Source organism: Martes martes, assembly GCF_963455335.1.
Source record: "Martes martes genome assembly, chromosome: 4".
In the NCBI taxonomy this organism is placed as follows: Eukaryota; Metazoa; Chordata; class Mammalia; order Carnivora; family Mustelidae; genus Martes; species Martes martes.
The window spans coordinates 172,340,666-172,409,447 of NC_137891.1; the positions used below are offsets into that span (position 1 = coordinate 172,340,666).

The following is a 68,782-nucleotide window of genomic DNA, read 5'->3' on the forward strand; positions in this document are numbered from 1 at the left end:
GGGGAGGCCACAAAGTCTCCCCGTATGGGCCACCAAATGTGGTGTGTCTCCTGATCCGATGAGGGCCCCCAAATTTGGGGCTACTGATCGGGCAGAAGCCAGCGACATGGGTGGCGACAAGAATTCACCTGAGGCAGAACGAAGGCGATAGAAGTTTACTAAATACACTTGCAAGGGAGCAGAGGATAGGACAGCAGAGGGGAGGCTGTCTGCAAGGAGGCAGGGGTGGCAGCTGTTTATAAAGGAGGAAGGTGAGGCAGTGTGGTGAGGAATGGAATCTTCCCCCTTTTTGGTAGTTGTGCCGTGTTGTAAGTAGCCCAATGGTTAGTTCGGGCCTATGGATATTTTTTTTTTTTTTAAGATTTTTTATTTATTTGTCAGAGAGAGAGAGAGAGAGTACACACAAGCAGGCAGAGAGGCAGGCAGAGAGAGAGAAGGAAGCAGGCTCCCTGCCGAGCAAGGAGCCCGATGCGGGACTCCATCCCAGGACCCCAGGATCGTGGCCCGAGCCGAAGGCAGCGGCTCAACCAACTGAGCCACCCAGGCGTCCCTGTTTGCCTAAAAGTGGCCCCTACACAAATTGTGTTATATATTACACACAAGTAAACAAAACGGGCTGTAGAGTTTAAGAAACTGCTGCATAATGCAATTCTGTGTTGGGACTGTGCAAGGCAAGGAAGAGAACACTGCCAGCCCCTGGAAACCCCAGGCGGCCCCCTCCTTGGAGGTAGCCACTGTCGTGCCTTTTTTTTGGTAATCACACACTTGCTTTTCTTTATAGTCCTGCAGTAACTTCCTATAGACCATGACCGAAGGAATTTACGGACAGAAAGAGAGAGGTCTCCATCATTTTGAAATCGCCAAGAATCAGTATTACAACGTGTCCACATTCTGCCTCCAGGTTGCTGATAAAGTGAGAAAAGGTGTATCAGTTCACTATCTTCTGGACTGATCTCTTATCAGAGAGAATAGGGAAGGCAGTCAAAGCTGGTAGGCAGTTTTAATTCCAGGGAGGTATCTCTTGATTGCAAATGGGAGGGTCTCTACTTTGCCACACAAAGGGCTCTGCTTGTTCTCGAAAACCAGAACACTTAAGGGTAGTATGAAAGGCTCTTGATCAAAAACTTCCTTTAAGGGGCGCCTGGATGGTCAGTGGGTTAAAGCCTCTGCCTTCGGCTCAGGTCATGATCCCAAGGTCCTGGGATAGAGTCCCGCATCAGGCTCTCTGCTCAGCGGGAGCCTGCTTCCCCCAGCCCTCTCTGCCTGCCTCTCTGCCTACTTGTGATCTCTCTGTCAAATAAATAAATAAGATCTTAAAAAAAAAAATCTTCCTTTAAGATCATGCTGTAAGAGAGGAAAGCTTCAAAGAGGTTATGCCAGTGAATCTTCAATATGGTTCCATAGCCCGCTGCATTCGAATCACCAGAAAAAGTTAATTCTTTTAATCTTTATTTTTTATATTTTTAAAGATTTTATTTATGTATTTGGGAGAGAGAGAGATCGCAAGTAGGCAGAGAGGCAAGCAGAGAGAGATAGGGAAGCAGGCTCCCAGCTGAGCAGAAAGCCCAATGCGGGCTCGATCCCAGGACCCTGAGGTCATGACCTGAGCTGAAGGCAGAGGCTTAACCCACTGACCCACCCAGGTGCCCCAGAAAAAGTTCATTTTTCCCTAAACCTTTAATTTGGGAAAATTTTGAGCATATGGAAAGGTAGAGGGAATAGTATAATGTACCCATCAGTCAGTTTCAACAGTTTTTGACACATCTGTTTCTTCTCTATCATTACCCATTCCCAGCACTGGGATTATTGGGGTGCAAGTCCCAGATATCAAATCATTTTATCTTTCAATACTTTAGGTAAAGGTACTTTTTTTTATTAAAGATTTATTTATTTGAGAGAGACAGAGGGGAGAGAGCAAGCACAGGTGCTGGAGTGGGGAATGGGCAGGGGGAGAGGGGGGAGAGAGAATCTCAAGCAGACCTTGCTGAGTGTGGAGCCTGGCACGGGGCCCAATCCCACAAGCTTAAGATCATGACCCCAGCCAAAAATCAAAAGTCAGACACTTAGCAGACTGAGCCACCCAGGTGCCCCTGGAATCTCTATTTTTAAAATAAAATTCCTTAGGCTGAGGTCTAGGAATTGCTAGGTCATTCCCTTGGGCCTCCTGGCATAAAATAAGAGGACCTAGCACTTTTTCACTGTATCAAAGTCTTGACTGATCAAACTCTTGCAAACCAATTAAAGTACATCTTGGAAAGTATTAACTTAAAGGAAATTTGACATAAAAGGTTTTTATAAAATGAATATATACATCTGAATCCAACTTGTAAATCTGCATCTATTAAGGACTTACAATGTGCTCTGAATTGAAGGGAACGAGGAACACAAAAAATATGCTTTTTTTAAAAAAAGATTTTATTTATTTATTTGACAGAGAGATGGCAAGTAGGCAGAGAGGCAGGCAGAGAGAGAGAGTGGGGGGAAAGCAGGCTCCCCGCTGAGCAGAGAGCCTGATGTGGGGCTCTATCCCAGGACCCTGGGAGCATGACCTGAGCCAAAGGCAGAGGCTTTAACCCACTGAGCCACCCAGGCGCCCCCAAAATATGCTTTTTAAACCATAAACATTTGCCATCAAATAAGTTATAAGATTCTTTTTTTTAAGGTTTCATTTATTCATTTGAGAGAGAGAGTGGATAAGTGGGGGGAAGCAGCAGAGGAAGAGGGACAAACAGATTCCACCCCCCCAACCCCCCCCACCCCCTGCCCACTGAGCAGGAGCCCCATGTGATTTCTGGCTCATTCTGAGGCTGGATCCCAGGACCCTGGGATTATGACCCCAGCCGAAGGCAGACAATTTACCCACTGAGCCACCCAGGTGCCCCAAGTTGTAAGATTCTGATTGAGTTGGTTTGATGCAGCCTTTTGGGAACCTGCATTTTAACACCTTTTCCAGGTAATGCTGGATCTCCTGGTTCTTAGACTATACCAGGAAAACCACAAAGCTTAAGGTAGACCTTTATCACACTCATTGACCACGGGAGGTGGAAAGGCACTCAGTGGGTACCCAGTCTGGGTAGGCATGGTGCTGCCACCCTCACTCCGTGCACCTGGTCTCCAAATAAATTGACTCTTGTCCAGGAAAGACTGAAGGAACCTCTTTATCCCCAATGGTGTGGGCAAGTAGTTTGCAACTTAGACACTTGTCTACGTAAAGGGACGTAGCAGAGCCATGGTCCCCTAGACCAAGGGTACTGGGGATGATGAAGTGACTGGGCTGAGAGGTCAGCCCACCAAAGTCACCAAAGAGTTTTCTTTATAATAGGTCCCTATTAGAGTCCATCCATAAGGCTAGGCTATAAGGTTCCGACACCTGCGCCGAGCCCCAGCGAGAAGACGAAGCTTAAAGTGGGTAGGGCACCAAGCCAACCCAGTCGTGCCAGCTTCTCCGGTGGAACACCACGTACAGCACCTTCCAGGGGCTTCTGTGAGCAGCTGCAGGGCAGGGAAGGGAGGAGGGGTGGTGGTGTCGGTTCTCTGCAGATGGGGACTGCTGCTGAAGGCCACACGGCTCTACGTAGGGGTGGAGATAAAGCTACTCCAGATAGTAATCGGAGCGCGAGCGCGCGGGAGGGGAGGAAGGAGCGCAGCTGCGGTGGCTGGGATGGGCCCGTGGGTCACAGCCAGTCCTAAGGAGGGCTCTTGCCCCAGCCCGAGGGTACGCATACCCCGCCCCCAGGAGACCCCCCCCCCCCGCCCTAGTCTGAGCGGAAGGACGCAGCCAATCCCGGGAGCCATCAGCCTGAGGGGACAACACACCTAACCTCAAGAGCCACATTCCTGCTCTCAGGGGACCCAAAGCGGATTTCCACAAACCGAGATCCGAGAGCGCCTGGGCGGGCTGCGGCCAGCCGGGCGCAGGGGACAGTGCGCGCAGCCGTCGCCTAGTCCTAAGTCACGCGGAGTGGGCTCCTCGGGCTCCAGGAGCGCTGGAGACGGGGTGCTCGGAGGCAGCGCCGGGAAACCCTGTGCAGCCGGCCTCCCCTCCCCCTTCCCGGCGGGCTTTTGCACACGACGCGCAGCGAGCGGCTTCACACGGGGTGGCCCGGGCCGAATAAAGCGGGCGGGCGCGGGGCGCAGCTGCGAGCGAGGACAGGCTGGAGCGGCCGGAGCGGTCGGAGCTGCAGCGGGACGGCCCCCAGCGCGGCGCCGGCGGGAGTTGCCGCGCGGAGCAGCAGGCGGGCGGGAGGCGCGGGCGCAGGGGCGCGGGGAGCGGCGCGCCGGGCCCTCCGGGCAGGTGGGCGCGCGCTGCGCAGCGTCCCGCGCGCAACTTCCAGGGCGCACTGGGCACGGCGGCCGCGCGCCTTCCGGGACCCAGCGCGGGGGGGGGCGGGGCCCCATGGAGCCCACGGAGAAGCAGCATCTGGTGGACGCCAGGCCGGGAGCCCGGTAAGGCGAGAGTCTGCGGAGCGGCGGGGATTTCAGCGGCTCCGGACGCATCTCCTGGTTTGCCGTTTACAGTGGACGGTTTTGCCGGAGGCTTGAACTGGGACGGGGAAGGAGAGGGAAAAGAGGGAATCGAATCTGGACAGGGGGACCACCCCCCCTCCCCCGCCCCCCACGGCTGAGCACAGATCCTGACCCCTGCCCACTAGTGGGCAGTCGCATGCTTGGAGCCCCGCCCTTGACCCGGCACTTTGCCCCCGGGGCAGCTCCGCCCTGGGAGGCCTTGTGTCCCCTAGTGCTCGAGAGGGGCGTCTGCTCTCCTTGAGCGTGAGCTCTGTTCCTTGGTGCTTAGCTGCACTGGCCCTGCCCCTTGGCCGCGTCCCAAGGTCTTTTCCTTCTCCGTCTTTGACCCGGGTGGGGTGGGGGAGGAAGGAACACTCTGGGCCAAGACCTCAAGACTCCTGGACTGGTCATTTCCCAAGCACCCCACTCCAAACACGAGTTTTTGGTCACTCCTCAGCTTGGAGTGCCCTTAGCTATTCTTTGAATTGGACGCATGGGAACGTTTGCCAAGACCCCATAGAGAGATGGGACTGGAGTCCGGCCTCCTTGCCCCCAACTCAGAGCTGAGTCGGGCCTCTCCCATCCTCTCTGGCCAGGTCTTACACGGGATCTCTATGGCAGGAGGGGACTGGCTGGATCCCTCTGCCCCCATCTGGCCTGGACTTGCAGGCCATTGAGCTAGTCACTGAGAGTAATCATTACTGTCATGCCCAGAAGGGTCCTGGCAATCACTTCGACCCCAAGAAGGAGCGGGCCCGGCGACAGCTTTATGTGGCCTCTGCCATCTGCTTGGTGTTCATGATTGGGGAAGTCGTTGGTAAGAACTTTTGTGCTAATTAAACGAAATTGGGTGCATGGATAGTCTCATGATCCAAAAGTTTTTTCTCCAGGATGTTCCCAGTGATATTAACTAATAGCCTTGGGGCATCTGTCTGGCTCAGCCCAGAACATGCATGGCTTGATCTCAGGGTCCTGAATTCAAGCCCCACATTGAGTGTGGGGCCTACTTAATTAAAAAGAACCTACTAATAGCCCCATTTATTGAACATTCACTATGCTGAGTCTTTTACATACAGGTTACCTCGTCCAGTTCTCATGACACGCTCATACTGTCATGGGTGTTGTTCTTATTTTATAGATGATGAAATGGAGGCACGTTAGGATTACGTAATCCTATAAGATTATGCACAACCAGTGTGTAAGGGATGGCCTGGATGCCTAGAAGGAAAGAGCATTTACTGAGTGCCTCCTATGCTTTACAGGCCCTATTTGAACTTGATTTTCACAATTCCCCTCTCAATGGATCGTGTCAGTCCCATTTCACAGATAGAAGTTGAGACCCACAGGAAGTTAGTGACTTGTGCATGGTTACACAGCTAATGGGTGGAGAGGTCCCATATCCATGGTTTTTCTCCAGACCCCATGGTTTGCCTGCTGCACACACAGTCTGAGAAGTTGGCTCCATGGGTCGCTGATAAGGCTCCTCCATCTCGGGTCCTGCCCCTGCAGGTGGGTACCTAGCTCACAGCTTGGCGGTCATGACCGATGCAGCCCACTTGCTCACTGACTTTGCCAGCATGCTGGTCAGCCTCTTTTCTCTCTGGATGTCCTCCCGACCAGCCACCAAGACGATGAACTTCGGCTGGCAGCGAGCTGGTGAGGACCCTGGTTGGGGTGGGAATGGGGTTGGAAGAGGGGCCAGGTCAAGCTGTGTGGTCTTTCGTGGCTACAACAGGTAGATCCCTGAGTGAGGCCAGGAGGGTGACTTGGGGTGGGGAAGAGAATGTCAGTTTTAGCTTCTGTCGTTTGGTAGTTCCCAGTCTGATGGGGGAGCCCTGGTCCCCTGTCCTCTGGGAACCTCCAGTCTGCAGGGAAGGAGAGTTCACCTTTCTAAGAAATGAAGTGGCCAGACTTCAAGAACAAATGACTATGGCATTAACTCTGCACATAATTCCATGTGGAATAATTGCTCAGGCAGGGAAAGGTCAGCAAAGCCTACTGGAAGATAGAGGCTTTAAGCCCCCTTTAGTTCATCTCTGGGCCGCACTGTCATTTTCTTCTTGGTGGGAGATGCCCCAGTCTCTCCTCAGAAGCCTCAGTTTGTCAGCTGAGCAATAGGTATATATTTTAGTAAGTCAGTTTCTTTACATGTAAAACAAAAAGGGTTGACCCAGGTGACTTAAGTTCCTTCTAGCTCTGACGTCCTCTGACAGATGAGTGGCGAGGTAAGGCGTGACCATGCTAGCCATACCTTCGGCAGAGCCCAGGTAGCTCCAGACCCTGACTTTGCAGGGATGGGGCGGGAGGATCGTGGAGGGCTGGGGAGGTCTCCTCAGTCTTAGGGCCGCATGCTAAGATGGGTGTTGGGTTCTTCCTCAGAGATCCTGGGAGCCCTGCTCTCTGTACTGTCCATCTGGGTCGTGACTGGAGTGCTGGTGTTCCTGGCAGTGGAGCGGCTAATCTCTGGGGACTATGAGATCGAAGGGGGGACCATGCTGATCACGTCCGGCTGCGCTGTGGCGGTGAATATCATGTGAGTATCGCTTCCGTTCCTTGTGAGTCCTCCCTCCCACTTTCCACATGCATTTCTGCATGCCTGCTCTCAGCAGAAGGAGCCCATGCACAGGCCACAGGATGAGAATTTCCCTAGTGGCCTGAGTTCTGGCTCCTGGAATACCTCAGTTCTGCCTTAGGCCTAGGCTGAAGCCATTGAGAGCTGGGAGTCTGGGGCAGCATCAGCTCGGCCACCTCCCCACCATATGTGTGCGGGAATAAACAGGGAGCCTTCATACCTCAAATGGGAAGGGGTCTAGCTCTTACAGGAGCAGATGTCTTTAAGGGCAGAATCCAAGTTCTTTTTCAAGCCGATGGGCCTAAAATTGGTGTCAGTGAGAGGCAGAGTATGTGGAACATGGGTGTCTTGTTTGGGCTTCCTCTCCTGGCTCAGTGGTCTTGGGCAAGTCCCTTCCCTCTCTAGGCCTCCGTTTCCCCTTCTGTGAAAGGGTGGGGGGAACAAGATGACCTCCATGGTGCCCTCCTGTCCTGAGATTTGGCCTCTGTGTGCCCAGATTTAGCCTGGCATTGGAACTGAGCCGGTTCTCCCATGGTGCTCTGAACCAAGGCCATGGGGGTTGGGATCCTCACCAGGCACAGGGAACAGGCAGTTTGAAGATGAGGATTTTTGTCCCATAGGCAGGCCAGCCCTACTGGGGGGCCTCTCCCTACTACGTCAGTGAGCCCTTGGCTTTGTCTCTGCCTCTGCAGAATGGGGTTGACTCTTCACCCGTCTGGCCACGGGCACAGCCACGACCCCAGCCAGCAGCAGGAGAACCCCAGTGTCCGAGCTGCCTTTATCCACGTGATTGGAGACTTTCTGCAGAGCATAGGCATCTTGGTGGCGGCCTATATTTTATACTTCAAGGTCAGAGCTGGGGACAGAGGGAGGTAGGCTGGGGGGGCGGTGGGAGTGGGCAGGAGAGTATAGAACATGTCTCTACATGTCTCTACACATGGCCCCCAGTTAGGCTGGGGGGGGGTGGGAGTGGGCAGGAGAGTATAGAACATGTCTCTACATGTCTCTACACATGGCCCTTCCCAGGTTCTAGCTCCCTCCCCGCTGTGTGGGGAGAGAGAAGGAACATTTACCCAGTGCCTACCAAGTGTCAGCACCGCTGATCTTCACAGTAATCCTGAAGAGCAGCCGGTGGTGTTTTCTGCAGCTCAGAAAGGTTCAGTGACTTGGATGGTGTCACACAGCTGGGCAGTTGTGGAGTCAGATTCAGACCCCCAGGCCTGTGGGCTGCTGATGCATTGCCCACCGCACAGAGGCAGAGTGGTACAGTGGAAAGAGCCAGGCGTTGGGGTTGAAGCCTGGCTCCAGCCCCTGCGAGCCATGTGATGGATAGTCCCTTGCACTCACTCATTCTGTTTCTCCATCTATAAAATGAGATGGTGGACCATTGGTGTCTAGGATTCCTTTTAGTTTTGTTTACACTTCAGTCCCTCAGGCAAGGAGGGGTGGGAAGGGACTGTCTTATCCTGAGCTGTGATTTCTCCTGTTCTTGTGGGCACAGGATAAAAGGCAGAGAACTGGGAGGCAGAGCCGGGGTGAGGCCTGTACCCACCCCGCAGAGAGCTCCTCTCCCCACTGCAGCGCTGGGTGGGAAGGGAGAGAGAGGCTGATGTATTGGGCGGTGAGCCGCAGCTCTGCTTTCCCATTTTTCTGTAGCCAGAGTACAAGTACGTAGACCCCATCTGCACCTTCCTCTTCTCCATCCTGGTCTTGGGGACAACCTTGACCATTCTGAGAGATGTGATCCTGGTGCTGATGGAAGGTAACCTGGGCTTGGGGCTCTCCTTTTGCTCTGGGCTCTCCAGCACTAACAAGTTTGGTGGGGATCCGGGTGGGGGGAGCAGGGGAGTCTTAGCACATTGGCAGGGAGCCATGGTCTGGAGCCTGGCAGAGGCTGGAAAACCTCCTGGGGCCCCAGGCCTGTCTTGGCATCGACTAGAGCCCTCAGGTGTGACTATTCCTGGAAATATGACCCGGACCAGACCGATCCTTCCCTTCCCTCTAGCCCCAAGGTGTCCCCTCCTTGCTGGGGTGTGTCCTCCCTGCCTAGTCAGGTAACTTCTAGGTGGTGTCTATACCAACAGCTGTTCCACCCCTCCCCCATACACCTCTGCAGTCTCTAGCTGCCTCCCCTTGGGCAGAGAGAGGGACGAGGATTCTGCCTCCTTTTGCACAAGTGGCAGACTGAGGCTCAGGAAAAAAAGATGGTGGGTGTTGGACAAGACTCCCCAGTCCCCTCCAGCTCGTTGCCTTCCTTTCTGAGGCCTCTGCTCGGGAGCACGTGGCTCGGCTGGGGGCGGGGGGGGGGGAGCTTCTTCTGCACTGGCAAATGGTCCACCCTGAGTTGCCACAGTCACCGGCTTTCTTGTGCCCCAGGGTCGTGGGACCCTGGAGCTGTGTGTGGCCAGGGTCCAGTCCGAAGCTGGGTGCTGATGTGGAGTCAGCAGGAGTGTCTGGCTGCGATTCAGAGCATTTTCCCCCAGAGTGTGACAGCCCCAGATACAAGTGGTGATACTGATGGCCCGTGTGGGTGCGGGGGTCCCCCGATTTCCGTCTTTTCTTCTCCTTTTTGTTCCGGAAAACAGTCATTGGGCACCTGCTCTGGGCCAGGCACTGTTCTAGGCACTGATGATACAACAGTAAACAAAGCAGACTATCCCGTGCTCGTGGAGTTTCCGTTTTAGAGGGGGACATGGGGAAGGGACTGACAAGGTCATTTCAGACAGTGTCAGGTGTGAAGAGGAAAATACAGAAGGGCAGTATGATGGAGATCATCTGGGGTGTGGGGGCAACGTCAGATCTGCTGGCCAGGGCGCTCTTCTCTGAGGAGATGACATTTGAACTGCAGAAACCAGCAGGGGCAGGAGGGAGCAGGCTCCTTCAGTCCTTATCCCCGCCCCACTCAGGGACCCCGAAGGGTGTGGACTTTACGGCTGTCCGGGACCTGCTGCTGTCGGTGGAAGGGGTGGAAGCCTTGCACAGCCTGCACATTTGGGCCCTGACCGTGGCCCAGCCCGTGCTGTCTGTCCACATCGCCATCGGTGAGTGGCCAGGATCCTCAGGGCGGGTGAGGGTCAGAGGCTGCCCAAAGCCTGGGGCCATCCCCAAAGCGCCTGAGGGCCTCATGAGTCTGCAGCGAGCGAGCTGCTGCTTTTGAACCTGGCCCCACGCGGAGTGCTTTATAGACCTTGTTCAATTGGTCATCACAATCCCGTTTATAGATGAAGAAACTGAGGCCGGGGCTGGGGTTGGGCGGTCAGGTCACTTGCCCAGGCTTTGACAGTGCCTAGGGGGCAGGGCCAAGATTCCCAGCCTTAAAGCCAGGGTGGCCCCTGCTCTGGAGGGGTTGTGCCAGCTGCGGGAACCAGAGGGTGGCCCGGTGCAAGGGGTGGGACTGGGCGAGGGGTGCTCCCTGATGCCTGTACTGTGTCCTGCTGTGGGTAGGGATTGAGCTAGGCTCCTGATCGTTCCTCAGGGCCCGAGTGAGTAAATCGTTGTCCAGTGCCTCTCCTGGTGTGTCCTCTCTGCCCCTAGCTCAGAATGCAGATGGCCAGGCTGTGCTGAAGGCAGCCAGCACCCGCCTGCAGGGCAAGTTCCACTTCCACACTGTGACCATCCAGATTGAAGACTACTCGGAGGACATGAAGGACTGTCAGGCGTGCCAAGGCCCCTCGGACTGACTGCTTGGCCAGGTGCCAGCGGAGGCATGGACAAGGACCTGCAGCCGGTGGGGCTGAGTGTCCCCCAGGCCCAGCTGGGATTCGGGCTCCCCTGGCTGTGTTATAAAGCGGGTCCCTCTCCTGACCTCTGCTCTGTGTTGAGTGTGGAGGAACTATCCCCTGCCTCCCCCATCTGACTAGACAGCCAGTTTAAGGATGGAGACGCAGCAAGTGTAAAGCTAGTATGGCCCCGCTCCTCCAGCTTCTGGGTTGGTGCCTGGCAGGGCTGGGTTTGGGCCTAATTCTCACCTAATGCCTTCCTACACCAGGCTCTGGAAAGGCAGGGAAGCACAGTGAGGGGGGACAGAGGGGAGACCGGCTCCAACGTCCTCTTGTCTGCCTGCCTTATTCCTCATGTCAGTCTGGCCTTTGCCTTATGAATCTGTGAAGAAGCCCTTCTCCCTCTGCCTCTAATGCTGTGGTGTGAGGAGGCCTTGGGGGTTGGGAGTTGTGAAGACCCTGCACTCTCCGACCTGTCCCCCTGAGGTGGGAAACCAGCGGGCCCCTGAGGCCTGCCTGTGCCTTAGTCATGTCAGCTCTGAGCCACATTTCCCTTTCCTGGAGGGAGGAGGCTTCTGACCATGTCAGGACCTGGCCGGTTTCTTCTTTCCTTATTCTCCCAGCCCAGGAACCCTGTCCCAACACCATGATTCCCTTGCCCCAGGTGATTGGGGGGGTGTAGAGAGAGCCCCACAGCCCCTGGCCCACTTCTCTTGTCCTGATAGAGTCTCAGGGATCTCAGAGCCTGACTTCTGTGGCCAGCGCTATGGCTGGTGTGGCCTGACCTGCTCAGAACTTGAGGACGGAGGACAAAGAGGGGTTGGTGGTACAACGGATGGGAGACATTGGCTTCCTGAGGTGTATGTAGATTCCTGAATTAGGGGCTGCTTGTGTTGACAAGATGCAGAGGGGAGACTTGTCCCTAGTCTCACAGAGAAAGCAGCCACCCTACTCATTAGGTGGCTCTTAGGTCTCAGAGAACGAGGGACTAAGAATGAACCTACCTCACAGGGTTGTTGTGAGGACTGGAACCAAAGTCTGTTAAGCACCTGGTGTTGCCTGAAAAGTACGTACTTTGATCATCATGCTGGAAAGACAGCAGCCCGAGGCCACCTTGCCAAAGAGCCAGGTGGGCTCCCTAGCCTCCCCAGGGGCAGCACTGACTTGTCTTGCCTCTGCCCTGATTCGTGGCAGGATGAGGAAGGCTTGGTCGCTTGCCTTCCTCTGTGCTTCTCTCTTCCCATCTATGAAATAACCTCTTGATTCCTTTCAGGCATTGTCATCCAGGCTTACCTGTGACAAAGGTCAGTGGGTTCTTCAGCCCCTCAAAATCTGTGGGAAGTCACGTGGCCTGGAAGTGTGAGGCGGGGGGTTGCTGATGGCTGTGTTCTGCTCTGCTCCATTCTCTGGGGTATCAGACCCCTTCTCCCCTCCAAGCCCCAGGAACCTGGATCCTGAGAGGCTGTGTACCTCTCAAGAGGGTCTACTTTTCCAGATGAGAAAATGAAAGCTCAGAGGGGTTGAGTCTCTGAAGTCACACAGCCACTGTGAAGCAGGTCTGGGGTTTCTGCCTCACTCACCAGGCCTCCCTCTACAGCAGGAGCTGAAAACCTTCTGGGCTGCATGTTGGTACAGTGTGAGCCCTTGGGCCTGGCAGTGCCCTCCATGGGTAAGGCCATGCCCAGGCAGTTCAGTGTCTGGGTGCTGAAGCTGTGAGTGGGAAGGGGAAGTGTGCCTCTTTCTCTTTGCTGGGCCTGGCACTCAGAGCCCTCCCTGCCCTGGGAAGGCTGCCTGGGCCACAGCTGTGTGCTTCCTCACCCACCTTCAACTGCTCTTGACCTTGGGCCAGAATGCCTTCCCTCCTCTTTAACTCCCAGGCCCCCGTCCACCTCAATAATCTAGCAACCCCATGCCTTCCAAGGGAGAGTCCTCTCTGCACCCCAGCTGTGACTGGTTGCAGGGAGGACCCAAATCATCCAGGGGCGAGAGGTCAAGCTGGAGGATGGGGGTGGGAGGCCTTGGAGAATCCCTGGGGGACAGCATGTTCTGGCTGGCCAGGGTGAACTAGTCACGAGAGTTTCCAAAGCTGCGAGGCCGTCAAAGCAGGAAAACACCTGACACCCTGGACCTGGGCTGGACCCAGCACCCCCACCTCTCTAGGGTCACCCCACTGCCCTGTGAGCCCTGAGTTCCCCCCTCCCCCACACAGCTGCTGTAGGGGTTATTTATAGCCCGAGCATGAGGGGGCAAGGACATGCGCTTTATTTCGGAAGTGATAATTCCAGTTCCAGGTGGATGAACCCTGGAGAACCCAGCAGCCCTTACCCCACTCCACAGTCCCTCCCCCCCCACCCCCGCCCAGGGTGCTCTGGACCACCTCATCTCCCACCCAGTCCACCTAGAAATGGCTTTTTAGTCCAGAGTATGTGGGCCAAAGGAGTGGGACTGTTCTTTCAAATTCCTCCCCCCAGTTTTCGGACCTCGGGCTGCACCCCATCAACACTCCACAGCCCCTTGCCGGTTCGCCCCTTGCCGGTTCACCCCTTGACCGAAGGGGCGCTAAGAACTCCGTTCCCATTCCCGGAAGAGAGAGCGCGGGGCGGCGCTGACCTCTAGTGGTCATGTTCGGTAATGCAGAGCCCTGGGCTGGGCTGGCAGGACCCCCGGCGTTCCCATCTTTCTTCCCCTCCGGCCCCTGCTCTGCCAGGTTCGGGAAGGAAGCCCCGAAACTGGCTTCTCGGCGCCTCTTTGTGCGAAGATCGCGCCTGGCAACCCAGGCATCTGCGGGTGGCTGCCTTACTGCCGGACTGAGAACCTCGAAGGTGGGGGAGGACGGAGTTTTATCTCACTTGGCACACTGTCTGCATTCTCGACTACGGCACAGGGCCAGGCACGCAGTTGAGGTCTTTTATCTGCTCGTCAAATATTTGTGAAGCACCTGCCAGGCCAGAGAGAAGAGGACATGGCCCTGCCCTCCCGGGGCTTCCAGGCTGGTCCTGGGGCCTGACTGTACTTTGCAAAGCAGCATGAACAGTGGGGAACACTCGGCTGTAAAAGAGCAGAGGATCTGGGTTGGGGATGGGGGTCAGGCAAGTCCGTGTAGGAGGCAGAGATTTGAAAGACAAGTAAAAGTCAGCTCCCGCAGAGAAGCTGGGAAAGGCATTCCAGGCATAGGGTCATGACGGCTGAGGGCACAGTCCCAGAGCAAGGGCCCTGCACCTGTGACCTGCCGAGCAGCGGGACTGGAGGGTGGGGCGATGCCCCGCAGCTCCGGGCATTGGGCTGATTCGCTAATAGGGACCTGTCGTGTTGGCTAACTGGCAGCCTTGATTGGCTCTCCAGATGTCCCAAGGGAGGGGGCTGGGCCCCTCCCAACGCCCCTGCAGGAGCAGCGCCCGCACACCCCCACCCCCACCCCCGGAGCAGGACTGGGGGCTCTGCTGGTCCATGCTAGGGCTTCTCCAGGCTGCGGTACTTCTTGCGCAGCACGGAGACCGGGTCCTTGAACAGTACTGGGTCCAGACGGAGGCGAGAGGAGACCAGGGGCATGTAGCCAAACTCAGCCGCCATCTGATTGATGCAGTCCTGGGCAGGCGGCTGCGGGTCTGGGCCCCCAGGTGCCTAAGAGGGAGGGGAAACGCGTTGGAGGTCTCTGTCCTCTAAACCCACCCCCCCATGCCCCCGAACCCTGCAGCAAAGAAAGATTGGGGTTAGTGAGAGGGAATCCCTTCCACGGCGAGCGCCCTCCCAGTGCCAACCTGTCCCCCTGGATCCTCACCAGGGCAGGGCTGGCCTCCAGACGCTGCTTCCCATAGGGCACCTTGATAGGGGGCAGCTTGGTGACTGCTGCTACCAGGGAGTTCATCAGGATGTCCACACAGCTGGGTGCTTCATCTGCCAGGGTTCTCAGAGCCTTGGGCAGGGAGTGGGTGAAGAGGGTGTGGTAGTATCTGGGCAAGGGGAGAGGGAGGGGCTGCAGTCAAATTTACCTACTACTTCTCCCTGCCAGGCCCCATTCTCCTGACCTCACTCTCCCTTTGACTTCAATCCCCATGCCTCCTTAGAAAATCCCGCTCGCCCCTACTCCCCACCCCCACCCAGCCCTGGCCACCTCAGAGAGCTCACACCAGAAATACACATCTCTCTCTGCTGTTCTGCACTCTGGGGGTTTGTCTGCGGTGCATGGTGTCCTCCCTGCCCCCTCTGTTATAGTTCCATGGGGCCACCACCCTGGCCTCTGAGGTCTGAATTCAGCCAGAATGGGGTGGGGGTTCCAAGGCCATAAAAAATGGCAGCCCCAAAGACCAGCTTCAGGAAGGCTGTGGATTAACCAGACTGATGCTGCTCAGGGTGAGCCTTGCCCCACTCAGCCTTCTTCTAGAACAACCTAGGCCAGCCCTGCAGACCTTAGGGGCAGTCTTCACTCTGCTGAGACTCCCTCGCAGAGCTCCTGGGTAAACCTACTAGAGGTTCCAGGTCACACATACTTGGTTTAAACACATCTACGGAACCCTTCTAAAGGGGCCTTCCAGAATTCAGTCCCTACTCCAAAGATGGGTGCTTCAGTCAACTTCTAGAAGGCATGGGGCAGTCCCCAGCCCACCACACACACACATTTATAAAGCTTCAGGGCAGGGAGCCTGGGTGGCTCAGTGGGTTAAAGCCTCTGCCTTCTGCTCAGGTCATGATCCCAGGGTCCTGGGATAGAGCCCTGCGTAGGGCTCTCTGCTCAGTGGGGAGCCTGCTTCCTTTTCTCTCTCTGCCTACTTGTGATCTCTGTCAAATAAATAAAATCTTTTTTTAAAAAGTCTTCAGGACCATTCTCTTCCCATCATCACCATGACCAAACCCAAATCCCTACCCTCTGCCCAGCTCTGTTTAAAATGACACTAGCTACCACTCATTGGCCACCTGTGTGCCAAGGCCTTCATATGGTTTTCTCATGGGATTATCACATCAGCCTTGTGAGGTGACAAGGAAAGTTGAGGCCTCACAAGAGCCCATCATACGACTCGGATGTGGCAGATATGAGCCCAGAACCTGGGTCTCTAGGCCCTAGCTTGATGCGCTCACTCCCACACCGCCCTGCCCAGGATCAAGGCGAGGTGCTCTGGCCCTCGGCTCCCAGTGCCAGGCCGGCCATCTGTACCTGTGGTAGAAGGCAGCTGATGTGAGAACCATGGAAAACTCGTTGGCCCTCTCGGCAGTGTGGCCCCAGCCACCCCGGGCCTCATCCCAGAAGTGGCTCCATGTCAGGAAGCCCACCATCCGCTCCGGGAAGCTCTGCCACACCACAAAAGCGAAGTCCACCTGTGGAGATACTGAAGTGAGGTATGAGGAGAGACTTTCCGACTGGCTGGGAACGTCTAGAGACATGGAGGCCAGGCCAGCCTGGCTGAGGGGACTTGGAAGAGGACGTGCGTGCATGAAAGTTTCCAGGACTGCTGGGCTGGGGTGGGGTGGGGGTTCCCAATGGGGAGCTGGAAACAGTGATTTTCCCCCTGGGAGCTGAAAACTGTTTTTAAAAGTTTGCTGAAAGCTTCTGCTAGATGACGAAGGAGGAGGCTGACAGGCTCCCGGGGGATGGTTTCAAAAGCAGGAGGCTGTACCGGGGAGCTGGTCCTCGGCTCCTCCCTGCTCTGGGAATCTGACATGTCTCCGTCCCCCTCTGCCCTGGGCTCCTCTCGGGCCGTGTCCTCACCTCGCTTGTGGTAAGACTGCTCTGTGCATCGAGGCTGAGGATGGCATCCGTGCTGAGGGCTCGGTGCGGGAAGAAGCGGTCACTGGCCTATAGTGGGAGGGAGGTGAGGCTGACTCAGCCGTGGAACCCTCCCTGGGCTCCCACCGTGATGGTCTACACAGCCACGAAGTGGGAGCCCCGGCGCGCGGGTGTAGAAGGCAGGACACGACAACAGCCGGGCCGCCCGGACCTGGGACCCGGAGCAGAAGGGGCAGAAGGTATCCAGGGGACCCTCCAGTTTCGACCCCTCGGGATTCCTCTTGTCACATCACATGCTCACCTCAACCCTGGGAGGGGCTGTCAGACATCCTCCCTTTGAAAGAAACAGGTCCAGAGAGATGAAGGGACTTGCCCAGAGCCACACAGCACGCAGGGGGCTCCCAGCATCCCCGGTTCTCAGAAGCCACCCTCCTCTGGCTCCGTTTGCTGCCATCTGTCCTCATTTCCTCAAGACCCCACATTTCTCCTCTGGCTCATCCATGGCAGCCAACATATTCCCTCTGCCTTCCCTCATCACATAAAACCCCAGCTCTCTGGAGGCACAACCCACAAGGGCCAGGCATGGGAGAGGATCATCTCTATCGGGCCCGCAGCTGAGACCCACGTCAGACAGCCCACAGTCCACTCCACGGAATTCTGCTGCACCCACACGGCACAAGCAGTCCACCTGGGGCGATCCTTAAGGGACAAGTGAGGCGCGACTTCCTGACCAGCTTCGGGCCCGACGGGAAGTCTAGATCTGGCTCGGGCTCAAGCAAAGCACCCATGTGTGCCTTCCCCAGTTCCCAGCATGCGGGGGCTGGAGTCCTCCCTCCCACGACCCCCCTCAACTCCTCACCTTCCTCTGCCCTGCCAGGACTGTCAAGGGCACTGCTGTCTTGGGCCACCTGGAAGGGGGTGGCTTCTCACTGCCCCAGAGAACCAGGATCTAGGAGGAAAAGGGGGTGTTCCTGGGAGAGGAACTGTATTTCCTGGTTCAGGCTGGGAGAGCAGCTGTATTTCTGAGTTTGGGAGAGTTTACGTGGAGCCATGGTCCTTTCTTCGCTGCCCTGTTTTTACCTCTGGGCATCAGGAAGGCAGGAATTCTGGTGTGACCCGAAGGTAGCTACCTACAGCATCGGAACTGGGGACAGTCAGTTGTGGTAGCCCCTAGCCTGGGTCCTGGCCCCTTGCCCCATCCCCAACTTCTCTCAAAGGCTTTCGATCTCTTCTGGTCCTTTATCATTCGCTGCCCAGCTCAAAGTCCCCTCTGTGGAGCTGCTCTGTCTATCCCTGGACGAGCTAAGGGCTTGCTTCCCTGTAAGTCCCCTCAGGAGGCTATGTGGCTTCTCTGGAAGTGACACCTGACAGTGTGTGCCGGGAAGTGCTAACTGAATCTGAATCCAGGGCAGAATCCTTTCCTGCTTTTTCTCTAAGTCCTCAGCATCACCCCCATGGGCCTGGCACTGAGAAAATGACTGATGGGTGAGTACACGCGTGATCGCCTGTTTACCTCTCCAGTGGCCCCAAGGGGTACCTGCTTTTTACATGATTTCATCAGTTTCCTTTGCGGGGGTGGGTGGGAGGGGAGGAAAGGAACAAGAATGTTGGGACTTAAAAAAGAGGGCAGTGAAAACCCCTTGAAAACCCCTCCTGTGCCTCCCCCCAAAACATGTGGTTACGCTTGGGGTCTAGATGTCTTCAAGGGCCCTGCCCTTTCCCTCGCCCCCGCCCTGGATCCCAGGACCCCCACTGGCAAAGGGGACAGACCTGGGCACAATGCTGGGAGCCTGCCACCGCCTGGATGAGCTTCAGTGGGGGCTGGCCTGGGGCCCCCACCCAAATCAGGGCACTGAACCTGCCGGCAGGCCGAGAGCCTGGGGAAATGAGACACAGGCTGTTAGGGTGGGAGGGGACAGGACCCCCTAAAGAGTGGTCTGAGCTGGGGACTCCAGGATCCAGGAGAGATGTGGGTGAATCGGGGAAGGGCATGGCAGGGCTCTATGGTTGAGGCTGGGACAGACTTGGGAAGAGTTGGTGAGGGGACTTCAAGTTGTCCCATCCCCAGGCATACCCCGCTGTAGGTGGTAGAAGGGGAAGTCCGAGGGGCTTGTAGAAAAAGTGGGCAGGGCCAGGAGGGCGCCTGGAGGGCTGTTCCACAGTACGGAGGGGTGAGCAGGTGCTCCAAAGATCCGATCCTGTATGATCTGTGAAATGAGAGAGGGCTGTGCGGGTGTGGTCGTGGGCAGGGTCTGGGAGAGTTTGGACCTGGCGTAGCCACGCCCCTCCCGCCCCCCTCCCCATCCCTCTTCAGGCTCCTGGGAGGGCAGCAGCTGCATCACTGTCGGAAGGGTTCAGGTGCAGAAGTCCGGAGTAGGCGGCACTCAGTGATGGTGTCCAGACGTGGCCAGTGATGGTGAACTTGCTGCCTCCCTTTCCTTCCTCACTCATGGCAGATGTGGCTAACAAGTTGCGACATTCTTTCCCGACCCAGACTCCCCTTTAACACAGCACTCCAGGTAGCCACTGACCATCACCCGGGCTGACACCTTGGCACAGGCTTCGAAATCTATTGGCCAGAGCTATCCCTCTACAGATGGGGGGAAACTGAGGCCAAGACTGGAGAAGGAACTTGTCCAAGAGCTCAGAGCCAAGCCTCAGATTCATCCCAGAAACCCCTGCAGGGGAGAAGTCCAAACAGCAGGGTAGAAAACGTGTCCGGAGAGAGGGGTGTGGAGAGGGAACGGGGATGAGGCAGGAGCCAAGCACCATGGCTCCCATCATGGAAGTCCCCCTCACCTCCAGAGTGGTATGGATGACCTTCTCCACTGAGGAGAAGTAGGCATCCCACAGAAACTGGGTCTGCTGACGCAGGGCAAGGACCCGGGTTGGGGGCATCTCCCGGAGGGCAGCGAGGACCTGAGGCACAGAGGGAGGAAAGGAGAAGGCATGGGGCCTTGTCAGGCTCTGGCTGACCCTGAGATGGGACCACCCAGGTTGGAGTCTGGGAACCAGAAGCCTTCTCCCCACAGTTTTCCAAGTGAGGTAGCAGCAGCCACCTTTGGCCAAGTCCCAGGTAATAATCAAGGTCGCATAGAGTTGAGCCTAAATGCTGCTTAGTAACTATGTGACTGTGGACAAACTACTCAACCTCTCTGAGTCTGTGTCCTCATCTGTAAAGTGGGGATAATAACAGTACCTGCCTCATAGGGTGGCCGTGGGGATTAAGTTAGATAATACAGGGGTGCCTGGGGGACTCAGTCAGTTAAGCAAATGTCTGCCTTCGGCGCAGGTCATGATCCTGGGGTCCTGGGATGGAGCCCTGCCTCAGGCTCCCTGCTCATCGAGGAGTCTGCTTCTTTCTCTCCCTCTCCCTTTCCCTCTCCCCCTCCCCCTGCTTGTGTGCTCTCTCATTCTCAAATAAATTTTTTTTAAATGTCTTAAAAATAAATAAATAAATAAGATAATATATGTTAAGTGCTTGGCATATGGTAGCAGCTCAGTGCAGGCAGCTACTATTACTAACTACTGTACTGTTCTCGCTTCTCAGGGGATTCAAGGCATACGCAGTTTTCTCATCGTCAGGAAAAAGTAGTTTCATCAGCTGGAAAAGTCACCATGCATTTTGCTTTCCCACCCCAACCTCCCTGGAGGCACTCAGATTTTGGATTTTTATGGCTTTCCCTTAAACTGGTCGAGTCATGGGCTGGGCCCATGGAGATCATCTGTTCTAACGTATCCCATTGTACAGATTGGGGAAACTGAGGCTGGAAAAGGCTCAGGACTTGCTCTGAAGCCGTCAGAAGTTTTTGCCTCTCTCTGATCCTGTGGGAGCCCCAGAAGCTTGGGGCTTGGAGCAAAATCATGAATATACACACACGGGGAGATAGGAATGAGGACTGAGATCAGCCTGGAGGCTGAGATCCCAGGCTTCTCCCACGTCCTAGGTCCAGTCCCCACCCTGTGGGCAGGGCCCTGAGCTACCTGAAATGGGAGCCTCTCATCAGCCACGATGGCCGCCTTGGTCCAGTCGATGACCTCGGAGAAGGGCAGCTCCCACCGAGGGCTGAGAAGTACAGGGATACAGCCGGCCTGGGGGAAAGGGAGGTACTGGGGAGCCCAGTCACATCCTACACACACTCCCCCTCCCCCAGTTCCAAATTAGCTGCTGCTTCCATTGGGGGCAAGGGGCCCGGAGGAGAGAAAGGCGGTTTTTTGGGCAGCGGGTTGTTCTACACAGGGTGTGGTGAGTGCGGGTGTGGGCAGCTCACGGTCCCTTTCCCTGGGCCTGGCCCAGAGAGCCTGCCAGCTCAGGAGTGTGGGGGGACAGGGCCAGGGGACGCCTAGGTTGGGGTTGTACCTGCAGGGCTTGGAGGAAGTGCAAGGCGTCGGGATGGCGGGCAGGGATGAGGCAGAAGGTAGCATTGGGGAGCGTTGCCCCAGGGTGGGTCCTGAGGAGGTACAGGAGGGGTACCCACAGGTGAGGCCTGAGACACTCGCCCCTCACCCCACCTGGCTCCCTCAATCCTCCCCCAACCCCCCCAACACTCCCAAGTTCACAGTGTGCAAACCCACCATCTGTGCTTCCCATGTTAACAAACACTCACGCACATGCACAGCCACACACGAACACTGACACGAACACAAGCTTCGCACCCACACCTCACCCACGGTGGGCTGGGAGGCAGGAGCCCTGGGTTCTCGTTCTGCCTCTACCCTTGGGGGGCTCAGGCATCTCCCCCTTCTCTTCTCTGGACCTCAGTTTCCTCATTTGCAAAATGGGAGGGGGCGGGACCAGCTGTTTCTAAGGCCTAGTCTGACTGGGAGAGGCACAGGTTTGCACCTCCCCCCCCCCCCGCCCCCGCCTCCCACTGCTCTGCCACACGCAGATGCTGGGGCAGCCCTCACCTGCGTGGCCTCCGTGCCCTGCTTCCCCCCATCCAGAGAGCCCGGGCCCATGAAAAGCTCCTCTGTCAGGAGGTGGGCTGGGCCCCCAGCCTGGAACCGCACAGGAAACTGCTGCCCAGAGGCCCCTTCACCCAGAGGACAGGGCTCCTCTGTTCCTCCCATTTTCTCCCCCCAAGCCCAGGGCCACACTCAGGCTGTGTGTGTTGCGGGGGGGGGGGGGCTTGATTTACAGCCTCCCCAGAGCCACCTCCCTGCGACTGCCCACCCAGGGAAGCCGTGCCCATGACCTAGCTACTGGGAGGCGTGAGGAGGGCGTGGAGGGGGCAGGACCTCTGAGCTCACAGGTCTGCTCAGAGTAGGACTGACAAATAGGGCCCAGAGGTCCCAGGACCCTCCTCAGCTACACCCTGCCTGGTCTGAGTCTGAACCATTGAACAGATGGGGAGACCGAGTCTCAGAGAGACACAAGGACTAGCTTAGGGTCTCAGACAGGGTTAAGGTTGGAAGTAGAACCAAATAGGCTGACTCCTGCCCCTGGGTTATTTGAACTACCCCAGAGCTGCGGCTTACGGGGTAGAACCCACAGGGGTTCTGATTCCCCTCCTTCTGTCTCTACTGCTCAGGCATCCACGGGGCTTCTCCTAGAAGAACTCACACGCTAAACAACAGAACATTCTCTAACTCTAACAGAAGCTGCCACAGCACCAGCCAGCTACAGCCCTCCTCCCCTCGCCAACAAAGCCCTAAGGGACTGAGAAGCCCTAAGTTCAAGGCTTCCAATAATCCAAAGAGCTTTCTGAATAAACTGTACTCCTCAGTCCTTACTAACCTCTGCTGTTCCCTCCTCTGTGTCTCTGTACGTCCTCCCTCAGCCTTGAGCACCCCTCTCTGCCTTATAACCCAAGGGATTCTTCCTACTCGATCTTTTTTTTCATAATTTTTTTTTGTTTAAGATTTTATTTATTTATTTGAGAGAGAGAGTAGGAGAGAGAGCAGAAGCAGGGGGAGCAGCAGAGGGAGAGGGAGAAGCAGACTCCCCACTGAGGAGGGAGCCCATGCGGGACCTGGGGTCATGCCCTGAGCCGAAGGCAGACACTTAACTGACTGAGCCAGCCACGTGCCCCTCCTCCTACTCAATCTTAAGGTCTAAGCTCAAACCTCACCTTCTCTGGGAAGCCCTCCTTGATCTTTCCAGAGATGGCTCCCTCCTCTCTGCTCTCACAGCCTGTGTGCCCGCAGTAGTAATGAGCCAGCCGGCCTTTACTGAGCACTGTACGAAGTGCTTTGAGGCAGTAACTCACTTCATTCTCACAGCACTCCCTCAGAGACGGGAGGTCTGTGCCGCTAGTCCCCAGCGAGCAAGGCAGCTTGCACAGCATCCATCCGCTTAATGATGTGGGTCCTAACTGGGAACTTGCCTGCCTTTCCCACAAGACAGAGCAGCCTGAGGGCCGGGGCCCACATCCCCACAGCCTGGCAGAGCACCTGGCTGACACTGGGCATGTAATGGCTGCTAAGTGAACGGATGTTCAGTGCGTGATAAATGACAGACCCAGGAGCCGGGGGCCAGGTGTCCAAGATGTCAGTTTCTGCACAAATTCTAGTAATGGATCTGGCTGACAGTAGCCGGGGGGTGGCCTTGGGAGATGGTGAGATCCCTGTGGGTAGAGGTAAGTAAGCAGAACTAGACGATCACTTCCCGCTGTGTGGGTGTGTCTGTGTGCGTGTTATGGAGGGGACATCAGGGGAACTACCAATGAGATCTTAGGGTTCTGTGACCCTATAAGGTGTTTGCCACAGACTCAGGGCCTCAGTGCCCAAGGATGGAGTCAGTGTGGCTCCCTTGGGCCCTCTTGCGGGCTGGTTATAGGCAGGGCCACACTGTGACTTCCGTGTGCCCTAGGCTCTTTGGCCTTTGGGGTCTCTCTGTCATAGATATTATATATAAATTACATTTGATAATTTCATTGGTATAAAAACAAAAACACTAGGGGGCCTGGTTGGCTCAGCTCATGGAGTGTGCAACTTTTGGTCAAGATTACTTAAAAATAAATGAAAACATTAATATTATATATTAGGGGCATCTGGGTGGCTTAGTCAGTTAAGCATCTGCCTTCAGCTCAGGTCAGGATCTCAGGGTCCTGGGATTGAGTCCTGCATGGGGCTCCCTGCTCAGCAGGGAGTCTCTCCTTCTCCCTCTGCCCCACCCCCACCCCCACCCCTGGCTAGTGCTCTCTCTCACTGTCAAATAAAATCTTTAAAAACATATATATCAAAACATTTTCTTCCACTTAAATGTATGGTTTTTTTTCTTCTGATTTTCAAAGAAATGAAAATCATTTCATCAAAATCAAAATTTTCCTGGGTCCCTGAAAGTACCACAGGACCCAGGCACTGTGCCTCCTAGATCCAAAGGAGACCTTAAAACATGCATTGAATTTATGTTTTAAAACAAAACAAAACAAAACCCTAAGCGGGGGAGAGCACACACATGCGTTGTTTGTGCACACAGAGTACCTCAGAAAAGACATGAGAGAAACTAGAAACGGTGTTTGGCTCCAGGAAGGAAAACTGGGTGGCCAGAGGCAGGGGTGGGAGGGAGGTTTACTGTATACCCCTTTTGTGCCTTCGGAATTTTGTACCCTGTGAATGAATTCCCTATTCATAAAAATAAATAAATAACAATTTAAAAGGGTGGAGGCTTATTCCAAAGTAACAGGAGACTGTTCACCGAAGGTGGAAAAATACGGGTTTTAGGGCCAGAAGTGCAGGGCTGAAGCCCAGCTCCGCAGCCGCCCCATCACAAACTCGAGGGAAGCCATGGTGAGTCAAGGAGTTCATCACCCAAGGGCCTTGGCTGGCTCCCTCCACCACTTTGAACCTCAGTTTCCTGTTCCCTGAAATGGGAACGAAAACGCCTCCCTTGCAGGGTGTGCGACTTGTGCAAAGGGGCTGGCACAGCACCGGGCTCTACTGGTTCGCTTCCTCCCCTCCCCCTCTGCCACCCTGCCCGCCCAGTGAATGTGGGACAGTGGCTGTGGGATAGTGGTAGGGACTGTGAATTGCCTCTTTCTCAGGCCAGTGATTGTTTATTCAGGCCACCTTCCGGGGGCTGCCCTGTGGCTAGTGGCCTCCCTCTCTCCTTCTGTCCCTGTACTGTCTGGCTGCTTCAGGCAGCTGCCTGACACCTCAGGGAAACTGAGGCTTACGCTACTCCAGAGATTACAAGGCCTGTTCCCTGCAGGGAGTGGGGGTTGGCGGGGGGGGGGGGGGGAGCTGAGGCCAAAGACAGAACTTGGGAAATTGCAGAGGACGGTCAGAGACTGCCAGGCATCACCCTTTGGAAATAAACTCACCCACCATGCTACTCAGAGGGCGGCCCCGGCGGATGAGAAAGCCTTGACCAGTTCTGGCCAATTTGGGTTCCATCAGAACACATTCTGCGAGTCCACAGTTCGCCTCCTGTGTGAAGCTCCCTAATTTCCAGTTTCTCAAAGAAGTTCAGACCGAAATAGCTTTCAGATTCACCAGTGCAGTAATTAAAGTCAGCCGAAAGAAGAACTTCTAGGGGTGCCTGGGTGGCTCAGTGGGTTAAAGCCTCTGCCTTCGGCTCAGGCCGTGGTCCCAGGCTCAGGCCGTGATCCCAGGATCCTGGGATCGAGCCCCCCTCCCACCCCCCCGCATCAGGCTCTCTGCTGAGCAGGGAGCCTGCTTCCTCTTCTCTATCCGCCTGCCTCTGCCTACTTGTGATCTCTGTCTGTCAAATAAATAAAACCTTAAAAAAAAAAAAAAGAACTTCTATAAGCAAGAACAGCTGAAAGTCTAATTAGGAAGGTCAGATGGGGCCATGGTGAACAAGAGAAACTTGTTCAGTGGAGGTGAGCTCTGTCTGAGCTCTGAGCTTTAGGGGCCTGGGGGTCGGGGGGATCCCTGACCTTTCAGATCACTCCGAGGAGGATGCCTGCTAGCAATGGGTCCAGGCAGAAGGGCCTGTGGGCTAAAGAGGCCATTGCATTCCTACCTCTGGCTGTGGGGCTCCCTGGAGGCGATGCGCCTTGAGGAGGTAGAGGAATTGCATTCCCAGGAGAGCTCTCTGGCTGAGAGAAGCCCCTGAGAGGCAGAGGCAAAAAAAGGAGCTTGGCCACGTGAAGAATTCCCGTGGGGGGCAGGGGTGGTGAGCTGAGAACAGCCCATGTTGTTCTAGCAGAGAACAGGGAGATACCTGAGGGAGGGAGCAAGGGAAGGACACCAGAGTGACAGGTTCCAACTCAGGTCTGCCCCACACACGGAGAAGGAACCTGCTGCTGCTCCGGGCCTGGACAACCTCAAAAGGACTGGAATACCGGCCTGCCCAACCACTCTTTGGACACTGCCAGCCTCCCAGGGGCGCAGAGGGGTTTGGGTACTCAGGGGTTAACTGCTTTATCACCTGAGGCCTGTCACTCCAACTAGCCCAGGGACAGGAGTTTCTGAACAACTCTCCACATCCCACAGGCCACCATGCCCCTTATATGTCTCCAGGCAGTCGTGCTGGTGGGAAGTTCTTCTGCTGGTCTGACCTCATTCATATTTGCTGTTTCCTTAAGAGATTAATTCCCCAAATTAGACACAGGAGCAGCTTCTATCTGTGACCAGTCCTTAATCTCCATGGCTCTGAGGCATTTGATGGGTTGATCGTACACCCTTGGTTAAAACTCAGAATTCTAATGCTGAAGGCTTTGGAAACGGGCAGCTCTGGATTTCAACACTGGCTGTGCCCTATCTGTCTGGATGGCCTCAGACAAGTTCCTTAACCTCTCTGAGCTTAGTGTCTGGTACACAAACAAATGATAGCAGTTAGTATTATTTTATTATAACCATTATTTATACTTTAGCACAGACCGAGCCCAATAGACATGTATGTTAAAATATTAGAGAAGGAGGAATTGGAACAAGAGAAAAAGAGTAAGTAGGAGTGCGTCATATTTTTGTGTTTACAGACCCCCAAGGGAGAACCCCCAAACCTACTTTGGATATCCCGTGTGACAAAGGACCTTCTGAGTGCAGTTTCTCTCGGTCTAACCTGATTCTCCCTCCTGGGGCAGCTGGGGCCAGAGTTTGTCAGGCCTAGCTGGTTCTCCAGTCCTATCTCCATCCCGCCCTCTACCCTGGCCTCTGGGCTCACTCCCACTGAAGATCCCTCCCACCCAGCACCCTCCCCACCCACCCTTCACCCCGGGGTGGCAGAGGTAAAGGTCCACTTACTGCTCAGGTCCGTGGTCCTGCTCACAGTGCCCATCCCGGGGGCAGGCAGAGGACTCAGTGCCTGCCGTGCGCCACCCGCCCCTCTCCTCTGCCAGGGCTAGCAGGGGCACCCCAGGGTGGGGGCTGTGCTGTCCCAGCTGGCCAGGGGCCCCACCTCGCCATGGGTGGGCTTCAGGGAGAAGCGGGAGGGCCACGTCAAAGCCAGGCCGGAAGGTGTCCACTGTGGGGCTGGCCTTGGCCACCATCGCCTGTCCCAGTTGGAAGGTCTGGGGGCAGAAGTTTGAGTGGAGACCGAGGACCAGATGGTTCCTTCCACCGTTCCACTGCTGGGGCAAGGGGCTGCACTCCCCAGCCGGGGCTTCCAGGCTGAGGAGGAGGAGGAGGCAGGCCTCGTCGGGGCTGACGGAGCCGTAGCCGGAGCTCTCAATGGAAGCCAGGATCCCGCGCTGAGTGTCAGAGATCGGTCCAGCCACTGGGTACGCAAACACCTTGAGACCACCACCCCTGCACTTGGAGACATCAAAGCAAGCTCCCCAGTCGCAGCTGCCACCACGGGGGGCTGGAGGAGGTTGAGGGTCATCTTCTGGGAGCTCCCCAGGCTGGGAGAAACTCTGCAGGAGCTCTGTGTCCTGCCAGCGGGGCCAGCCTTGGGGGGCACCCGCCCGGGGTCTGGCAGGCACTGCCAGGCGGAGGAGGGGGAAGACTCTCAGAAGGACGAGGAGCCAAGAGGCCGACAGTGCCAGCCAGAGGGACTTTCTTCTCCACGACTGCATGTGGCCACCCGTGGCCAGGGCTGGGGGAAGCAGGAGGAGCAGGGGCTCGAGGGTGAGTCGCTGGAGCTGGGCTCTGCCTTCTAGTTCAGCGCCTTCATTGCACAGATGGGAAGACTGAGTCCCATTGAGAACGGGTGGCCTGTGTAAGGTCAAACCGCAAGTCACCAGCCAGGCGCCGGGAAGCCAGGTAGGACCTGACTTTATGGCCTTGCCTTCTTGCAGTCAGGTATCTGCTTCCTTGGCCTTTGGACAACCAAGCTGGGCTTTGCCCCTGCAGCAGGGCCCCCTGCCCCTGGGCACTGCTCAGGCTGATGCAATCCCTTGACCACACTGCAAGGCCACGTCCTTCTGCCCTCCTGGCTGCACCCCCTGACCTTGGCCTCAGCAGAGAGGCGGGCAGTCTGCCAGGCCATGGGGAACCTGTCAGGGCTCTCGCAGGAGGTGGCTTGGCCAGGGTGTAGGGCTGGACAGAAGGGGGGCTGACCTCCCCAATCCTCCCCTTGCCTGAGCGGCTCCTGAGTAGCCCACTGGCTGGCACTCCTGGGCGGTGGGCCCTGCGGCTGGAGCTAAAATTAGACCCCACACCCCATGTGGGCTATCAGGGTCGGCTGAGGTCAAGGCCTGGGCGCAGCCGGTGCCCCCTGCCTGGGGGGCTGGGAGTTCTCTGGGTCCTAATCCTCTCCCACTCCGCGGCTGTCCCCTACGCAGGCAGCTCGGTCCCTCCTCCCCCACCCCTAGCAGCTGGTCCTGCACACTCTGACTTGGAGCTATCACAGGGCACACACCGAGGACCCTGCCCCACCCCCAGTCCCACAGCCCCCTGCCCGACTGGCGTCTTCTCCCGTTCCCTCTCAGGGCAGCATCTGGCCGGACTGGATCTCTTTCCCACCCTGGCTCCTCCCCTGCCAGCCCTGATTCGTTCCTGCCTGGGAGGCGGGGTCTCCACTTAACCCTTTCCAAACCAGTTTCCTCCATAGTCAGTAATCCTCACCGGCAGGACCCAAACCTCTCAGATGCCTCAAGCTATCCCAGCCCGTCTCTGAATTCACACGTCAAGGCTCCAAGGCAGAGGTTTAGCCGTGTCATGCTTCACAGGGAGAGAAGCAAAGCTCAGAGAGGGGTGGTATCTTCCTAAAATGACAAAGATGAGGCAGGGCAGGGACTTGAACCTTGAACTCCAGGCCCTTCTTCTTAGAGCTCCCCACTGGTCACCGCTACTGGCGGTGCGAGTGTGCGGAGTCTATCAGTCAGCAGACGAGAAAGCCCGCAGAGGAGGAAAGTGAAGTGTCGAGTGGGGAGGCGGGTAGGTGGGAGCGGGATGGGGTGGGTGGTATCCGGTAAGACGCTCCCGCGTATTCCCAGGATTAGCCCCTCCTCCTTCAGCACCGCCCCCCCCCCCCAATCTCATCTGGCGGCAGGCTTTTCCGGCAGGTCAGGTGTCCAGGTCTGCCTTCATCAGGAGCCCTGGAGGGAAGGTCTTGATGCTCACCCTCCAGTCCATAGGGAGAGTTCTGCCTGACGATGAACTTGGCTATCCATTAGTCCACGGCTGTTGAGGGCTTCCCCTGCTTAGTTCCTTGGTCTGTGCTCTGAAAGGGGGGTTAGGAATGGGGGATGTCACCCACTGAAGTATCGCTGAGGCACAGACCCCTGGCCGCCAGGAGTGCCAGTCTGATGAGGGAGGCCACACTGGACCAGGCTGACAAGAGCAAACTCTGCCTCTTCCTCTCAGCTGGTTGATGTGGGACCTCTGTCCCCTCATCTCTACATGGAGGTGAAGATCTTTACCATGAGAGGGTTGTCAGGTTAAATCCAGGCTTGTCCCATGGGGTCCCCCAACAAGCGGCAACCTCCTTTCCTTGCTTGCCTTGCCCTGATCTCAGAGGGCCACTGATCAGACCAGGGAGAATGTTTTGCCCTCTTTGGGAATGTTTTGTCGTCGGTGGGCAGCGGGTCTGAGGGAAAAGCACAGTTCATTCACCCAAGAATGTCCTCAAAATGGTCAGCACAGGGGAAACCTGGCCTCTTCGCCCACAGTGTCCATCACTGATCATGGACTGACTTTTCCTGCACGAACCAGGCTTTCCCAAGGGGAGAGGGGCCTTTGCACTTGCTGTTCGCTGCTCCAGATATTCACCTTGCTCAGAGAACCCCCCCCCCCCGCCATCCGACAGGAATCAGCTCCCCTCCTACAAGAAGCCTTCCTGACTCTCCTCGGGCTGGGGCTGGGCCCTCCTCTAGGATCTCATGCCACTTCTTCATCCTTCTATCCCTGTCTTCATTCATTCATTCTTTCATTCATCCAACAAGTACTTATTAAGTACTCAGTGTGGGCCGGGTTTTGTGCCAGGCCCTGGAGATACGACCCTGAAGAACAATGACAGCTACCTTTCCTTTTACACTCACTATGTCCCACATGCAACTCCCAAGTGCAAGTGTATTAGCTCGTTGGGTCCTTTCCTGGGGGGACTCTGAGGAAGGTATTATTATCCCCATCTTATAGATGGGAAAACAGAGGCCCAGGCAATTTAGGTAAGTCGCCTAAATTCCTAAATGTTAGCCAGGATTTGGACCCGGATAGTCCATTCCGTCACCCATTGCACCATCCTGTCTCCTGAGTGAGACAGGTACTCCCCATTCTTTTTTTTTTTTTTTTTAAGATTTTATTTACTTATTTGAGAAAGAGAATGAGAGAGAGAGCATGAGAGGGGAGAGGACCAGAGGGGGAAGCAGACTCCCCGCTGAGCTGGGAGCCCAAAGCGGGACTTGATCCTGGGACTCCAGGATCATGACCTGAGCGGAAGGCAGTTGCTTAACCAACTGAGCCACCCAGGCACCCCCTTTTTAAAAAAAAGATTTTATTTAGGTACACCCTCATTCTTGCAGAAGGCAGCATCCCTGAGGAACACCAGGATCCAGGCAATTACAGGACAAGGTGGGAGGGGAGGATGGGAGTTCCCCAAGGGGCTGCCTCATGCAGTCACACCTGCCCTAGCACTTGAAGGACACGATATGTTTTTTAGAACCACTGTGACTGCCTACGTGGAGCAGGCAGGAAATGGTAGAAGTGGAGGCAGGGACTGCCTTTTTGTAATGACTGTCGCCCCCATAAGTCATTCATTCCCTCATTCCACAACTCCCCTTCCTGAGCCTGTACTGTGGGCCAGGTGGGTTCTCAGGGAAGGAAACAAAGCAGACAAAACCTTGCCCTCATGGAGTTCACATTCCCGGGCGGGGAGATCGGCAATGAGCAAAATGTAAATAAATTATCTCGTGTTATTTGGCAAAAAAGGCTGTGGAGAAGGGGAGGAGCTGCAGTGTTAGATGGGACAAGTCTGGAGGGACAAGGGGCGCACCGAGGGGCGCACCGAGAAGCTGACATTGGAGGTGAGGGAGTGTGTGTGTGTGTGTGTGCAAGGTCAGGTCACTTCAGTAGGGTGGGGAGAAACCAGGGCACAGGTTCTGGGGGGCTGTGGATGTGCGACAACGTGGGAGACAGGACCTGACTTGTTTTTGAGGCTCGGCTCGGATTCCAGGGAAGAAGTTGCTGCAGGGGCGGAGACAGAAGCGGGGAGCCCTGTTGGCCCAGGGGAGCCATGTCAGGGAGCCCTGATGGTGCCTAGGACCAGGGTGGCAGGGGCGAAAGGGGTGAGAAGTCATTGGATTGTGGGTATGTTCTGAGCTAGGGCAAAAGGACAGATTTGCTGCTGGACTGGATGAGAAGTTCAGCCTGAGCCACAGAACGCTGCATCAGTCGAGATGGGGACGCTGGGGTGGGGAGCTGAGGTGGGGGAGAAAGTCAGGGGTCCGGTTCTGAGGCTAGGAATTTTGTCTCGTTCACCCTTCTCATCCCAGCACTAGGGTAATAAAAGGCCAACAAATACTTGTTGAATGAGTGAATGAGCCCACTGGTGGACGAAGCTGGGAGGGCTAGAAGGCCAAGGCCAGCCGGCGAGGGGCTTGGCAGGGCACTCCTGCTCCTGTTCCCCCAGCCCTGGGCACCCTGGCTGGCTCCTGCCCGTGTCCACACTTGCATACGCACGAGCCAGCTCCTACCTTCAGCCCTGCCTGGGGAGGCTCCTGGGCCCTGGGCTTGTCTGGTCTGCGATTCACAGGGTTGCGCTGCGGCTTGGTTGGAGGAAGAGAAGGCAGGCTGTCCTGGCAGTCAGGACTGAGCAGGGCTCATTCTAAAAATACATCCCCAGGCTCTGCCAAAAGCTCCCGGGCCTCCATTGTCGAGCTCTTTAGGGCTCATCAAAGCCACCCGGAGCTCCTGTGCTATGCCTGGGCTGGGATCAATGGCCGGCCCAGTAACCCACACTCTGGGGAGAGGAGGTTGAGATAGGGCAGGGAGGAAAGGACTGTAGGGAGAGGGAGGAGGAGGAGGAGAAGCCCAAGGCCAGGGCTCTGGTTCACAGCGGGGAGGCTTCTGGGAGAAGGCAGCCCTCTTATTTCCGCAGGGCAGGGTTGAAGCAGCCCGTAAGTGGATTGGACACGAGGCAGTGCTCTGGACGGCATCCCCGGAGCTGGAGCACTGCGGTGTCTGCTTCGGGCTACAGTGTGTCCCACTGCTGGGGGGCTGCCCGGGCCGGGGGTGCTCCCTGCCTGAGGTACCAGGTCTCGTGTTGGCAAGGTGCCCAGGCAGAAAATGGGGACTAACACCACTGTGTTTGATCTGGAGTATTCCCTCTTTGCACCCTGGTTCTGCCTCCCTCCTGTCTTTCCTTCTCTGGAATGGGCCTGAAATTTCCAGAAGGAATGTATCCAGTCTTCCAAGAGAAAGGGACCTGGAGCATTAACTCAGGTGCTCTTAACAAGCTGTGTGTTCCTGTGCAAGTTACTTCACCTCTCTGTGCTGCTGTTTCCGCCTCTACAAAATGCTGAGTGTAGCACATTCCTGCAACACTTTCTGGGAAGAGGATTCAATGAGATCATGAAGGGACAACCTTCAACACACCACGCCTGGCACAAAGCCAGCACCTAACGAATGCATCCTCTGTCCTCCTCAGAGCCCCGGGGAGGTGAGCCAGCCTGCCCCAAGCTGTCCATATGGGGTAGATCGGGGCGCAGACTTGGACTTTCTCCCCAGTGCCCATGTTCCCCCTGCTGCACCTCCATTGCTGTTCTGAAAGAAAGACACTTGGCGCTCCAGGAGGTAATCACCATGGCAACCATCTGCTGCTTCTCATCTGCTGCTGTTTTTTCCTCTAGCTCTGAGCTTTCTGGGTGTCTCACTGCAGAATTCACACGTGTGGGGGGCTGGAGGTCATGGTAGGCTCCAGGGTCTCAACTCTCACTTGCCTGAGCACTGATGACCCCCAAGCAGCGGCACATCCCCACAGGGCTGTATGATAGCAACCCAGATCCAGTCAAAGTGAGTCTCCCCCTGAGAGCTCCCCCCACCACACACACAATGCAGAGCAATTCCTGCATAGCAGAGAACTCGTACCTGGAACCCAGACCTGGGGCAGGCCCAGGGAAGCCACCCAGGGGTCCTGGGGATGGGAGTCAGGGAATGCAGATTTGGCCTCTGCCACTCCCCCAGGTATAGCTGTGTGACCTTGGACAAGTCACATCCTTTTCCTGACCTTCAGTTTCTCTCCATCACCCTAATATAGTAGCAGGACTAGCTTTTTCAAGCAAAAAGATCTGGAATTCTTACTGAGAAGTGATTCTGACTGTTTGGAAGCCCAATCCTTCCCTTTCTCATCCTGAGAGCACTTGACTTTGTCAGGAGCTGGTCCCCTGAACCAGCTCTGTCATCCTATAGTGTCCTAATGAATGAGAGAAATACAACTTTGACAGGCACTCGCTATGCAGCTGTATGATCATTTTCTTTAAAAATTTGGAAGATTGGGGCGCCTGGGTGGCTCAGCGGGTTAAGCCTCTGCCTTCGGCCCAGGTCATGATCTCCGGGTCCTGGGATCGAGCCCCGCATGGGGCTCTCTGCTCAGCAGGAAGCCTGCTTCCTCCTCTCTCTCTGCCTGCCTCTCTGCCTACTTGTGATCTCTCTCTCTGTGTCAAATAAATAAATAAATAATCTTTAAAAAAATTTGGAAGATTATAATTTGATACCACAGTGAACCTCATTTTCCTCTTCTGTAAAATTCAAGAGAGGAATTCAAGGGAATTTAAGGGAGGGGCCGGGACATTTGATCCTAGTGCCAGGCATGACGGAGCTCTTTGGATCCATGATTCCATTTAAGCCTCACAGTAAAATCGCCCACATGAGTATCTGTTGTGCCCATTGAACAGGTGGGATTAGTGAGGTTCTGAGAGGTGACATGATTGCCCCAGGGCTACACAGCCAGTGAGTAACAGGGCCTAGATTTGAGCCGCTGCATCACAGGGGCTTAACTGCTCCGCTTTGGAGGTTTATTGTGGAGCTGGTTGAAGGAGACAACGCATGGGAAAGGGCTTGGCCAACTGGACGGGCACATGCACACGTGAATAATTACTGTCAGCCGACGCTACCTTCTAACCAGCCACACCTAGACACAGCCCAGGCCTGGGTCCCCACCCCTGGGAGGTGGGTCTCTGCTTCTTACACAGTAGGTGTCTCGAAGCTGGAGAAAGCCAGAAGGGATTTGGGTGAGCAGGCATCGCTGGGCCAACCTCTCACCAACAGGGCACCTTCCTTGCCTGATACTGCAGGCTGAGATTTCGGCCCTGGCCACTCCTTTGGGGTCTGTATTCCTGGGACAGGGGTCTCGGGTGGACGCCGGACGAGGGCAGGACCAGACAGGCCAAATAAAGTAAATTTCAAACCCTGGTCAGAGTCATTCTCTTCCCTCCTCCGGAATGTTTCCCTTGAATTAGTCCCTCTCCGAAGGCTCCAAAGCTGGGCCCAGCCTCCTCAAGTTCCTGCACAGTCCCAGAGCAGCCCACACCCAGACTCCTCGACCTCAGCCCTGGGTGCCAAGGGGTTAACCAACAGGCCAGCTTGGCAAGTGTTTACATAGCAGTGGAACCCCAGGTAATTAACAGCCTGCTTTTCAAAGCCGAGGCAGGAAGATTTGTTTCTCCTCTCCTCCCTCCCTAGGGATGCCACTTGGCAGAGTAAACACAGCTTTCTGTTGGCTCTTTGAGGAGATGCCCAGCAGAGGAGTGAGAGCTAGGGGCAGGAATCGGGCCAGAGGTGGGCTTCAAGGAGGAGATGAAGGGGACTCAGTCCCATTTCTCTGGGAGTCTTGGCCCCACCTCCAAAGCCTGGCTCAGCTGATATTCCTAAAGACACTATGATTATGGCTGTAATCGATGGGAGCCCATGTGAGGGTTGGGCCCCTTACAGACATGGAGACATTGCCTCATTTAATCCCTGCGATCACATTTTCTATTTTCTCGCAGCACCCGGAGGATCTTGTTAAAGTGTAAACCCCATCCCTCCTTGGTCACTCTGTATTAACCATGTCTTTTTATTTTCTGTATTTTGATGCTTTGACATGGGTGAGGGGGTGGCTTGCTGACCCTGGAGGGACTGCCCCTCCCAAGGCTAGCCAGTTCCTGGAGATAATAAGCAAGTGACTCTTGAGCTTGCCTTGAGCCAAGCCGACCAATCCAGGGCCCATACCCCGAAACACCTCCTGGAGGGCTCTCCCGCTCAGGGCCACTCTCCCCCTGCCCTATTCACCCCAGAGCCTGTGCTAGACAACAGAGGGGACCGCCCCTCTGTCTCAGAGCCTGCTGACGTTATTCACACCTTCCCCTACCCTATCCATTCCTCCCATAGAAACCGCAATAAAGGCTCTTGCCCAGGCTTTCCTGCTTGCTCCCTCTGCCTCCTGACGGAGCTGGTGCTTTCCCATGTGATCCCCTGGAGCATGGTATGGCCCCTCCTTTTGGGATCTGTGAATCTGTTGGCTTTGCCATACCTCAATAATAAAACCTTTTTTAAAACACCCCCCACCCCACACCCCGTGGTTCGCATCACACAGAATAAAATCAGAGCTTCCTTCCACGGCCTAGAATAGGCCTTGTGTGATGTCGTCACTGCCACCCTCCAGGGCCTTGTCTCCGGCCCGTATCTTGGACTCATTGCACTCCAGCCCATGGCCTGATTGCTACTTCTCAGACCCAGCAAAGCCACTTCCCACCTTGGGACCTTTCCTTCGCTATTCTCTCTGCCTTGAACATTCTTCTCCCAGGGTTTAGCAGGGCCTCCCCCAACCAGGGCTCTGTGTACACATCACCTTCATGGAGAAGCCTTCTCTGAACCCTGGCCATCACGGAATCATAACAGAAGCACGTCTTGGGTGTTTCCCACGTGCCAGATACTATTTCACACCTCCTGTGTTTTCACTCTTTAAATCCTCACGACAAGCCTCTGAAGGGAGGTGTTATTATTATTTCCATTTTGCAAGTGAGGTAACAGGCTCAGAGAGGTTAAGTGACAGGACCCAAGTCTCACAACTAACAGGCAGGAGGGCTGGGACCCAAACCTGGCAGCCCATTTCCAGAGTTCTGGTGCCCTGAACCACGGCACCTTATTTCCTGGGGCGGAGTCAGTTTGTAATTAGTCGTTATTGTTGCCATTGTTAACAGAGGCTGAATTTCATGCTCCAATTTTCTTTTTCTTTTTTTTAAATGTATGTATTTTTTTAAAGATTTCAAAAAATTTTTTTAATTTTTTATTAACATATAATGTATTATTAGCCCCAGGGGTACGGGTCTGTGAATCGTCAGGCTTACATACTTCGCAGCACTCACCATAGCACATACCCTCCCCAATGTCCATAACCCAACCACCCTCTCCCGACCCCCCTCCCCCTGGCAACCCTCAGTAAAGATTTTATTTAAGTACTTAGAGAGCAGGAGAGAGAGCAAGAGAAAGCCCAAGGTGGGGCAGGGGCAGAGGGAGAGGGAGAAGCAGGCTCCCCACTGAGCAGGCCTCCATCCCAGGACTCCAAGATCATGAGCTGAGCATGACGTGAGCTGAAGGCAGACACATAACCAACTGAGCCACTCGGGTGCGCCCCCTTTTTTTTGTTTTTAAGTATTTATTTGTTCGAGAGAGCAAGCCTGAGCGTGCGAGTGGCAGGAGGGGCAGAGGGAGAGAAAGAGAGAGAAGCAGAACCTGCTAAGGGTGGAGCCCGGCCTGGGGCTCCATCTCACAGCCCTGAGATCATGACTTGAGCTGAAATCAAGAGTCCGAGGCTCAACCAACTGAGCCACCCAGGCATCCCTCTCCTATTTCCTTCCATGGAATTCAAATTCCTTTAGGCAAATCACTCTGTCCAGTTTGCCACCATCAGTCCCATTCCACAGCGTCTTACACCAATTCGTTTGACTTGCCTGGACCCCAAAGTCATTCGTGTTTCCAACCCCCTGCTCTGGGTGTCTCTTAATCTTTCGCTCATTCTCTTAAACAACACCCACTGTGCCCAGCGCTGTGCTAGGCCCACAGAGAGGAATAAGAGGGCATCCTTGTCCTCAAGGAGCCCATGGCCATGTGAGGAGACAGACCTGTCATGGGGATGCCGATGCGTGTTTGGGAAGCACCGAAGAGCACAGGGGGGTTCAATCAGGATCCCCCAGAGGAAGTGATATTTGTCTCCGCTGGGTTTGGAAGGCCAGACAGGAAGCAGATGGGACCGGTGCAGTAGGCACAAATGGAAACAGCATAAATCACATGGAGGTGGCTGAGCACATGCAAGTCTGGGAAGCAGGCAGACCCTTTGCAGGAGAAGGAAGGGTGAATCTGACCGGCTGAAGGAAATTGACTCAGATCTTAAAGGGCTTCTGGGCTTTCTGGTGAGGATGCTGGGCTTAGTCATGGAGGCTGAAAGCAGTCCTAGAAGAATTTTGAGCAGAGACTGACAGGGCATTACTTATGTTAGTAAGGGATCCACCCCTATGCACTCCCATTTTCCCAAAGCTGCCAAGAACTTGGTCCCCACCAGGCAAGCTCGTGTTCTGCAGGCTGGCCAGTCTTTACCAGACATTTGATGGGCTTGATGATAACAAGGCTGGGGGCCAGGAAGAAAAGATTGAAAGTGGGAATTTAGGACCTCCTTGGCCTCTGGGCATCCCTGAACTGGCCTAGCCTCCAAGAATCATTTTTGATGAGAGGTTCTGGGAAGCAGGCCATTGCCAAGGCCAAGTAAACACCTGAAGGCATAGAAGGAGCCAGGAAATTGAAAGGGTAATGCCTTCACCAGTTTCCCCCTCCCAGGTAGGGGTGGGCAAGATGTTGAGCTTCTTCCTTTGCAGGAAATCCCCTCAGCCTGGCCTCCTTCCTCTGGGCTCCATAGTCCCTGCCCCTCTCAGCCCTCGGTCTAGTGACTGCCTTGGGGGCTGCCCCCTTAGCTGTAGAGTTAGGTCTGATAGAGGGGAAATGTCGGAACAACCTCAGAGACCTCATTGCCTGCCCGTTTCCTCCAGCCAGGTACCACGTATAGGAGCCGAACAGGTAAATCTGGGTTTTGGTCCTGGCTTTCCCAGTCATTAACTGTAAGACCTTGGGAAAATCACCCTGCCTCTGTGAACCCTGTTTCCTGACCTGCCAACTGTGAATGGCACTACAGACCTCTCAGAATGATCGTGTCGGTGGAATGAGATCAGTATGTGGCACTTGGCACAGATGTGATTCTTGTCATCGCTGGACACTCACAGCTGGAGTTCATCAGGTCAGGGCGCATGGATGGGTGAAGGTGGACATTAGATGGACCACAATGGGTGGCCGTGGCAGGGGACACAGCACTTGCAAAGACAAAGAGGGTGACAGGGTGTGGCTGGATTGGGGAATACGATGTCCCCAAGCAGTTTGCTGTGCCCAGAACAAGAGGTGGCTGAGAACAAGGAGATTGGACAGGAGCAGGGAAGTTCAGGATGGGAGGGGTGTCAGGTGGGGCTAAAGGGGCTTGGGTCCCATCTTCAGGCTCATTGAAGACTGCGGAATGCGATCCACGTGAACCTGAATTCCAATTCCAGTTCTGCCACTTGGTTGGGTGGCCTTGGGTGAATCACTTAGGCTCTGTCTTAGCTTAAGTCCCCTCAAAAGCAGACCCTGGGACTTAGGTGCTTGTAGCCTACCTGGGAGGTGATTTCAAGAAGCAGAAATAAAGGCATGGAGAAGATGAGTCCAGGAGAGGAGCTAATATGGGCGGGGCGCAGTCGTGGGAAGCTTGTTGCCATCAGGCACTGGGTTCAGTCCCCCTGGGGACTCTCTGAGACACAGTGTGAATTGCACCTCAAAATCCCCTTGGCTCAGGTTGGGGAAGCGCAGATGTCCTTGATGGCTGAAGGTCACCCTTGAGGTGCGGAACATGACACCCTCTCGCCCCTCCTGGTTCACAGACGCCCAAGAAAGCCCTTGGGGCAAGGAAGCAAGCAGAATGAGGAGCTCGAGTGGATGGGCCCTCAGCTTGCTGGAAAGTACCACACTGGCAAGGGACCTCAGAGAAGGGAGGAGGGGAAAAGAGGTAGGCATCAACCTTCCTATTACCTTTTCGAGCCTCTGTTTTTTTGTCTGAAAAAAAACCAGAAAGACTACGCCATACTTCCCAGAGGGATTAAATGAAGTAAAGGATTCGAAACTTCCTAACAGCCTGTCTGACACGTAGTAGATAGTCAAGAAATGGTAGGCATGGTTGGGCTCAGCATAAATGTCAGCTCTTCATGGAATCCTTCCTGGACCATTGTTCTCCATCAAAGCATCCTGTCTGTTTCCTATAGAGCACTTAATGTAGCGTGTAATTATCTTGGTTATATGTTTGTTTATTATCTGTCTCTCTCCACTAGAATGAAAGCACCATGTGGGTAGGAGATTAATTTCTCGATTCAGAACTTGATCTCCAGTGTTGAACACAGTGCCTGGGACATACCAGGCGCTCAATATCTTTTTTTTTTTTTTTTAAGATTTTATTTGTTTATTCGACAGAGATCACAAGCAGGCAGAGAGGCAGGCAGAGAGAGAGGAGGAAGCAGGCTCCCTGCTGAGCAGAGAGCCCGATGCGGGACTCGATCCCAGGACCCTGGGATCATGACCTGAGCCGAAGGAAGAGGTTTAACCCACTGAACCACCCAGGTGCCCCTCAATATCTTTTTGAATGGGAGAAGAATCATTATATTAACAATAAGAGAGAAGGACAGTTACTATTTTTGATCTTTGTGAATCATATACTCCATCTGTTTACAGGACGTTAGACCTCGCTGGATTCATTCTGACTCCAGCTAGGGCCCAAGGCTGAAAAGAGTGAAAGATGTGGCTGAAAAGGCTGAAAGATGTGGCTGTATTCAAAGCAGGACCCTTCAACTTCTCCTACACTAGCCCACTAACTTCCAGGCTGTATGACAAGAAAGAGCTGAGAGTATTCAAGCAGATTTCAGCCAGGACAAGGGTATTTGGGGAGAGCTTGTTTGAAAGCAATGATTTGAAAAGAATGAAGCTATTGCATAATTTTGCCTCTTCCCAAGGTCAGAGTTGTAGAGAATGTAATGAAGTTTAAGCTTTCAAGTTATTTCCGAGGCCCTGGAAGGGGACCTAGCAATGTGCGCACGTGGCCACATGTTTTACAATGTTTGAAAAAGTATGACATTGAAAATTCTTTTTTTTTTGTTTAAAGGGGGTCTCCCCAAATTGGATAAACACCAAGCCTCACAAAACCTGGATCCTCTTCTGACCCCATCAGATTCAAGCCATTTAAGTAACCAGTGATCTGTGCATGAGCTCACTTGATCCTTGCATCAACTCTATAACGTAGATGCTATTGTTGTCCTCGTTTACAAATGAGTGAACTGAGGCCCAGATCTTAGTTAGTGAGTGGCACACCTGGGATTTAAAGTTCGTAGCCAGGGCACCTGCGTGGTTCAATGGGTTAAGCGTCCAGCTCTTGGTTTTGGCTCAGGTCATGATCAAGCCCTGTGTCGGGCTCTGCACTCAGTGGGGAGTCTGCTTGAGGATACTGCCTCTCCCCCTTCTCCCCACTCTCACATTCTTACTCTCTCTCTCTAAAATAAATAAATAAATCTTAAGGAAAAAAAAAAGCTTCATAGCCTATTTCCAGGGCTCAGACCCTTAACTATAGCACTTTCCAGTGGTCTGTATTTGTTCTCTTGCCCATTTTTCCTACCAGCCATGAGGTCCCTAAGGACACGATGGCAAGTAATTTCTATACATCCAGCACACAGCCCAGAGCAGACATTAACAAATGTTGGTATATAAGAAAGAAGAAAGCAGCCCCTGACCTCCAGGAGCTGGCCTGGGACTCACAGTTCTGTTCCTAAGCTGAACGAAAACAATTTCACAGAACATTGACATCAGTGGGACCGCTATGTCCATGATGGGTCAAGATACAAACAGGACCGTGGCACCTGGGTGGCTCAGTCAGTTATGTGGCTGACTTCAGCTCATGACCCCCGGGGTCCTGGGATCGAGCCCCACATCAGGTTCCCTGTTCAACTGGGAGTCTGCTTCTCCCTCTCCTTCAGCTGCTCCCCCCTGCTTGTGCTCGTTCTCGCTGTCAAATAAATAAATACAATCTTTTTAAAAAGATGCAAACAGGACAATTCCATAATCAGCTCTGAATACAGACAAAATGAACACTGAACATTGTCCAAGCTACAAGAAACACCAACCATTCCCTATCCTGGCTAACAAAAGAGACTATTGCTTCTTACTAACGACAGCTGTCACCTTAGTGAACTCTTCCCTCCTTCTAGATAAAATTAAGATCCCAGTCATAGAACTACCCTTACTTTTGGATAGCATCCAATCCAGAGCAAAGCCCTGCTTCCTTCAACGGTCCCTGAAATCATCTAACAAAAGCCCCAATTCCAAGTCTTTTCTGATACCCTCTTTGTGAGATGGCCCAAGTTCTCGATCATGTCTGCTCTCCCTCACTGCAATGAGTACCCAATTTATTCAATTACAGCTCTGTTTCCGGTGTTCTTTTACTGCAGTGGCATTAACACAAGGATCACCCATTGATGGGTCATTGAGCGTAAAACATCACTGTCAGAAGTTCCAAAGTGTTACTCACCCAAAACTAGTTGATAACGATAGGAAAAGAGTGGATCCCTCTGGGGGATGAGCGGTTATTAATAGGGAAGGGACATGAGGAAACCATTCAAAGTACTGGAAACGTTCCACATTTCAAACTAAGTGATGATTACACCTGTTTGGTTGTTTTTTTTTTTTTTAAAGATTTATTTATTTTAGAGAGAGAGAGAGTGCCGGGACAAGGAATGGCAGAGGGAGAGGGAGAGAGGGAATCTCAAGCAGACTGCCCACTGAGCACGGATTCCTGACTCTCTTCGGGGGCTCAATCCCAAGAGTCCAAGATCATGGTCCAAGTCGGAACCAAGAGGTGGATACTCAACCAACTGAGCCACCCAGGCGCCCCTATTTATTTATTAGAGAGAGAGAAGAGCTTCTGTGTATGTGAGGGGGGAAGGGGCGGAGGGAGAGAAAGAGGCACAAGCTGACTCCGAGCTGAGTGCAGAGCTTGACTTGGGGTTCAATCTCATGACCCTGAGATCATGACCTCAACTGAAACCAAGAATCAGACACCCAACTGACTGTGCCATCCAGGTGTCCCAACCTACGTCAAATATTTTTTAAAAAAGATTAAGCTGTCCACTTACTAGTAGTGCACTTTACACACTTTATTGTGTGTGTGTGTATATATATATATATATATATATACAATAATATATATATATTACAGTTTGATTTTAAAAGTAATATAAATATATATATTTATATATAAATATATTTATATATAATATAAATATATATATAATAATATATATATATTACAGTTTGATTTTAAAAAGTATTGTACACAGACCTGTACCCCTGGGGATAAAAGTACATTATATGTTTATTGAAATAAAAAAATAAAAAAATTTAAAAAAAGTATTGTCCAACAATTTTGGCAGGTAATGCAGAGAAAAGGAGATCCAAACTGGTCACTTAAATATCAAGTTAGTAACTTAGCAACAAGGAGAAGGCTGGAGTGGGATGGTAGCCAACTGGAAGGGAACCTTGGGCTGTTGGAGGGCAGGATTTATGCTGAAAGCCTGGAAAATCAGCTGCTTGCTAAAAATTTAAAGCGTTTGGGTTGTTCATCCCCCAAAAAGACGAGACTGGAAGGAAATGCAATTGAACTTGAGCATTCTATTTTGCAACAGGAGTTTGGGCCCAAGACAGATCTTCCTAACAATGACAAAGGAGGCAAAGGAGGCTGTGATGTCCCTGTCCCTGGGAAGCTTAAAAGGCAGTTGCCCAGCAAATACCCCCACCGTAGGCTGGTCTGGGAGTAGAAGACAGAGGAATGACCCCAGCGGCTCCTTTCATGACTGGGGACTATGGTTAGTCCTGGGTGTTCTGGGCCAGGTGCAGAGCACCAATTAATTAATGCCAAAGAGAGCATTCTCGGATGTGTGCTACACTTTTTTCATTCTGCCGTCACCGCCACTAACCACAGCTTTAATTAAATCCGGGGCTTAATTACCACAGTGCAGTGCTGCCGTCACTCTTTCCTGACAACTTTATCGTGGCTCCTGGAAGGATGGTGGCATCAACAGAGTCAGGAGCAGGGGTGAACCTAAAGAAGACCAAAACAGGGACTCTGGACACTTGAGGGTATATGAGGTGGGGGTGGGTGGGGATCGCCTGTAGGACTCAGCACCTGACCTCAGAGACTCACAATTTCTTGCTAAGCCCCCACATGAGAGGTGCCCACAAATATCCCAGCAACTGAGAGGGGCAGAGGTCCTTTGGGACAGGAGGAATCAGGGAAGCTTCATGGGGAGGAGCGTCTAGCAGGATCAGACCGGCCACCTGGCAACATCTAGTGGAGGGAAGAGCATGAGTGAAGGGGTCGAGGTAACAACAAAACCCAGATCCATCTCGAGAACGGTGAGGAGGTGAAGGTAGCTGGAGGCAGAGCAGAAGAGAAGACATCCCTGTCAGAGTGAGCGACACTTCTGGGGAAGTAGTAGGGGGCCAGGTTGAGGAGGACCTCCAATGCCAAGCCGAGGCACGGAAAGCAAAGGGACCCCATGAGAGAAAAAGCTGTTTTTTGTTTTTGTTTTTCCTCCTTTGTTTCTTTTTGGGCTTCTATTCTTGCTAGACCTGTACTCCTGCCCTACACATGCCTTATTGTATGTATGTTCTCCTTGTAAGGGACATACATACTTCGTCCCTTGTAAGGGACAAAGAGTTAATGATATCTTTGGAGTCTTCCAGCACAATAGATAATATCTAAGGAACTACTGGGCAGAGCCATCTTGTGCATATTCCAAATGCCCGGCGCTAGACATCTCAACACCAAGACCCCTGGCTCCAAGGAGTGAGTGGCTTAGGATGGACATCTGGACCTTGACCTTATTCTGACCAGTTCCTGGATGCCTGAGAGGACACGTGCATCGGACCATGATTGTCAGTAAATCCCCCAGACCCCAAGCAAAGATGAGACTCAGGCTTTCTTCCTTTCTGAGTCTCCCAGACGCTTTGCCTGTATCTGCTGTTTCTATAACCTCAACAAACTTCTTTCCCCTCCTGCTGGCTGGAGTTTGATTTCCATCCTGCATGAAGCCAAGGACCCTCTTGGCTAGTCCTGCAGGACCCCCTCTGGGTCCTCAGACCCTGCCTGACTGCATCAAAGCTAAGAAATTGGGACCTCCTTCGGTAGGTAGTTGGAAGGTGTTGAAAGTTTTTAAATCGCTTGAATGATCCAAATGTCTTACAGAAGCTTATAAGGCTCGAGGACGTGGCTCTACCTACCTCCTCAGGTGTCTCTCCATTCCCTCCCTCACACTCCTGTGCTCCCATCCAGCCTGAATGTAAGGCATTCTTCACAATCCCCTTCCTGGCTAAGTCTTACTCCCTCAATTCTCAATTTTAGTGTCTCTCTAAGATCTCTAAGAAGCTTTCTGTCACTGTTCCATTTACCCGAAGCCTGCGCAGGTGCCTCCTTTCGGGGTTCCCACAACCCCCTCTGTTTCCCCTATAAGGGCACGTATCGCTGGTGCTGTAGTTCTTCATCTGTCGCAATCCTCCGCTAGACTGTGATTTCATTTGAAGCTAGGGACAGTATCTTGTTCACCACCGTGTTCCTAAGAACCAGCATAGGGGCTACAAAGGGATGACGGCTGAAGGGGCTGGGCTGGAGGGGGTGGGGGCAGTGATCCCTCCGGATCCTCCCTGTTCTCTGTCGGTGAGTTTCTGAAGAAGGACAATGGAAAATCCCAAGTGTCAACAAGTATCGGTTGGTAGAAAACGTGCGCTTAACTTCAGTGATCAGTTTCATATTCTCACAGAGTGCAAAGTAGGGGTAAATTAAAAAAGGGTCATAACTTCCCCCAAACACCGCACTCCCTAAGAATAAGACGAAGCCATGGGCATTTGTAGGCACGCCCGGGAATTATTTGAGGAATGGTGAGGCGGAGGGTTACTAACCGGAACTATAAGCGGTAACCCTCCGCTCGAGTCTCGTAATCGTGGAGGCGACGCCTCAGACCACCAGGGGGAGGAATCGCGCCGCACCCCGGGACTTGGGAGGTTTCATTCAACAATGAGGGGACGCTTGGAACTCTGGGGATTGTAGTTTTAAGGGTCGCAATGCGCAATCTTGCGCGATGCACCTCGGCAGTTGTAGTTCCAGGCAGAGAGGAGGGGTGTGCTCTTAGGCGCCCATGATGAGTTCTGGAAACTACACCTACCAAAGGGCCACGGGGTTCGGAGTAGTGTCTGGTTTCCGTGGAGTTGACCTTCTTGGTTACTACTGAGGGGTCAACTTGGCTGGGTAAGTTGGCTTGGAGAAAGCTCTTGTTCTGAACTGAGCTATCAAGCGGTTTTTTCATCCTCCAGCCGGGTTTGGGGGCTGCTCGTCTCAATCCCAGTAACTCCGCATTAATCCTTCATTCTTTTCTGTTTTCTCTTCAGACACTTCCAGTATCTACCCGCACCCTTAACGCTCCCACTACCATCTCGCGCCTTCACTCCCGGCGCCCCTGGAATCCCACCCTAAGCTCTGGTGGTAGGACCCGGCCCCCACAGCCCCAGCCGGAGCACACAACGTGACGTCCCCCAAACCTGGGCGTCTTTATGCTCCACGCCTACCGTGTGCTTCTCTCTTCCCTTCACTTTCTGCTGTTTCATGCTGGTGGAAGAAGGGTCGCCATTCCTTCCTGTCACTGTGGAAGAGCCCTGGACTCAACCGACCAGGGATCTCCCCACACCTCCCCCCACCCCCCCCCACACCCCCCGCAGCTCACTCGCTTTGTGACCTTGGGCAAATCGAGCAATCTCCCTGGGACTCCCGCTCTTCATTTACAAAATGGAAATGGCAATTGCTCTGTCAGTCTTAGGGTGAGGCTCTTCGGTGGAGCCAATAAGCTAATATGTGTGAAAGAGCTTTTTAAACTGTAAAGCCTCCACAAGCCAGAGAGGTTATTTTTATTAGAATTATTAATGCTCTGGAACACTCTTTTTTTTTTTTTAAGATTTTATTTATTTATTTGACAGACAGATCACAGGTAGGCAGAGAGGCAGGCAGAGAGAGAGGGAGGGAAGCAGGCTCCCCGCTGAGCAGAAAGCCGATGCGGGGCTGGATCCCAGGACCCTGGGGTCACAACCTGAGCCAAAGACAGAGGCTTTAACCCACTGAGCCCAGGCGTCCCTTTATCTTGGGTTCTTTTCTCTCTCTGCCCCCTTGTTGCTCAAGCTGACCCCTTGAATGCTTGGTGTCTCCATTCTCTAAGAGCAGGATATTTCCTCACTTCCTCCAGAGGCCAAAGGTCAGACGAGCTTTAAGTCTCCAGAGAGCTTTGTCTGAAAGGAAGCCCCAGAGAAGTGCTTCTCTTGGACTCTGTCCTGAAATAGCCAGTGATGACAAGTCCTCACAGCTGGCAAAAGGGTGGCTGGTTTCTGCTCACTGGAAACAGGATCCCGGCAGGAGATGGGACAGCTGCATTGTAGGTACTGTCCATCTCCTGGGCTCTTGTGGGCCTTTTTAGTACACTCTGATTTTTGCTGGGGTGTTTCAGACTCAAGAGGGCTGGGAGGAAAGGTTCCACTTTGCCAAAGGGTTTAATACAGAAAAGATGAAAGAGACCTTGGCCCCTTGGCCAGGTATGATGAAATAGCATTGTTAATTAATTTTTAACATTTTGTGAACACTTAAAATGTACCAAGCCTTAGGCAATATAGCACTTTTCTTACTTATGTATTTTTTCAAATTTTTATATATTTTCTCAATTAAATTTAACTTTTGAAGTGGCTTCATTTTACTATAAGGAACTTAGGCTTAGAGAGGTCATGCTGTAGTAAGTACTGTAGTTAGAGTTACTATCTCTGGTTATAGTGCCTTCTACATGTCAGGTGTTTTATATTCATTATTTAATCATCGACGACCTCATGAGTGCTATTATTTTTGCCGTATGGATAAGTTCCCAGAGGCTTAGAATTTAAGGATCTTGCTCAAGATCACAGCCAATTAAGAACTGGAATTCAGACTGCCAACCAAAGCCTTTCTTTTTACACTATGCCATATAGCCTTATTTTTGGATTAAAAAAAAAAGAATTAGGAGGGTTTAAATCAAAGCCAAGTAAAGGAGCATTTAGTGGGTCCTTACTACATAAGGAAAGCATGAGGGTAGATGGTTCGGCCTACAAAGAAGTATAAAACACAGCCTTTGTATAGTATGTATATCCAAAGAAATGAGGCATAAGTTGTGTAAAAATTAAATCAGATTCATTGGATAAGTTAATTGTTGAGACCAGTTTTATGCAGGGCACTACATTAAGCCTTGTGATTGGCAGGAACATGGTTCTAGGTAGCCACGAGGATTGAACCCAGTGAAATCCCTCGTCATTTCATTACTATAAAATGGTGGGCTGGAACATCGTATACTCTCAGCAGGTGTTTGTTGCATGGGTGCATCTCTGAATAAAAAGTCCTATGTGTCATCTGGGCCAGAGGTTCTCAAATCTTGCTGGTGAGAAACATGGGAAGCTTTTAAAAACTGACCTCTGGGGGCACCTGGGTGGCTCAGTCAATAAGCGTCTGCCTTCGGCTTGGGTCGTGATCCCAGGGTTCTGGGATCGAGCCCCACATTGGGCTCCTTGCTCAGCGGGGGAGCCTGTTTGTATTCCCTCTCTCACTGTCTCTCTCTCTGTGTCAAATAAATAAATAAAATCTTTAAAAAAAAACAAAACTGACCTCTGGGAATGAGGACCCTAAAATCTGTATCTTTGAAAGTTTCCCAGGTGACTGTGACAGTAGACTCAGGAACCTCTGAACTAGGTTCTACTTGGGCCACTTGTAGGCAAGTCACTGATTGAAAACTGCTAGAATGGTAATTACCCAAGAGCTATCCTAAGGCGGCCCGTGATTGGTTAGCAGGTGAGGGATGCGGACAGTGCTTAGAGTGGAGAGGAGGGCAGGTAGAAGGACTTGTTAAAGCACAGAGAACCAGAGATTTCCATGGGCCCTCATGGATGGGGCAGGCTTGCATGGGTGGAAAGGTTTCTAGATAGGCACCATCATGAATTGTGTGGATGAGCTGAGCAAAAGAAGGTAGACACACCTGGACTGATTTCCTTGGAAAATTACATGACATGTATTAGAAATGACTGGATACTGTGGGTGGGTGTCTCTTGGGCAAAATAGGATTTTCCCATCTCCCTACTTCCTTGGGCATCAGTTAATGTGAGCCCAGAGAACGCAGATTCATTTTTGTGTATGCCTCACTCTAGCCAGTTAGCTTTAGTTTGTATTTATTTCCAAACTTAGTTAAGATTCTCCCAGAAACTTTCCAGGACTACTAGAGAGTTCTAGTCCTGTCTGTTCAGCAGTTTTTAACTCCACTCATCCTGATTTCTATCCCAAGCACTCTTCTCTATATGGGATAAGACTGAAATGTCTTCACATAAGAATTTACTATCATTCTGGTCACCCAGTCCTGAAACCTGACTCCTCTTTGGCTCGTCCATCTCCCTTGCCTCGCCAAATCCACTCATTTGCCAGATCCGTTGTTTCTACTTTTCACTCAGTCAACAAGTACTTCCTGGATACTTCGTGAGAGCCAGGTACTGTCGAGGTGTTCTAAATGCATTATTTCATTTCACCTCCCTAGCAACCCTACGAGGATGGATAGTTTTCCATTGTACCCATGGGGATTCAGACTCGGTGAGATCAGAGGATCTGCCCAAAGTAAAAAACCTACGCAGCAAAGGAGCTGGGCTCAAACTTGGCTCCTTCAGACTTAATATCACTCATTTGAGGAGTAGATTCAAGCTCCTTAGTCTAGCACTAGAGAGACCGCTACCCTCCATGTCCATTACACCTTTCTCTTCTCCCATGTGCTTTCTTACCCCTGTGCCTTAGCTCACGCACTTTCTTCTACTTGAAAAGTCAACCTTTGCCATCTTCCTCTGTCCTCCGCTGCCAAGCTATAGAAGTGTGCTTTTTTCTCAGAACTCCTGCATCAGATCCTCTTATCTGACCCTCTTTTTTGGCAGCTAGAACTCGGAGCTGCTTCATTGTCATGTGCCTTGTGTCATGAGCCCCTGCCTATGTTTTCCGTGTGTGTGCCCTCAGCAGCGAGGGGGAAAAGGTCAGGGTGTGAGACTAAGTAGCACATACTCAGCTTCTCTGGCTAGCCAGTCCCCTGACTGCATCCGGACCTCAGTTCCTTCCTTCTTTTCTTTCTTTCTTTTTTAAGATTTTATTTATTTGTTTAAGAGAGGGCAAGAGAGCACAAGCAGAGGGAGAGGGAGAAGCAGGCTCCCTGCTTAGCAAGGAGCCCGATCTGGGGCTTGATCCCAGGGTCCGGGGATCGTAACCCAAGCTGAAGGCAGATCCTTAACCCACTGAGCCACACTGGTGCCCTGAGCTTAGTTTCTTTTTAAGAAGAACTGCATTCTACTACTACTGAGTAGTAGAAAGAAAATCATTTGTTATATTCCTACATTAAACAGAATGACATTCAGATTTTTGGTTATTTGGGGTTTGCCATTGGACCAGCCACTTGGAAGTTGGCAATGAGGAGTTGTATGTGTGATAATAGTTCTGCTTGCGACGTGCAGCTCACTTCACTTCCAAGGACCTGTATGTAGTGGGGAGGGTGGGAGATGATTGTGACAAGGATTGGTAGAAGTGGCTTATAAGGTCTCTTCTTGCCCAGACACACTTGGATTTGAACTTTCTGATCCAACCCAGAGTGTCTTTTAAAAAGCGGAATAGTGTAGTGACAAAAAACCTGAGTCTGGGACTCAGTGTGTTGGTTTAGATGCTTTTGGTTCAGGCAATAGAAATCTAGAGTCATTTGGTTTTAACCAAAAAAGGGACTTACTGACTCATATAATAGAAAGTCCAGAAGCGGGTCAGGTTTTTCGGGTATTGTCTGATCTAGAGATTCTTAATGTCTTCACAGATATGACTCCATTTGTCTGATTCTCTCTGCACTGCTGTCCTCCGTGGGTAGCTTCATCCTCGAGGTAGCAAAGCGGCTGCAACATTTCAAGGCTTCATACCTGCTTATCACTCTAGTTCAGAACAAGAAAGAACATTTCCTTCTTCAACCATCAAGGTCCTGGGCTTTACTATGAATGGACCAATTATGTCATGTGCCCACTCTTCATCCAGAGACAGACCAGGGGACACCAAGGGCTGATCGGTTCAGGTCAACTAAAGCCCAAATCTAGAAGTTAGGGAAGGGGTGTCAGACCCACCCAAGCCACAGGGATACTGCATAAGAGGGCAGGATAGAATGGATATGGAGAAGTTTGGCCATATTCTCCACTGTTATAGCCACGTTGCCCCTGATCAAATTCTGGCTCTGTTAACTAGATGTTCTTGGAGGACTTACCTGACTTTGCCAAGCATTGGTTTCCTCATCTCAGTTTTTCAATTAATGATGTATTAAAGCACATAGTGTAATTCCTGGCACTCCGTAAGTGTCATGAGGTTGATGATGCTGGGGATGATGAGATTGAAGAGGGAGAGAGCAATGGCACTGACCCCGATTTAGGGAGCAGCCGAGTTACAGGAATGTTTGCTAGTTAGGAACACGCACACCTGCTTGATGAAGCTGCTGCTTGATCTGCTGCCTCATCCTGCTCTTCTCCATCTCTGCCCTTATGTCCTGTGTAGGAATGCTTTCCTTCCTCTCCCCTGCCTCTAAATCTTACACCTCAAGGCACAGCCCAAGTGCTACTTTTTTTTTTTTTTAAAGGTTTTATTTATTTGATAGAGACATCACAAGCAGGCAGGGGGTGGGGGGAAGCAAGCTCCCTGCTGAGCAGAGAGCCCGATGCGGGGCTCGATCCCAGGACCCTGAGATCATGACCCGAGCCAAAGGCAGAGGCTTTAACCCACTGAGCCACCCAGGCACCCTCCAAGTGCTACTTTTATAGTAAGTTTAGGTTTGTGTTTGTGTAGAGAGGTAACTGAGTCTCCCCCTTGAGCAGGATCAGTAGATCCAAGTAGACCTAAGAGCTTAGGTCTGGATTAGACAGACCTGGTTTTGCAACCGGGAAGCAGGATAACTTGGGAAAGTTATTCAGCCGGTTTCCTCATCTGTAAACAGGGTCTTCATAGGCCCTTCTTCAGAGAGTTGTGGAGAGAATGAAATAACGTACTGTATGGAAGGAGCTTAGCTCAGTGCTGACACAGCGAGTAATACATCTTATCCGGGCCTTATGAGGTCATGGTCTGGGTTACATTCTCTGAAGAAGTTACTGCCATGCTGGGCACGTGGTAGGTGCTGAGTAAACACTTGGCAGTGGGTTTTTTGGTTTTTTTTTTTTTTTTTTAAGAGTTTTTATTTATTTGAGAGCTAGAGTGCGAGTGAGGGGAGGGACAGGGAGAGAGGGAGAGAATCTTATTTATTTATTTGACAGACAGAGATCACAAGTAGTCAGAGAGGGAGGCAGAGAGGGAGGGGGAAAAGCAGGTTCCTTGCTGAGCAGAGAGCTAGATGTGCGGCTCGATCCCAGGACCCTGGGATCATGACCTGAGCTGAAGGCAGAGGCTTTAACCCACTGAGCCACCCAGGCGCCCCGAGGGAGAGAATTTAAGCAGACTCCCTGCTGAGTGTGGAGCCTGACACAAGGCTTCATCTCACAACTCTGGGCCTATGACCTGAGCTCAAACCAAGAGTCGGACCCTCCCATGACTGAGCCACTCAGGCGTCCCCTTGCCAGTGGGTTTTGGGGAGCATGGGGGCTCTTTTTCCTCCAACTGTCCCTTTACCCTGCTCCTAACAACAGCAAAGCAGCCCTTAAACCTTGGCAAAGTCAGTGTAGCAAAGTAGATGACGTGGAAGACGGAGTGAGTCCCTGGCAGGGAGATGGGGTGATAAGGAGCCGGGGACAGGGGTGACAGATAACACACAGAAGCAACAGGAAGCTAAAAGGAAACCAGCAAGAGGCTGTTCTGTGTTCTGCCCTCAGCCATCAAGTCCGGCTCTGCCCAGGTCGTTGTTTGTTTCAACTGGTGATAAAATGGGGGTGAACCAGTCCGTGGGCTTCCCGCCTGTCACAGGACCCCACCTCGTGGGCTGCGGGGATGTGATGGAGGGACAGGGTCGCCAGGTAAGTGCTTCAGCTCCGTCCCCACACATCTCCCCCGCTGCTTCTGTGCCCTGTCAGTAGCCAACCTAACAGGTGTGGTTCTCAGCGGGGGAAACTGAGTTAGAGCTGGAGTTGCTGATAGAGCCCCCAGGTCTGTCTTTCCTGACCGTTTTCTTCCTCTTTCCCGTTAGAAACCTCTCAGTAGCCAGAGATGGATTCTTTTGCCAGCTAGGAGGAAGGCAGGGGCTCCAGCTCCAAAGGCAGCTCTCAAATCCCCTGCCCAGTCTTGAGAGCAGATGCCCGATCTGGAAAGGTTTCCAGTCTCGTCCCAACCTGAGGGTGTGAGGGGGGAGCAGTGGACCGTGTGCCGTTGGCCTTTTACTCTCCAAACTGGGCAGGAAGACCTGCTCCTCCTCCTCCTCTCCTGCCTTTATCCATTTTCCCTCCTGCTTTGGTTCTGGACTTTACCTCCACCAGTTCCCAGGTGCTTCTCTGCTGGCCCTTGGACTCCCGCTTTCCCTTGTGAGAGACACATACTTCCTGTTAACCTGTCACCCACTCCCATGTGAAATGAATGTGTTGCTGCTTCCTAAGGGCCAGCCTTGAGAACGGGTCTGGATGACCCCCAGATGCTGCCCTGCCAGCATGAGGGCTAATCTCATTCCCAGGGCTCCTCCAGGCCTGGGCTCAGGACCAGATTTAAATCTCTCTGATCCAAGCACTGAAAACATTTCGGTGCCCCCCAGATGTCATTGGAAATACAATCGGCTATTTGAAATAACGTAAGCCTTACATATATGCTAAAAATAAAATTGCTGCTTTCCGGATTTTCTGGTTGTAAAATTCAGGTATATGAATGGACGCTTAAATGCCCCATTCTGGTGGCCTACTTTGCTGGTACCCCACATACCCCCTGAGTGTGCCTCTTGGGGAGTCTCACCAGGCTTGGGTTCTTGCTCTGAGCAGTTGCTCTCTTCTTTCCTACAGGGAAGCTTCTTTCGACTCTTCTACCCCTGCCAAGAGGCAGAAGAGACCCCAGAGCAGCCCCTTTGGATTCCCCGCTATGAGTACTGCATGGGCCTGGCCAATTACCTGCGCTTTAACAAGCGCTGGGGGGGGCTGCTGTTCAGCTTGGCTGTGGGTAAGTGCTGGCCTCCCCCTCACATTCCCAGCTTCTTAGTTCTGTTCCTGGGAGATCCCTAGGCAGGCACAGTACTGTAAAGCTGGCATCGTCCAGCCCTCTTGTAGTGGGGCATGCATGAGCCGGTGTGGTGTGGTGTGGAGAGTGGGGAGAGGATTATATACATTGGTTACAGAGCTATGTTGTCCTGGATTCGAATCCACACTTCATCGTTGAAAGTTTCTCCTTAGCTCTCCTCTCTCCGGGTAAAGTCACGTTGAATCATCCACTTCCCCCAAAGGCTCCACCTTGAGGAACTCTAGTCAACTGCCTTGGCATCTCAGGGGTTTACCCCATAATTGTTTGGTACTTCTTTGCATTTATCTTCCCATATTCTATCATATTTGTACTTTCTAAGGAAGAAAGGGGGAAAGCAAAGGTGATTGATTGCCCTGGACTGCTCAGGGGTAAAAGGTGCTTCTCTAGTGAGGAGGGCGTGTGTCCCCACCCTTGCCTTTGCCCAGACTGCCCCTGGGATTCCGGCTTCAGGGCAGCCAGAGATAATATAGGCTCTGTCTCTGCTAGGATCTTGTCGCCTGCCTGTTAGCTGGAATGGCCCCTTTAAGACAAAGGACTCCGGATACCCTCTGATCATCTTCTCCCATGGCATGGGAGCCTTCAGGTAAGAGCTTCTGTCCCTCAGACCTTGTCATAGCCCTTAACTCGTGGCAGCTACTGAGTCTTGACTTACTCTCAGAGGGCAGAGAGACAGACATTTGCATCTGCCAGCACTGGGTCCACCATCTCATGAAGGCTGTCTCTAAGCCTCTGTCAGGGTGGGGTCTTTCCGGGCACTTCCCATCCTTCACTTCTCATGTTCCTGCATGGATAAATGAATAAGCAGACCTAATTGATTACATGTTTATATTATATTTAAAAATAAAGAAACATTTATAAATAAACACTTCTAGCTCTCTTCCCATATAAACAGCACAGAAGTCTTAGAAGGAGCTGGAGTATTACAGCCAGACTCGTTCCCTCAGTGCCTGTGGAGGGACAGCTCGGCCATGGCGCTGACATAGCGGTGACGTGGGCCTACTCCCTGCACGCCCTCGGCGCAGGGCCCGACCTGGGAGGCTGTGCCCCATGGGAGTGCAGGACAGCCGTAGAACTCTCGGGGCCTAGATATCCTCTGCGTGGTGTGTGAGGGTTCAGTTAGGCCGGCACCTAGCAAGTGTGCACACACAGTGCTCGCTCTCTTCGTGGAGGACATGGACTGGGGAACTGTAAGGTCTCTTACCAGACTTTGGGAAACTCTGCCTGATGTTTGTAAGGCAGTATCCATTCAGAAGTCTTCCTGTGGAGCCTGATTTCCCCACCTTGCTGTGTTATGTAGCTTTTTTTTTTTTTAAAGATTATTTATTTATTTGACAGGGATCACAAGTAGGCAGAGAGGCAGGCAGAGAGAGAGGGGGAAGCAGCCTCCCTGCTGAGCAGAGAGCCCGATGCAGGGCTCGATCCGAGGACCCTGAGACCACGACCCTTGCCAAAGGCAGAGGCCTAACCCACTGAGCCACCCAGGCGCCCCTGTGTTAAGTAGCTTAATAACCATAATTCGTATGTTGCTGTTTAACTTTGTGACTATTCTGTCTCTATGTTCATTATCAACATGTAAGTCTAGTTTATGTCCTAGAGTGTCACACGTCGTAAATGTGTCTATTTTTGCCTTCCCACTCCCCAAACCATTGTCCATACTGTAGCCAGGGAGGTCTGTTTGTTTTGTTTTTTATTTTTATTTATTTTATTTTTTAATTTTTAAAAAAGATTTTATGTATTTATTTGACAGAGAGAGAGACAGCAAGAGAGGGAACACAAGCAGGGGAGCAGGGAGAGGGAGAAGCAGGCTCCCCACTGAGCAGGGACCCTGATGCGGGGCTCCATCCCAGGGCCGTCGGATCATAACCTGAGTCGAAGGCAAGCACTTTAACGACTAAGCCACCCGGGCGCCCCTTGTTTTGTTTTTTAAAGATTTATCCATTTATTTGAGAGAGAGGGAGACTGAGCATGAGCAGGGGAGGGGCAGAGAGAGAGGGAGCGAGAGAATCTCAAGCAGGCTCCCTGCTGAATGTGGAGCCCGACGTGGGGCTTGATCCCAGGACCCTGAAATCATGACCTGAACCCAACCAGCTGAGCCACCCAGGCACTCTGAGGGAGATCTTTTTTTTTTTTTTTTTAAGATTTTATTTATTTATTTGACAATTAGGCAGAGAAGCAGGCAGAGAGAGAGGAGGAAGCAGGCTCCCTGCTGAGCAGAGAGCCCGATGTGGGGCTCGATCCCAGGACTCTGGGATCGTGACCTGAGCCTAAGGCAGAGGCTTTAACCCACTGAGCCACTCAGGCGCTACCCTAGGGAGACCTGTTTTAAAAGCAATTATGACCTTTAATTTCAGCACCTAGAACAGTGCTTGGCAGATAGTAGGTGCTCAGTAAATAGTTGTTGAATAAATGAATGATATCGCTTCCCTACTTCGTCTCTGCAGTAGCCCTTTGAACTTATTTCAACTCCTGTCAGGGTCTTACCTGAATTTATGTCCCAGATAGTCTCCAGCCTTGTTTCTTACTACTTGCCCCACTCCAGCTCTCTAGACACACTGACCTTCTTTCACTTACATAAAGGCACTACGTTATTTTCTGCTTCAGATTTTTATCTGTTCTGTGCTTTGTTGCTGTTCCCTTTGCCTGGAATATTTGCTGTTCTGCTCCTCTCTTCCTCCGAGCACCCCACCCCTTCATCTTTGCCTTGCTAATTCCAGATCTCCCTCAAGGTCTTAGTTTGGATGTGGCTTTCTTAGGGACACCCATCCTGACCCCTGTATTATATTAGTTTAAGTTTTCCTGTAATGTGCTTTCATAAGATAACCTGTACTTTCCAGGACTTAACACAATTGTAGTGAATGGCTTACACGTGTGACTATTCTTTAAGGTCTGTCTTTCCTACTAGATTATAAGCTCCATGAAGGCAGGAACCATATCTGTCTTCTCTCTCTTCTGGTACCTAGGACAATTCCTGGAAAGTAATAGTTTCCCAATGAATATTTACTAAGTGAATACAGGGCTATGTTTTGCTAGGTTTTCATTCATTTAGCAAGTACATGGCATAAGAAGAAGGTGAGTCCTCTGGAGATAAGTCAAGGAATTGCATCCACTCGGGGAGCCCAAACATGGTCTCTCATAACTGTAGCCCGTGGCGGGAGTGTAAATGCAAAGATTTTATTTATTTATTTGACAAGTAGGCAGAGAAGCAGGCAGAGAGAGAGGAGGAAGCAGGCTCCCTGCTGAGCAGAGAGCCCGATGTGGGGCTCGATCCCAGGACCCTGAGATCAGGGCCCAAGCCGAAGGCAGAGGCTTAACCCACTGAGCCACCCAGGTGCCCCAATGATATGGTACTTTCACAGAGTTACCGGAACTTCTTTTATCATGCTCTGCCCCATGTGGCTTCCATTTCTAAGGCTGTCTAATGACGTCAGGGGGCTGCTGTAGCTCCTGCCATTCATCTACATTCCAGGCAATAGGAAGGGAGAACTCTCCTGAGACCTTTTATTTTCCCCTGAAAGTTCTATCCAGCACAGTCGGTTATGTCCCAATAACTAGAGCTGCTCTGTTCATTTTAGTAGCTTCTAGCAACATGTGGCTGTTGAACATAGCAAATATCGCTGGTGTAAACTGAGATGTGCTGAATTATAAGATACTGGATTTCAAAGACTTCATAAGGGAAAAAAGAGCTTAATAAAATATTTCATTAATTCCACATTTCTTTTTTTTAAAGATTTTATTTTTATTTATTTGGCAGAGGGAGATCACAAGTAGGCAGAGAGGTAGGCAGAGAGAGGGGGGGAAGCAGGCTCCCTGCTGAGCAGAGAGTCCAATGCAGGGCTCGATCCCAGGACCCTGAGATCATGACCTGAGTCGAAGGCAGTGGCTTAACCCACTGAGCCACCCAGGCGCCCCCCACATTTCTTTTTTAAAGTAATCTCTATACCCAACGTTGGTCTCAAATTCATGACCCCGAGATCAAGAGTCAGATGCTCTACCGACTGAGCCAGCCAGGCACCCCTAATTCAGACATTTTGATTATATGTTAAAATGACAATGTTTTGGTTCTGTTAAATTAAATAAAATATATTATTCAAATTAATTCCACCTTTTTTTTAACTTTAAAAATATATCTACTAGAGAATTTTAATTACTTATGAGGGCAGCATTATGTTTCTGTTGCTGGGCTGGAACTTAATCACATAGATAAACCTGGCTGCAAATGTCATACTGATGCCTATATCTTCAGCTGATAATCAGATTCTGCTACGAAGGAGGACAGAAAAATAAGTGTTTAGGCGGTTGACAGTGTCTGCCATATTCCTTTTTCTCTAGGAAGTTGGAGGCTGGACAGATTGACATGCTAAATTACATGTGCATATTTGCATATTACAGAAAGGGCCAGAGTGCCTGTCTCCAGGGATCTGACTGGCTAATTTGGGAGACCTACAAGAATACATAGACAATAAAAACGCAATTGTTGGAGTAGCCAGACTGTATTGGGGGTGGGTGGAGGAGAGGAGTCAGGGTTCGTGTGGGGTTGAAAACACCATGGATGGATTTACACATGCTTCTTAGAGCCTTGGGGAGACGAGTGCTCTGCTAACCAGAGAAAGCACCTTGAGGAGGGAGGGCTGCTGCAGGTGAAAGTTCCTCTCTTCAGTCTTTTGAGATGGTCACCAGCAGAGCATGGTTGGAATGGGGGCTGCAGGGGGCCATTCTTCTGAGCGCGCCTCTCCTCTCTTGCATCTCTAGGACACTGTATTCAGCCTTCTGCATGGAGCTGGCCTCCCACGGCTTTGTGGTTGCTGTCCCGGAGCACAGGTGAGGGGGTGAAGGCCATAATGAACTCTTGGATTGGCTGCCGCCAGTGGGCTGGGATAGAGGCTAGTCCCTTACCCGTATATTATTTCTAATCTTCACGATGACCGTGCAAGGCAGGTATTCTACTCATTTTCAAGGTAAGGAAACCAAAGCTCAAAGGTACACTTGCTGGAAGTGACACAGCTGAGTTGGGGCCCAAGTCCAAGTCAGTCTTTAAAATCGGTGTTTTTTTTCTACTCTCCTGTGTATGGCCCCAGATCTTTCTCCCTGCTAGCCAAAAGATGACCTAGAGTGTCTTGGAGGAAATGGAGGATTTGGCAAAGGGGAAAAATAAGCTCAAGGGTATCCTCTAGTTTCTCCAGCAGCACGTGTATTTCAGGGATGGGTCCGCCGCGACCACCTGTTTCTGCAAGCAGGCCCCGGGGGAGAACCAGCTGACTCCCGAGCCGCTGGAGGAAGAATGGATCCCCTACCGTCAGATTGAAGAAGGGGAGAAGGAGTTCTATGTCCGGAATTGCCAGGTAGGCTTGTGCCCGTTGGGGAGGGGGAGTTAATAAGCCTGTCCTCCTGGACACTAACAGTCCCTAAGAAGACTGAACTAAGAAGACTTTGACCTTCTGTCCTGAAATCTCACTCAGAATGGGCCTGAGCTTGCCATCACAGAGAAAGGAGGTAGTAATCAAGACTCTTCAGAATTGCAGGCGACAGAAACTTAATTTAATCTTGCTGGGCAAACCAGAGAATTGACTGGCTTATACAGGCTGCATGTAAGGGGCGGGACCACTGGAGCCTGATACCCTCAAGATGTTTTTTCCTTCTCTGTCTCTTCTGCTGGTTGGTCTTATCTGCAGACTGGCTTAGAACCACGAGGTTAAAACCACAGCTCTGGACAGACTGAGTTTGCATATACTTGGCCTCACCACCGGAGAGGATAGGGCTCTTTGGAGGGTCGTCCCCCAGTTGTCACACCTGCCTCAAGCTGCAGAATGAGAAATCCTGGAGGGAGGCTCCTGGGCCCAGGAGAAGTTCCCAAATGGGAAATTTTCATCAGAAATAGGTCAACAGATTAGAGGGGGTCACAGTCCTCAAAAGTCAGGGGTAGTGGGTGAATTGGGGGCAGGTGAGCGCTAGGCAGACGAAAACAATAGATGTATGCCATAAATAGGCAAGTAGAATCCAGTACTGGGTTGATTCAAAAAAACACTCATTTCTTTTGTGTTCAGGGTGCTTTCCTCTATGTTGTCTTATTGGGTCCTCCTGATGCCCCATGGGGAGGGGGGCAGAGTGTGAAGGGCCGTGCTGACTCCAGTGGACTGTTAGGTGGTGCTTGTCTGAGCTGCTGGGAGGCTGCCGAGCCTTTCTCAGGCTCTGGAGCCCACAGTGCTTGCTGAGCACTAGGTGGGCACACTCTCCCCACACCGTCCCTCAGCTCTGTCGGAGAGTGAGTTTCTTGCTGAACGGTTGTGCCGTGTTCCCACCCCCACCATGACTTTCTGTTGCAGGTGCATCAGAGGGTGAGCGAATGTACCCGGGTGTTGAGGATCCTGCAAGAGGTCACTGCTGGGCAGCTCGTCCATAATATCTTGCCTGACGGGCTGGATCTGATGACCTTGAAGGTATGGCAGCAATTGGTATCACCTGGAGCACATGTGTTCATCAGGACCTTGGGGTCTGTTCTGTTACACATAACAAAAACCTAACTCATTTGCTTAAACCAGAAGAGAATTTGTTGGCTCAGATAAGTGAAGAAGACCAAACGCTGACTGGCTTTAGGCCAGCGTAGTGAGATCCAGGGTCTCAGACATTGTCATCCAAGCTCTGGCACTCTCTCTTCTTCTCCTGGCTCACTTCACTCCATGTGTGGGCTTCATTCTCACCGTACTCTCTCCATTAGGCAGGAACCCTGGTTGCTGGCAGCCCAAGCCTATATTTCAATGCAGCTTCAAATTTTTTTTTTTTAAATTTTTTTTATTTTAATTTTTTTATTTTAATAAACATATAATGTATTTTTATCCCCAGGGGTACAGGTCTGTGAATCGTCTGGTTTACACATTTCACAGCACTCATCATAGCACATACCCTCCCCAATGTCCATTTCCCCACCACCCTCTCCCATCCCCCTTCCCCCCCGCAACCCTCAGTCTGTTTCTTGAGATTGAGTCTTTTATGGTTTGTCTCCCTCCCAATCCCATCTTTTCATTTTTTCTTTTCCTACCTCCCCCCAAACCCCCCCACCTTGCATCTCCACTTCCTCATATCAAAGAGATCATATGATAGTTATATTTCTCCGATTGCAGCTTCAAATTTAAAAGGAAAAGAGATTCTCGTGGCTTCCACTGTTCTGAGAAGGCTGTGGCCCTGCTTGGGTTTCATGTCCCTTCCGGACCAGTCACTGTACCAGAGGGACAGGGTGTTCTGATTGGCCTGCCTGCATTATACACTCACTTCTGGGTCAGGGGAACCTGAGCGCCAGGACTGGCATCCCTACGGGGCCACATGGATAAGGGAAAGATGACTCGTTCCCCAAAGGAAGGGCTGTTGAGCAGCGAACAACCTGTGTTCTTTTCTAATTCTTTCCTTTGAGGGAATCCCAAAAATCCTCCCAGGAGGATAGAAACTGTCCCAGCTATGGAATCTGGTTCCTATGCAGATACATTCCCAGATACATACCTCCCCCCACCATCTTTCCCTCCTGAGTTCAAAAGTAGCTCAGGCTCTATTTAGAGAACCAAGAAATCACACAAAAGCGTAAAGAAAACATTTTTTTTTTTTTTTGCATGTTGATGTTTGTCTTTCCGGTTCCTTTAAAACGTGTAACACATATGCTTATGTTTTTAAAAACAATAATGTTATGATTTAATACATGCTGTTTTGTGGCCCTTTTTTTCACTTAGCATACTAGTCTGAATGTCTTCTTATGCCAGTTAATATTTTTCTATGGCATGATTTTTTGATAGCCATGTAGTATGCTGTTGCACAAATGAGAATGGTGTGTGTATGTGTGTTTGTATATGTACATACATACATACATACATTATATAAATATATATAAATTAACAGTTACTGTTGTATGAGTACTTAAAATGATAAGAGCCCCTTACAGAAACTTATGTAGCAAGCATTATTAGCTCTTTACATAAAAAGAAACCAAGGATCAAAGAGGCTAAGAATCCACCCAAGGTTACACAGTCAAGTAAGTGGTAGAGTCAGACTTCAAACTGGGGCCTTTTGATCCCAAAGCCTGTGCTGTGTGCCCCCACAGACTTACTAGAAAATGCCTTTTAAAGGCTCTGGTCGAGTCAAGGCCAACCAGGGCACGGTATCTGCCTGGAGGGCAGCTAGGAGATGACATCTGAAGCACTTCTCCAGCAGAAAGACAGGGTCCCAGGCACTGAAGTGCAGGGCTGCGTGCCTGTGAGCCTGCGACAGGCCTTGGGCAGGCTGGAGTTGAGTTGGATTATCATTCGGAGAAAGACGGCATAAAAACAGCTTAGAACATTTTCACCTAGGAGAGTAAGTTCTAAAAATTGATTACTCATTCTTGTTGGCAAAGCTCTGGGGAAGTAGATACTGTGCTGGGTTGCCCGTGAGAGTACAGATTGCCCCACGCAGGACAGTTTGGCAATAGTTATCAACAGTACAAGTAGGCATATTCTTTGACCTAGCGATGTCCAGTTCTAGGAATGGATTCTGTAGATATCTGCACGTGCAACTTGATAATACGTACAGGGTTGTTTGTTCCACTGCTGTTGGTAACAGCAAAAGACTGGTCATATCCTAAGTGTTCTCCAGTAAGGGAAGTGGTTGAATAGATTATGGGACAATGGATATTAGTTTTGGTAATGCTAATTGCTATAACTCCTAAGTCCCAGATCTCAGTAGCTTAATGCAATACAAATTTACTTCTCTCCCATGCAAAGTTGCAAATGGGTGCTCCTCTTGCAAGGGGTGACTCAGGGATCCAGGCTCGTTTCAGCTTACAGCTCTACCCTCTTCCACTTGTGAAACCCAAGGCCACTGTGTGCATTAAGCCAGGAGCCGGGAAGGGCAAGGAGGTTTGTACAAAACATTTTCTATGGGCCAGGCCTGGAAGTGGAGATACCGCTTTCACGCTCCTCCTCTTGGCTGGAACTCAGTCCCAAGGCCACGTCCTGCTGCTGGGAAACAGAGTCTAGATGTATGTTTGGGAAGAAGAGAGACAGATTTGGTGATCAGCCAGCCGTCTTCACCATGGGAAAACCAGATGTAGCTATAAAAAAGATAAGGAAGGTCTTTATGTAACTAACATTATTATGCACAAAGGTAAGTTTTGTGTAAAAAGCGGGGACGTAGAGATTCGCATTTACCTGTGTGTGCATAAGTAAGCTTTCCAGAGACACTGAAGAAACTGACCCGTTTGGGGGTACGTGTTAGGCCACTATGTGGAAAGGGAATGTGGTACGTGGGTGACTTCTTTATATGTTCCTGATTTTCCGCATATATAAATATACTAACCTATGAAAAAAAGCAGAAGCGGCCATCAACCAAGTTGTTGGTCTGAAGGTACTAAGCAAAGGGAGAGAATTTAGGCACAGAGCCTCAGGGTGGAAACTGGGGAGAGCAGAGGAGGGCACGGGTTCAGGGCAGAGCCTCGGCCACAAAGGCTAGAGAGATTTCCCGAACCCCTCGGCAGGCAGCTGCAGTGGCTTCTTACATAACCGTGCCCTAGAGGCTTCTGGGGACAACTTGAAATAGATATTTGCAGAGCAGGAAGAGCAAGCCGACTCACTCTGCCCAATCAAAGTCAGGACAGATACCCAGAGGAAGTAGAAGCTGGCTTTGTTTCTGCACAAGCAGCCCTTGCCTTCAGAGGGACATGGAGGAAGCAGGAGCTTTCCGTTCTGTCCCCGACTTGGCTCCTGTGTCACCCTTTGGACTGGCTGTAAGGCAGGGATCTAGGGGTTGGAGACGGTTCTCGTTCCTAACGTGCTCACGTGGATGGGACGTGTGTGGAATCCATCATTTAGGCGCAGTCATTTCTTCACGTATATTTGGCTGTCTCCCCTGGTCCAGGCATCACAGGTGGTACGCTTACAGAAACGAAGATGAGGGGCACCTGGGTTGCTCAGTGGGTTAAAACCTCTGCCAGGGTCCTGGGATCAAGCCCCACATCAGGCTCTCTGCTCAGCAGGGAGCCTGCTTCCCGCCCCCCCCCCACCTCTCTCTCTGCCTCCCTCTCTGCCTACTTGTGATCTCTGTCTGTCAAATAAATAAGATCTTAAAAACAAACAAAGAAACAAACACGAAGATGAAGAGCATAGTTTTCAGAATTCCTGACTGCAGGAAGTTGTCTGGTCTGGGGATTGGCTCACTAGCCGCTCTCCAATGAGCAAGAGGTTCCTGCCCTACAGGCGGGACCTCACCCTCTGTACAGTGCTTCTGCCTCATTGTCTCACTCTCTGCCTCCTGTCTCTGAAGAATTCCTGGAAAAGCAGCCCCACATTTCTGATTTGGTTCAGTTCTCTGCTTTCCTCAGGGCAGCATCAACATGAGCCGCGTGGCTGTGATGGGACATTCATTTGGCGGGGCCACAGCTGTCTTGGCTTTGGCCAAGGAGACCCAGTTTCGGTGAGTGTCCTAGAGACGCTGCTGTGAGCTCTGCGCACTGTTCTGTCATTCAGCAAGTATTTGTCACACGAGCGTTATGTGCTAGGCACTGGTTTGGGAGCTGGGGATTCAGTGGTGAACAAGAAAATAAGGTCTCTGATTTCATGGAATTATGTTATTGTGGGAGGAGACGGTTGAGTAAACAAGCTGACAGCCAAATCCCCAGCACTCAGGTGCAGTGAAGAAAATAAACGAGGCTGATACGCCAGAGTAATTGGAAGCTTCTTTCAGAAAGTGACGTAAGCCAAGACTTCAGAAGCCAACCGTGTGAAGGTCTAGGGAAGGATCATTCTAGGCAGAGGGAACAGGTAATGCAAAGGCCCTGAGGTAGAAGGAAGCCTGCCGTGTCAGTGTGGGAACAGCACAGTGAGTGAGGGGGAAGTGGTTCAAGATACGATCAGAGAGATAAACAGGCTAGATCACACGGCCTTTTGGCCAGAGTGAAGAGAGTTCAGTTTTATTCCAAGTACGATGGGAAACCATTAAGGGTTTTAAGCAGAGAAAAATATTTTAAGTTTTTATTTATTCATTTAACTAATCACTACACCCAGCATGGGGCTCAAACTCACAACCCCGAGATCAAGAGTTGCATATTCTTTTTTTTTTTTTAAAGATTTTATTTATTTATTTGACAGAGATCACAAGTAGGCAGAGAGGCAGGCAGAGAGAGAGAGGAGGAAGCAGGCTCCCTGCCGAGCAGAGAACCCGATGCGAGGCTTGATCCCAGGATCCTGAGATTATGACCTGAGCCGAAGGCAGAGGCTTAACCCACTGAGCCACGCAGGCGCCCCAAGAGTTGCAAATTCTTCTAACTGAGCCAGCCAGGCGCCCTGACAAAAATCTTATTTACATGTTAAAGTATTAAGAATACAGTGCCGATAGTTCAAGGAAAAATCAGTGGATTAAGTGTCCAACTTGATCTCAGCCCAAGTCTTGATCTCAGGGTCCTGAGTTCACACCCTGTGTTGGGTTCCACACTAGGCATGGAGCCTACTTAAAAAAAAAAAAAGAATTAAAAATAAAAAAAATAAAAGAGCCCTCTGGCTACTGTATGGCTACTCTACTGTAAGAAGAGTGGATTGTTGCAGGACAAGACCAAAAACCGAGAGGCCAGTTAGAGGAAGGCTGTTTCAGAGTCAAGGTCAGAGGTGATGGATTGGCATTCCAATGGAGGAGGCGGGATGGAGAGGTGCGAATTGAGTCAGGATTTGTTTTAGAATTTGAGTGGGGGAGATGATTGTCCTTTATTGAGATGGAGAAGACTGGAGGAACTCTGGGTGGGGGAGAGGAGCTAATCTTAGGGCCTTAGTTTTGCCCCAGGGGACAGACTGCTCGACACACTGGCAATGTCTTTAAGCTGTGACACCACAGAGGCGTTTCCTGACCTCCTGTGCCGTGCACACTGCGGGCTCACATAGCTCCACATGCAGTCAGGGCAGTAAGCTCTATTTTGTTCCCCTGCCTGTTCAGTCTTCCCTTGCTCCTTAAGAGCAAGAACTGTGTTATGTGTCTTTGTATCCACAGCGTGGGGCTAAGCACATAGTAGGTACTCAATGTTGAATGAATGGCCTTCTGAGTAACCCAGGTCAGCTGCCTGAGAGTAGACCCGGGAAAAGGTCTGATCCTTGCTGTCAGAGGATCTAGAAGGATCTAGAGATCCTAGAAGGATCTGGGGTGTCTAGCTGGCTTATTGAGTAGAGCATCCAACTCTTGACCTCAGGGCACCTCAAGTCCTGGTGCCCCCTTCCTGGCTTTCTGAGCCTTCGTCCCACTGAAAGGAAGAACCCTGTCCCTCCCCCACTGGCCTGACTATTCTTGCCTGGGTTTCTGCACAGCAGTTCCAAATGTCTGGTCCTGTCGCAGGTGTGCTGTGGCTCTGGACGCTTGGATGTTTCCTCTGGAACATGACTTTTACCCCAAAGCCCGAGGCCCTGTGTTCTTTATCAATGCTGAGAAATTCCAGACAGTGGAGAGTGTCAACTTGATGAAGAAGATATGTGCCCAGCATGAACAGTCCAGGATCATAACCGTCCTGTGAGTAAGCCCCAGGGTCTTGATCAGGATCCCCAGTGTCCTCTCTGTTTGCTACTTGGTGATGGCTCTTTTAATTTCTTCTAAATTATCTGTAAGTTCTGCCCATTAATACAATACTTAAATACTTCCTGAAGTGCGAAGTATTAATTCCTATAGGATTTCCTGTCTGTCCTCCTTCATCTAGCTCTACCTACAGCAATTCCTTTACTACTTTGTATGATCCGATGATGGGATTTACCTGTTGCTTTCTGTAAGAAGAGTATTGTGGGATTGTGAGTTGGAGAGGGAAAGTATGGGTGGATGGACTTCAGAGATCTCTAACCTCATTTGGGAATTTTATCAGGTCTTTTGAAGAGTGTAAATACAACAGACCCTTGACATTCACTAGATAGACTTTTGGAGACCTTGCATACCTCAATTCAGATATCGTCTGTAAACCATCTATATTCTCCCCAAGAGAAACCATACTCACTTCCATTGCTAGCACCGGCAGGTGGTTTTCTCTCGGGAGCCACTTATCACAGAAAGAAAATTTTGAGTGACCTTCAGATCCATACGGTAGATCATAAGTGGCACAGAGTTCAGGTGCAGGTCTGAGGGCCCACGGACAAGTCTCCCAACTTGCTTCTGCCCTGCACTCGAGCCCAGCAGAGCCTGACCACATATGCCTCAAGGGTCCCAGGTCCTAGTTCAGCAAAACGGCAACGAACTACATGTTACCAGCTTCTGGAATCACTCCGGTAGTTGAGATCCTAAATCCAAAGCCCTGGAATGCTGGCAGTCCCGTAGTCAGTACTTCTTCCCATGCTTCTCTTGGCTAGGCTGTCTTCCTTAGGGCCAGCCCTCCCCTGTCCTTCGGATCTCATGGCTGCAGGGGACTGCTTGACAGTTTCCCCCGCCAGTCAGATGGAGGATAATAGTGACCTCTGGAGGGAAAGGAGGCAAGAGCAGTTGGGAAGGGGAACCCAAGGGCTATCAAACTATCGGCACTGTATTCTTAAACCGAGTGTTGGGTACCCAAGTGTCCATTATATTATTCTTTCCACTTTTTCATCTGCCTTAAACAACACATTAAAAAAATTTTTTTTTAATTTAAAGATTTTTATTTATTTCTTTGACAGAGAGAGATCACAAGTAGGCAGAGAGGCAGGCAGAGAGAGAGAGAGAGAGGAGGAAGCAGGCTCCCTGCGGAGCAGAGAGCCCCATGTGGGGCTCGATCTCAGGACCCTGAGATCATGACCTGAGCCGAAGGCAGAGGCCCAACCCACTGAGCCACCCAGGCGCCCAACAACACATTTTTAAAAACAAGTCAGGTTTTCTGCATGATACCAACTAAAATTTAGCGTTTAGATTTTCTACCCTCATTGAATTGACTGGTAAATACTTAGCTGTGAGTCACAGCCCAAAGTGAACCTAGTGGGAATTTCACTTTTGAATTAAATGTATTTGATAGCTAGGAACTTAAATTCTAATCCAAAAGCCCTCTTTTATAGGTGTTTGCCCTTACTTTTCTGATTACTTCAAAAAAGGCAGGTGATTCCTTCTCCTGTTTACTTTGTGGCACTGTTCTGATGAAGAAGGAGCCGATATGTTTTGTGACTATTCAGACATCACCAGGGAAAAGCCACAGTGGTTTATAATGACAGCGGAGTGGCAGGTACGGCAGGCCTTGCCGCCTCGCCGCCTCGCCCTGCACCTGCCCTACTCCACTTAACTCAGCCTTTCCCGGCACTGTCAGACGTGGTCTGGGGGTTGAGGCAGCTTTGAAGCCAGACACACCTGCATTCAAGTCCTAACTCTTCCTTCCTGGCTGTGTGACCTTGGGCAGATCATTTCTTCTGATGCTGTCCAAAGGAAAATGCTTCCCTTCTGATACTGCGGTGAAAACTCAGAGGTGGTGCACATAAAGCCCCTTGCCTGTGGTAGGTGCTTAGCAAATATTCGTGTGCTCTCACCTCCAGACCTGTACCAGTTACTCATTTCTCTTTGCCTCTAGTGGTTCTGTTCATCGGAGTCAAACCGACTTTGCTTTTGTGACTGGTAACTGGATCGGTAAATTCTTCTCCACGCAAACTCGTGGGAGCTTGGACCCGTATGAAGGTCAGGAGGTTATGGTGAGGGCCATGTTGGCCTTCCTGCAGAAGCACCTAGGTAAGTAGAGAACTGGGGTTTGTGGGCAGCCCTGGGGGTCCCTTAGATTTCCTTACCCAGTGGCCGTGTCCCAGGTCAGGCAGATGTATGGCAAAAGGAAAAATCTGAGTGAAGGAGAGAGTTGCATAGAGTTGCAGACGGAATGCTTAGCTGAAGTTTGCAGACCCTGACTCCGTCTCTTACTCCCTGAATGAACTTGGCCTAGTCATTTTACTTCTGAGCCTCAGTTTCCTCACTGTAAATGGCACTTTCACCTCTCTCTCTCTCTCTCTCTCTTTTCCATTACCTGTGTCCTAACTCATTCTCACTCCCCTCATCTGTACCGCAGAAGAGGTTATGCTACATGGGCTAAGTTTGTAGACATACTTCAAACAAAACAAAGCATGGAAGGCTTATGACCAGTGTCATCCATCACTGACCAGCTAAGTGGCAAGGCCTCTAGAGGTCTTTGGTGCAGCCTTCCACCCAGGGGACGTCTCCTCTCCCTTTGTCCCACCACAGAGGCAGGTAGCATGGAGAGTGCGCCACTATGAGGGTCAGCCCCCTCTGCCTCTCCATTTTCAGACCGTTATTCTAGTTAGGCTCCTTTTGGTTACGAGGACTGGAGATTCCATCATTTACCTTGAGAAAAAAAGGAGTTTGTTTATGAAAGTACACCTGGCCACGTGGGAAGTGAAGAGTTAGGGGAACCGAGGTAGCTTAGCAGGACTGACCACTCTCTCTCTGGTCTCTCTCGTGGGCTCAGTCTCTCCGTCTCTTCCTCTCGTGACATCTGTTTCTCTTACCTCTGGTCTATTTTCTTCTTTTCTACTCTGGTTTTTCTCTTGCTGATAGCATCTCCTTATTCATAGGTAACTATGTTCCTCATAGCTTCAGTTGGCTCAAACCACTCACAGCTTGGTCTCCCAACTTCATGGCATCCTTTCCTCTGTGGCTCTCAGTCCTCACTG

At 51.9% G+C, this 68,782-nt stretch overlaps 3 protein-coding genes across 9 annotated transcripts in view; 2 read left to right on the forward strand and 1 right to left on the reverse strand.

Moving 5' to 3' along the window:
* The first annotated feature begins 4,147 nt into the window (after nt 1–4,147).
* Nucleotides 4,148–11,858, forward strand: SLC30A2 (solute carrier family 30 member 2). 5 transcript variants are annotated; one of them, XM_080800409.1, is made up of 8 exons: nt 4,148–4,446; nt 5,103–5,323; nt 6,016–6,162; nt 6,886–7,039; nt 7,771–7,927; nt 8,735–8,840; nt 9,985–10,119; nt 10,581–10,881. In XM_080800409.1, the coding sequence occupies exons 1-8, from the start codon at nt 4,397–4,399 to the stop codon at nt 10,610–10,612; spliced, it is 1,002 nt and encodes a 333-aa protein (XP_080656535.1). In that variant the 5' UTR covers nt 4,148–4,396; the 3' UTR covers nt 10,613–10,881. The 5 variants fall into 5 exon arrangements, with proteins under 5 accessions (XP_080656535.1, XP_080656533.1, XP_080656536.1 ...); XM_080800407.1 differs by having other exon boundaries at nt 4,232–4,446; nt 10,613–11,858; XM_080800410.1 differs by having other exon boundaries at nt 4,257–4,446; nt 10,554–11,849.
* A 1,832-nt stretch (nt 11,859–13,690) lies between these two features.
* Nucleotides 13,691–27,662, reverse strand: EXTL1 (exostosin like glycosyltransferase 1). The gene is made up of 11 exons (XM_080800406.1): nt 26,669–27,662; nt 20,877–20,967; nt 20,501–20,608; nt 19,316–19,435; nt 18,591–18,723; nt 18,287–18,393; nt 17,376–17,465; nt 16,499–16,585; nt 15,947–16,107; nt 14,576–14,747; nt 13,691–14,418 (listed from the first exon to the last, which is right to left on the reverse strand). The coding sequence occupies exons 1-11, from the start codon at nt 27,439–27,441 to the stop codon at nt 14,248–14,250; spliced, it is 2,013 nt and encodes a 670-aa protein (XP_080656532.1). The 5' UTR covers nt 27,442–27,662; the 3' UTR covers nt 13,691–14,247.
* A 17,408-nt stretch (nt 27,663–45,070) lies between these two features.
* PAFAH2 (platelet activating factor acetylhydrolase 2) overlaps nt 45,071–68,782 on the forward strand; it is a 30,862-nt gene continuing 7,150 nt past the window's right edge. Inside the window, exons 1-10 of one of the 3 annotated variants that reach the window (XM_080800412.1) lie at nt 45,071–45,191; nt 51,845–51,985; nt 52,952–53,105; nt 53,670–53,766; nt 57,933–58,001; nt 58,381–58,522; nt 59,504–59,617; nt 63,517–63,608; nt 65,511–65,681; nt 67,678–67,832. In XM_080800412.1, the coding sequence (XP_080656538.1) occupies nt 51,896–51,985; nt 52,952–53,105; nt 53,670–53,766; nt 57,933–58,001; nt 58,381–58,522; nt 59,504–59,617; nt 63,517–63,608; nt 65,511–65,681; nt 67,678–67,832 (1,084 nt within the window). In that variant the 5' untranslated portion in view covers nt 45,071–45,191; nt 51,845–51,895. Of the gene's footprint in view, nt 45,192–46,174; nt 46,367–49,870; nt 49,889–51,844; nt 51,986–52,951; nt 53,106–53,669; nt 53,767–57,932; nt 58,002–58,380; nt 58,523–59,503; nt 59,618–63,516; nt 63,609–65,510; nt 65,682–67,677; nt 67,833–68,782 lie in introns of those variants that run through there. The other 2 variants (XM_080800413.1, XM_080800414.1) reach the window with 2 other exon arrangements.

Bases quoted from the DNA above. Each gene is read 5' to 3' on its own strand.
- SLC30A2 (XM_080800407.1), top strand. From the start codon at position 4,397: ATGGAGCCCACGGAGAAGCAGCATCTGGTGGACGCCAGGCCGGGAGCC. The intron at 5,324-6,015 runs GTAAGAACTTTT...CTGCCCCTGCAG, and splicing joins CATGATTGGGGAAGTCGTTG to GTGGGTACCTAGCTCACAGC. The intron at 7,040-7,770 runs GTGAGTATCGCT...CTGCCTCTGCAG, and splicing joins GCTGTGGCGGTGAATATCAT to AATGGGGTTGACTCTTCACC.
- EXTL1 (XM_080800406.1), bottom strand. From the start codon at position 27,441: ATGCAGTCGTGGAGAAGAAAGTCCCTCTGGCTGGCACTGTCGGCCTCT. The intron at 20,968-26,668 runs GTAAGTGGACCT...GTACCTCCTCAG, and splicing joins CAGGACCACGGACCTGAGCA to GACCCACCCTGGGGCAACGC. The intron at 19,436-20,500 runs GTAGCTCAGGGC...TCTGTGCCTCAG, and splicing joins ATGAGAGGCTCCCATTTCAG to GTCCTCGCTGCCCTCCGGGA.